Source organism: Oncorhynchus masou, chromosome 20 (assembly GCF_036934945.1).
Source record: "Oncorhynchus masou masou isolate Uvic2021 chromosome 20, UVic_Omas_1.1, whole genome shotgun sequence".
Taxonomy (NCBI): domain Eukaryota; kingdom Metazoa; phylum Chordata; class Actinopteri; order Salmoniformes; family Salmonidae; genus Oncorhynchus; species Oncorhynchus masou.
Window position 1 is genome coordinate 9,081,097 of NC_088231.1, and position 72,089 is coordinate 9,153,185.

Below are 72,089 nucleotides of genomic sequence, written 5' to 3' on the forward strand. Positions count from 1 at the left end.
GTTGTCGAGCCAGTGATGTGATAATTTAGCACAGAGCTGAATCTTTAAATGTTAAACAGAGATGTATTAAGTCTCCAATATCTAATTTTGGGAATTGTTTTGCCAATTTCAATATCTATATACACTGGGGCATGGTCGGAAATTACTATAGAATCAATAGCACATGACTGGACAACAAGAGGGCATGAAAAATAGTCCAATCTAGAATATGAACGATGGGGTCTAGAGTAGAAAGTATAGTCTCTGACATTAGGATTTAGCTCTCTCCATACGTCTACTAAACCACATAAATCACAAATGTTTCGAGATTTGAGCTGTTGATTTTTTATCCAATTTACCCAAAGTACAATTAAAATCTCCTGAAATAAGCCATAGTCCCTTGCATTGTCGGTTAAATAATAAAATATTGTCAGACATCAATTTGGAGGAGTCTGTTTGGGGCATATACATTTAGTATATTAATATGTTGACCAAGTATATTACCTGTAATCAAAATAAATTGTCCTTCAGGATCTATCTTGGTGCTCAAATATAAAATGGGACATTTGAGGATGGCAGTGCCTCTTATTTGAACTAAAATAACAAAAGTACACCTGGCCCACCCAGTCCCTCTTCAGTTTAGCATGTTCTGTTGAAGATAAATGGGTCTCCTGTAGCATAGCAATTGAAACGCTTTCCTTTTTTTAAGACTGCCCCGTACATTCCAGGAGACTGCTTTAAATTAACTATTTACGTTACAGTAGTATTAAAGAATAACTTAACACAGACTGAGTAGTGCATCACAAAAAATAAACAATTAAGATGTTTGTGTAACCCTAAACCAAAATATAAAAATAACGTTTAGAAAAACCCCACTGCCGAGTCCAAATGAAACGACAGACCCCACAAACAGTACCTACTCTGTTTTCTGTCCCTTTTCTATCAGGAAGCCCACTAAGAGTTTAAGAAGAAAAAAAAACGTTTCACTATGTTGACAAATTAACAATGTGGATGAAAAAGGAAAACCTAAAATCTTAAATTGTCATAAGCATTATTGCACTCGTATGCACGTGCCCGAATAGACACACCATACAATCACATGTAGCCTAGCCTATATAATAATACAAAATTGCAGGCCTAAAGTAAACGAATATAGCCTAGTAAATACGCCCCTTTGCCTACCTTGAGGCCCGACTAAATGAGCAACGTCATTGGGATTTGGCTTATTCCTTCATAAAAAAAAATGAAAAAGAACCTCACTGTTTCTATAAATGAAAAGCTTTGTTATATTACACCATAACACTTATTAACGATTACTTTGAATACCATGGCATGGTAGACGGGTAGGTTCCGTCCCGAGGTATTCAGCCATCTATATGTGGTGCATTATTTTTGCTAGGGAAAAATAAGTTACTCACGTTCATGTCTATACACTGACCATGGGTGCACCCTAATAACACAACTAGCAACATTTCACGGCTCTGGGTTCTGTGCCGCCGTAGAGTGGATATTGTCCCGGTAGAAGGTGAGCGCAGACTGGGGCATCTTCAATGTGTGGCTTGCCCCCTGGAAAGTAATCCTCAATTTAGCTGGGTGTATCAGGCGAAATCTGACTCCTGCCTTGTGAAGGTGGGCTTTCACATCTTTGTATGAGGGTCTGCGTCTTCCTAGATCTGCAGAGTAATCTGGGAAGAAATTGATCCGCTTGCCATTGTAGTTCAGTTGTCCTCTTTTGCGTGAAGTCCGAATAATTTTCTCTTTGGTCTGGAAGTAATGTAGGCGGACCAGCATTGCTCTGGAAGGGCAACCGGGCTGTGGTTTTACCACTAGAGGGTGATGCGCCCTGTCGATGACTGGGGGCCGGTCAAACGTCTCTCCGCCGAGGACATCTTGCAGGAAAATGGCCATAAAGTCAGTAGGATTGCGCCCTTCAGGCCTATCTGTGATTCCGATCACGCGTGTATGTTCCGTCTTCGGGAAAGGTTTTCCTGTTCATCAAGACTAACCTTTTAACTTCACGTTCTCGAGGGTAAGCTCGTCATTTTTGGATTCCAATTCGATAAGCTGTTTGTCGGTCAACGACATTTCCATATCCTTTATTTTTTTGTGTTTGTGTCGCGAAAGTTATTTGTTGTTGACTGGACTAATGTCATAATTTCTGCTCGTAGACTTGACACAGAGGAACCAAGTTCAATCAGAGCGTAGTGTAGCCATTTCTGTACGGATGGTGACTAGCATCTCCCTAACGTGAGCATCGCCATCATGTTGCTAGTGTTCATCGTGTCTTGTTTATCGTTTTGTTTTCCCGGGTCCAGACATATCCAATAATGTCACCCGAATGTTGCTCGAGTCAGTAGGAGAGCAAAACTTGTTCTCGTTTTGATACATTATTTTATTTAACTAGGCAAGTCAGTTAACATCGAATTCTTATTTTCAATGATGGTCTAGGAACAGTGGGTTAACTGCCTGTTCAGGGGCAGAATGACAGATTTGTACCTTGTCAGCTCGGGGATTTGAACTTCCAACCTTTCGGTTACTAGTCCAACACTAACCACTAGGCTACCCTGCCGCCCCAAATATCGGCCCTTAGCGGAGAGGCCTCGGAACATGTCTCCACTTAGCCACAACGCAGGAGTGGTTCAGAACAAGTCTCAATGTCCTTGAGTGGCCCAGCCGGACTTGAACCAGATAAAACATGTGTCATGGCCTTGCAGTCGGATACTAATTAGTTGCTGGCAGTTAAGATGCTTTCACTGGTGCAGCTGTAGAACTTTGAGTATCTGCCAAATCCTTTCAGGTTCCTGAGGGGGAAGAGGCGTTGTATTGTCAACAACACTGTTGGTGTGTGTGGACCATGTTAATTCCTTATATAACAGTATAACCTGGGCTCGAACCAGCCACCCTCGAAGCATCGTTACCCATAGCTCCACAAAAGCAGGGGCCCTTGCAGAGCAAGAGGAACGAGTACTTCACGGTCTCAGTGCAAGTAACGTCACCGATTGAAACGCTATTAGCGCGCACCACCGCTAACTAGCTAGCCATTTCACATCGGTTACACTTAGTGATGTGATATTTGACTAACGGTATGTAAAAATGGATTTACTTACTTTGATAGGTTCACACCTTTGCCCACGAAGCAGCCAATCTTTTGGAGCCGGTTTTGGTCAAAACGCTTTGTTTGCCCCAGCCGAAAATAAAGTCCTGAATGTGTAGCTAACTTAATAAAACAGTACCGCATTTCAAAGAACAGCGCGCTGCCATCATACCCGTTTCATTTAACCACACCCTTTCAGCTATGACCCACGCCAATAAGATCCTTTCTCTTCAATGTAAACGGAAGTGAACAGTGACCGAGTACAAGTTCCACTTCAGCGTTTTTATTTTTGTTATTTAGACGTTCAACACCATGTAACTCAAAATATTACTAATTTAACTGCACGGCATAACATACTTACCCCCAGGTGGTGTCTAATTCACGTTGGAGACAGGACTTAATATATGTTATACTAGTTAACGCTAACAATGGCTAACTGTATGGTTTATCACACTCAAATAGCCTCCATCATGGAGGTGCTAGCGAATGCAGCCGTGGCGGAGATCTGTAAACTCGTAGACGACGACTATGCAGTGTTTCGTTTGGAAATAACTCAAAGCCAGAAAGAAAACAGGGCAATGCGGAGGAAACTACAGTTACTGGAACTGAAGATGGCACGGGAGCGCGCAGAGCGCGTCCTCGCCAGTCGTCCCAGTAGTGTCAAGATCCTCGACCGATACAGAGGAATGGCAAAAGGTACATTTAGCAGAACGCTGAGGCTGCGGGACCGTGTCCCCATTCTCCTCTGCGCGCGTGACTTTAGATGCGTTAACCACATTATGGTTAACTGTTTTATTAACCACATTATGGTTAACCAGAATTGGGTCTTGGTCATTTGTTGGATAATATGCAACTTAGATATTTTGCACAAATCAATTTTTATTTGTCACACACATGGTTAGCAGATGTTAATGCGAGTGTAGAGAAATGCTTGTCCTTCTAGTTCCGACAGTGCAGTAATATCTAACAAGTAATCTAACAATTCTCCAACAACTACCTAATACACACATCTAAAGGGCTAAACTGAGAATATGTACATGCAAGTATATGGATGAGCAGCAAAGGCAAGGTGCAATAGATGGTATAAAAGACAGTATATACATGTGATATGAGTAATGCAAGATATGTAAACATTATTAAAGTGGCATTATTTAGAGTGGCATTGTATAAAGTGACTAGTGATCCATTTATTAAAGTGGCCAGTGATTGGGTCTCAATGTAGGCAGCAGCCTCTCTGAGTTAGTGATTGCTGTTTAGCAGTCTGATTGCCTTGAGACACCAAAGACACAATATAATATTCTAACCAGATTTTCTGCATTTTCTATTTGATGCATTGAACATAATCAATTGACCTATAAATAGTATGTCAATAAGTTATGAGAAGTGTTACCTTACATCCTTGCCAATTCTAGACTGTGTCCACAGTGTACAATATAGCATTGAGCATTGACAGTAGCTAATCTAACCACCTCTTCCCTCAATCACTGTTTCAGGTGAAGGACATCTCACTGGAGGCCACAGGGGCTTGGTGAAGCCAGCGGGACACAATACATGGAGAGATGACCAACCAATCACTGTTGATGAGGGGAGTGGAACCTCAACCCAGCACATTATTGTGATAGAGGTTAGTGGAATAGTGTTGCATTAACAATTAGTTACTTTAAATCAAATGTTTCCTGATTTTTTTTCTTCTTCAGAAACACTCCCCTCAGCTATTCACTTGCTTACATCGTTCCATTTCATTTCAATCACTTTCTGACTGCACCCCTTTTTGATTTGAACAGCACTTTCCATACAGATTCAGGAGATAGTTGACCCAAAGATGACCCATTTTGCATACCCCACCATACCATGTGACATCCATGTCTTTACTACTGGGGAAAAAATGACAGTTGAGTATGATATAATTTTAAAGCTTACATGCAGGGTGGTAATTCAACTTAGACCCTAATTTACATAATTGGCTGTGTTTGTGTTGTGCCTGCCATCAGTTGAGACACAGCATACTCTTGAAAACATGGCGGGTGTCATTTGAATTCTAGAAATATAATTAATATAATTGACCTATCCATTCAGACCACTGCAATTTAGCTGGTACACCAATGACATTTTAATTAGAATTTGCTACCACTATTTTGAGTTCCACCTCCGAAAAATTACAACGGCTACTTCATTAAAATGACAGGCTGGGGCACTGACAAATAGGGCACTGTCAGTGTAGCTACCTAGCATGCTAAACTTATCTAGCGAGCTAATGTTATTTGTTGATGCTGTTTTTTATTTTCTACAATGACTTTGTTCATTGAAAAACGAGCTTGTGAACAAAATAATTTAAATAGCCAAGAAACACAATGACAAAGTCTCACTTCAGTAGACTTTTGTCTACAGCTTTTCTAAAAATGTAAATTTCACTCAGCTCTAAACGTGGGCACAGCTTCCAGCCAGGAAGGACGAGGTGGAATAGGCTATATAGCATTTGTAGTCCTTTGACTTTGTGCGATTTTAATGTACCAGCTATGAAACAAAACAGCGGAAGTAATTTGAAAACAGCTACTGCAGCATTTATTTTACTATAAATGTGATCATACTTTACTGTTTTCATTCACAAATGCAAGTGAAATGCTCGCATTGTTGAGCCCTGACCACCCGCCAACGCGGGTGTTCATTTTAGGCCTAGCATGTTAGTGGTCAAAACCATTCATTTTGCGGCGACTGGTTGGCATAATGCTATCATATCACGCAATTATACCATTTTTAAAATGTTCAGATATATGTATATTTAATACAGACACAAGGCTGTTTGTCTCATCTCAGTGGCAAATAATTAATTTGAATAATCTGGCAGCTGTTTCTGATTTAAGGAACAATGCCATGCTGGTGGGTGGTAACATTCGAATAAAACCAGCCCTGAAATGAAACGTAGTTTGAAAAGCATTTGTATGTCATATCATAGGAAAACACCGCATTCACACGGATTTGCACAAAGTGGGCAGCTCAGATGTCACTACAAGCCCAAATATATCATACTTTGACTAAAACGATGACTTATTGACTTAAATCGTTGTGCAAAATCATGGGTAAGCTGTGGCCATCATCTTTCAGCTCTAAAAAGTTTTTCTACTGGTGTGGGCATTTAAACCTCCAATTACTACCACAAAGATAGCCACGGTCAATTCACAGTTGAATGTCAACTTAAGTAAGAATATCTATTCTGTCATCTATATTTCTATGATTTCAATAGGTTTCCTATGGATGATTCACAGTATAAAATAAAACATCTTATATTCCCATTCAAGTCAATATTCTCTTGTTATGGTTGACGGTCCAATTGTTATTGACCGTCAACCATCTTTTTGGTACCAATTTAAAGTTGAAATTGTATTTCCATTTTAGTACAAACATCTTAGATGATGTAAAATAGTCTAAGCTACAACATATGCAAGAAAAGTTGACCTTTTTTTAGATATTTGGTGTTAAAGGAAAACATTTAAATTTTTCAAGATATCAAAAAAATAGACAACCCTGTTTGTAAAGCTTTTAAATGATATCAAACTCAATCGTTTATCTTTTCCAGTGATTAAGACATGGATGTCTCATGGTATGGTGGGGAAAGCAAAATGGGTCAACTTTGGGCACCTCTATCTCCTGAATGTTTTGGCACTTAGGTCCAAAAAGTCACTTTCTGACCACTTCTACCATGGAAAGTTTCATTCAAATCAAAAGGTAGTGCGGTCAAAAAGTAATTGAATTCAAATGGAACGACCCATAGGGGAGCTTGTGAGACATCCCTACGACATTCTTGTCTTTTGGCCAATCACATCAGATCTTTTTCCTAGCTGATCTCATTGGTCAAAAGACCAATTAAAGGGGAAAAAAAGATCAGAATTGGGCTGCTGTCTAAACGCAGTCTTCTTGTGTCAAGTCTGCAGATGCAGAGGCTGTAGGTCCTGGGGTCAAGCAGGAGAGGTCCGAAGGAAAGGAGCTACAACATAGCAGAGACATCCAGACTGGAGCAGTGGCTGGAGTAGCATCCCCTGTAGCCACAGAGGACTCTACCACCGCCCCAGCGCAGCCCAGGACGCGACGCAGCATCACGGAGGTCAGTGGAACGCTGAACGCCGTCCTCAAGTCAGAGACCGACACAGAGACTTTAACTGTAACACAAAGGCTTTTACACGCAGGAACTGACCACAGATCAGACCCAGAGAGACTGGAGCCACTGGGCTGTTCTGCTCCCGGCTCAGAGTATTTACTTTACGGTAACCACTTAGGTGACGTGTTAGAGACTGGCAATGATCCGTCTTGTTCTTACGCTACAGGGTTGGATCCTGGCAACATGCCCTTGGGTTTAGAGACACACACTGATCTGTCTAGAGAGGACTGGAACCAGTACACTAGTAGTGTATACTCTGAAGGGTGCGTAAAGGGTCTGGTCGTAGATAAAGTGACTGTGAAAGTGGAGGGCGATGCTCCTCCCACATGGAATGCAGATAGTCACATAGGAGACGGACACTCACAGGGCAGAGATTTCTTAGAAAACAGGGAAAGTTTAGAGACAAATCCAAATGTTGTGACCCACTCCCCTTTACACACATTCAACGGTCACGACCCAGTGTCCACATCGATGGGGCCTTCGGATTCAAACAACCGTGTCCATTTCGATCAGATATTGAACTCAAACGACAGGGCTAGAGCCCAGGCTCCGGGAGGGGGAGCAACATCAGGCAATATTAAAGATAAACGGTTCCTCTACAAGTTCTGTAACAAAGGCTTCAGCTGCACCCAGAAGTCGGAGATACATCAGAGGGTCCACACAGGTGAGAAACCTTTCATCTGTACCCAGTGTCACATGCGCTTTGCCCAAGCTGGCACCCTGAAGAGGCACCAGAGGGTCCACACAGGGGAGAAACCCTTCAAATGTACCCAGTGTCACATGCGCTTTGCCCAGGCTGGTGACCTGAAGAGGCACCAGAGGGTCCACACAGGGGAGAAACCCTTTAGGTGCCCCCAGTGTGAGAAGAGGTTCTCCCGCCAGGACCAGCTGAAGATGCACCTGAAGATCCACATGGACGAAAGGCTGTTTGCGTAGCTACCTCAGGGTACACCAGCAGAAAAAACATTCCACTCTATGACATAGAATAGGGTTAGGCAACCCTGGTCCTGGAGGGCTATAGGCACTTCATTTTTTGATTTAACTGACCTGGAAGCCCAGGTGTGTTGAATTTAGGCAATCACTGATCAATTAGCTTAGTTGATCAGGTGTGGTGCCTAGTTGTATCAAACCTGACAAAGACCGTAACCATTTCTACTTGATACTGTGGCTTCTGACATTTAGATCAAAAACCTGCATTAAAGACAAAGCTGAATTGTTATTGTTGTCAACAGAACATATCCACAGATGCATTTGGAATAACAAGACTAACAGATTTTACTGTTGAATATTCCTTAGTAGAATATTGCATCCAAACATTGTGTGATTTCTAAGGCATATATAAATAAGCCTTAAAAGTCTGTTTCATGTAGTGTTTGTACTGTGTAGGATATATGATGTTTCATTACTTCCATTCAACTACTACCATTTTTTTCCCACGACACTTTTAATGAGAAAATTCATGTTGATTTTTTTGTTGAGATGTGTATGTGTGGTTTTCATATGGTGTATTTAACACTTGTTTATGTACCTGTATACATACGGGTTGAAAGTGGCAGATTTGGGCACTGATAAGCACCTAAATTGTAACGACAGTGACTGTACAGTAACATGCAATAAATGACGTCAGTGCTCAGGCTCTGTATGGGTTTTGACTGACAGCTGTTCTGAACTTGAGCCCAACACGTGACAAGTTGCACCCTTCCCTCCCACTAATTGTGCAACTTTTTGTTGTTGTCTGAATGAAGGAAATGCTGAAAATTAAGAGGACTCTATGTATTTTGAAAGATGAGATGTTAAGGATTATAATAAATACAGCTTTGACTTCATACAAGCAAACCAAACACTCATAAGTGAAAATGTGCACTTCACATTTCCATATGATAAAACTGATGTCATATACACAGTGTGAAAACATTAGGAACACTGTCAATGACAGACCGACCAGGTGAACTCTTTGATTCCTTATTGTTAAATCGACTTCAATCAGTGTAGATGAAGGAGGTTAAATAAGGATTTGAAAAGCCTTGAGACTTGGATTATGTTTGTGTCATTCAGAAGGTGAATAGGCAAGACAAATGGTAGGTGCCTGGCGTTTGAGTGTGTCAAGAACTGCAACGCTGCTGGGTTTTTCACACTCAACAGTTTCCCTTGTGTATCAAGAATGGTCCACCACCCAAAGGAGATCCAACCAACTTGACACAACTGTGGGGAGCATTGGAGTCAACATGAGCCAGCATCCCTGTGGAACGCTTGACACCTTGCAGAGTCCATGCACAGACGAATTGAGGCTGTTCTGAGGGCAAAAGGGGTTGCAACTCAACAGTAGGAAGGCTTTCCTAATGTCTTGTACACTGTTTACAGTGTCAATGTTTATGATCCCTACGTTTGATGTTCAGTTACAAGATGACATGGTGTCAGAACCTGTTCTGAACATAATGAATCTATTAGCCACAGAACACGCGCCTGAATGCACTCATGACTCCTTTCTATGCTCACCAAAATGACCATCTGTTTCTCTGAATTGTCTTGTGAAAGCCTAACACTGTAATATCGTATTTTATAATTTAGCTAATGATGTTGGCAATAGAACAAACTTTCAAATGATGCCCACCTCATCCAGATTGCCATTTTAAAATGGTCCAGTTTTGGATTGCGACAACAAGTGTGCTTGCTGCAGTTTCTCAACGGCACAGCTAGGAGAGCAACAAAAAAATCACCTTGTAGTTGGAGACTGTTCATTGAGTCATACAAATGCATCATTGAAATGACTTAGGAACTGTGCACACTTTGGAGAGGTGTGTTGCCACTTGGAGACACCAGTTAGTCCTCTCACTCAAACCCTTGTCATTTTTCTGCCTTACGTTGCACCTACCCCACATTTTCCAGGAATATTCTTGTCATGTTACTGAATGAATCAAGAGTATTTATTGATTTCGTTATCAACAAATGAGGTGAAAAGTTCAGTAAATGTAAAATGCACATCAAATCAACAGTGGAATGTTGCGATTCAGTATTGTGTTCGGTGAACTGTTGTGTCCTCTACTTTGGACACAACAGTTTTCATAATCTCAAAACGGTTCCCTTTCAATTGCTACCATGCTTATGCATTTCATATTTCTTCTGTAAGAAACATTTCAATTTAGCCCTATCATTATACAGTACCTTCAGAAAGTATTCATACCCCTTGACTTATTCCACATTTTGTTGTTACAGCTTGAATTCAAAATATATATTTTTTCTCACCCATCTACACACACTAGCCCATAATGACAAAGTGAAAACATGTTTTCCAAAATGTTAGCAAATGTATTAAAAATGAAATACAGACATAACTCATTTACATATGTATTCACACCCTTTAGTCAATACTTTGTGGAAGCAAGTGATTGCAGCTTTGAGTCTTTCTGGGTCATTTTCTAAGAGCTTTCCACAACTGGATCGTTCAACATTTTCCCATTTCATTTCTGAAGCTCTGTCAAATTGGTTGTTGATCTTTGCTAGACATGCATTTTCAGGTTTTGACATAGATTTTCAAGTAGATTTACAAAACTGTAACTCAGGCACTCGGGAACATTCACTGTCTTTTTGGTAAGGAACTCCAGTGTAGATTTGGCATTATGCTTTAGGTTGTTGTCCTGTTGAAAGGTGAATTGATCTCCCAGTATCTCTTGGAAACTAGGCACTTGCCTGTGCTAAACTCTGTTTCGTTTCTTTTTTTATCCTGAAAAACTCCACAGTCCTTAGTGATGGCAAGCATACCCACAACATGATGCAGCCACCACTATGCTTGAAAATATAGAGAGTGGTACTTGGTAATGTGTTGTACTGGATTTGCCCCAAACATAACACTTTGTATTCAGGACAAAAAGCAAATTGCTTTGACACATTTTTTGAAGTATTACTTTCTGCCTTGTTGCAAACAGGATGCATGTTTTGGAATATTTTTTATTCTTTACAGGCGTCCTTTTCACTCTGTCAATTAAGTTAGTACTGTGGAGTAACTACAATGTAGTTCATCCATCCTCAGTTTTCTCCTATCACAGCCAATAAACTCCAACTGTTTTTAAAGGCACCATTGGCCTCATGGTGAAATCCCGAGAGGATTCTTTCCTCCCCGGCAACTGAGTTAGGAAGGACGCCTGTATCTTTGGAGTGACTGTGTGTATTTATACACCATCCAAAATGTAATTTAATAAATTCACCATGTTCAAAAGGATATTCAATGTCTGCTATACATTTTTTTTTTTTACCTATCTACCAATAGGTGCCCTTCTTTGCGAGTCATTGGAAAACCTGTGGGGTACTGAGAGTTCAAAAATCATGTTTACATACAGTCTATGCAACATATGTGACTTGTTAATTAAGCAAATGTGAACTCATTAACTTATTTAGGCTTGCCATAACAAAGTGGTTAAATACTTATTTGCTCAAGACATTTTAGCTTTTCATTCTTTATTAATTTTGTAAGAATTTCTAAAAACATAATTCCACTTTGACATTATGGGGTATTTGTATGTAGGCCAGTGACAAAAAAAAATCTACATTTGATACATTTTGCATTCAGGCTGTAATACAACATATTGTGGAAAATGACTACTTTCTGGAGGCTCTGTAGGCCGTGAAAAAAGGGTTAATAAACACAAAATGGGACTTTTCATTGAAACTCCCTTTAGTAAACGACCGAACACACCCTATGCTACATACACTAACAGCACTTTTTAACCAATAAACACTTAGTAAATATACCTACACAGTCCCACACACTAACAAACACCTACTGTACACATAAAAATAGGTTTGTCTGATGTCTTTTGACTTAACTTAGCTGACTTATTTTAACCCACAGCATTATATTTATGTCCACCATGATGGGTTTAACAACAATGAAGTAATTCTGTAACTACAGTATAGGACTCAAACATAGTGGGGATGGGTAAACACTCAATGTTGAAAGTCTGTTTATTATCTGTGTGTACGTACCTGAGGGAGTGTATGTCTGTGTAATCTGTATCACCTGTCTCTTCTAGGAGGAGGAGGGTCCAGGGGTGATGCTGATGAAGGAGGAGGGTTGTGAGGAGGGTCTGGGGAACCCTGAGGGGACCATGGTCATGGAGGACAACCAGACTACACCTGAACCAACAGAGGAGCCAGCTGAGCAGCACAGAACCACACACAGTCTCACTGAGGTGAGCCCACTGTAAACTACTGTCTGAATGGTATTAAGTCAGGGACTGTATCCACAAAGTGTCTCAGAGGAGAGCTGTGATATCATGCCTTTGAATCATCCAAGTCTTAGTGTGAACTAGTTAAATCAACTAACATGTTTGGATAGTATTTATAGCAATCCTCCATTGTCCAATCAAAAGATGCTCCACAGCAGGATGCTCCTATTAGATTTCTTGATCCAACATCCTCTCACTCTGTATCTCTTACAGTCAGTAGACATGGAGGATGGGAAGTCTGATCAGCTGCTGGTCAAAGAGGAGACCATAGAAGATGGACCAGAGAGCATTGACCTGCTGAGTGGACTAAAGATGGGGGAGCAAGGTAAGGGAGAAATACATATAACCTACATACAGTAATAGATCTTCAATGGGAATAGTGATGCACCTGGCTATTGTTTTTTTTTCTTAATTTTCTTCATTCAAATGTTTTTAACAATGTTTACATACAAAAACACACATTATAATGTGTGTACTTGACCAGGTAATTGACAAAAAAACAACATATGTAGAGTTCTCTGACATGTTTGTAAAGTCTATTTTGCAACCTCTTCCTGCAGGTGGTTGGCTGGAAGCTAACAGAGGAGACTGGGTGACCATCTTGGATTCCCAGACCCAGACTGGTGCAGCCAAGGGCCCGGGGGATGACATCACTGAGCAGGCCAGGACTAGAGGCGACATAGTGGAGGTCAGTGGGAAGGGACAGAGTCCTCAACTCTGGGCTGGGGAACAACACTGTTAACCAGAAACAGACAGTTGAACACAAAACAACAACCAAACTGACAACAGACTGGGTGAGGTGTCGATTTGAGGTGTGTCTGTATGCAGGGGGAGAGAACAGACACAGACTGGGCTAGCGATGCTCTGTCCTTCTCCTATAGTTGTGATTCAGAGACACTGATGGCACCAGGTTAACCACATAACAGGTGCTGCCTTCAGCTTGCCTTCTATAGGATAAATCAACTGGAACATGGACCCTGTGACAACACAGACACTCCCTGGCCTTCGTCCTCCTCACACTCCTCTAATGTTAAACCAGACCTCAGACAATGCCAGTGCACTAAATGGCTACACAAGCCCATTGACAAATGACAGTAGGAAAGGGAACGCCTTTAGTTTCTCCTTTTGTTCTGTGGAACCAAAACATTATACTTCATTCTTGAATCAACAAATCAAATCAAATATATTTATATAGCCCTTTGTACATCAGCTGATATCTCAAAGTGCTGTACAGAAACCCAGCCTAAAACCCCAAACAGCAAGCAATGCAGGTGTAGAAGCACGGTGGCTAGGAAAAACTCCCTAGAAAGGCCAAAACCTAGGAAGAAACCTAGAGAGGAACCAGGCTATGTGGGGTGGCCAGTCCTCTTCTGGCTGTGCCGGGTGTAGATTATAACAGAACATGGCCAAGATGTTCAAATGTTCATAAATGACCAGCATGGTCCAATAATAATAAGGCAGAACAGTTGAAACTGGAGCAGCAGCACGGCCAGGTGGACTGGGGACAGCTAGGAGTCATCATGTCAGGTAGTCCTGAGGCATGGTCCAAGGGCTCAGGTCCTCCGAGAGAGAGAGAGAGAGAGAGAGAAAGAAAGAAAGGGAGAAAGAGAGAATTAGAGAGAGCACACTTAAATTCACACAGGACACCGAATAGGACAGGAGAAGTACTCCAGATATAGACTGACCCTAGCCCCCCAACACAAACTACTGCAGCATAAATACTGGAGGCTGAGACAGGAGGGGTCAGGAGACACTGTGGCCCCATCCGAGGACACCCCGGACAGGGCCAAACAGGAAGGATGTAACCCCACCCACTTTGCCAAAGCACAGCCCCCACACCACTAGAGGGATATCTTCAACCACCAACTTACCATCCTGAGACAAGGCTGAGTAAAGCCCACAAAGATCTCCGCCACAGCACAACCCAAGGGGGGGCGCCAACCCAGACAGGGTGATCACATCAGTGACTCAACCCACTCAGGTGACGCACCCCTCCCAGGGACGGTATGAGAGAGCCCCAGTAAGCCAGTGACTCAACACACATTATTTATTTATAATAAACTCAAATGGCTCCATATTGTTAGGTACTTGAATCACAGTGTTGGATGGCTAGACTGTGCTTAACATTTAATCATTTCATGTCATATTTTTCTGTGTACAGCAAAGAGCTTCTTATATAAACCTTTATGTTATTCTGTACAATTTGTGTTTACAGTCTGCAGTCCATGAAGACGTGCTGATATCCGGTGTTGCTGACGGGAGAGACTGGACCTCTGAAGCGGCTGGCCACAAACCCTGGCCACTGATCAGGACCCTGGATCAGGAGCCGTTGCTCTTCCTTCCCAAGTCAGGACCAGGACCGAACCATGAAGGACCGAGACTCCACCACCACACCGAACACAACCAGTGGACAGGTGGACTGAACAACCTCAGTCCTGGTGGTCATCAGAGAGACGGAGGCTCCAGTCAGGGATCCAGACTGCAGCCCAGACCCTTCTCTTCACAGTCTCAGTGTAGGGATGAAGCAGGGCCTGGGGCTGATAGAGATAGACCCTCCTGTTCTTATGATACAAACACCACAGTATCCATGATGAACAGAGCAGGTCTTCCTGGGCTTCAGCCTTCACAGAGAGGGGTGGGAGACCCCCCTGGTGGTAGTCTATCAGCAAGTGTGTCTACTTCAGGGTCTTGTCTAATGCCTGGTGACTGGGTTCATATAAAGCCTGGACCTGGGTCTAGCCTTCCTCAGTTACCTCATGGTTACCCCACCAATACAGACAGGGTCAGAATGGGTGTTCATCACAAGCGGTACCTAGCCTATAACACAGCACACAATCCCAACAACACCCAAACAATGGCTAGAGGTCAAGGTAGGAGCTCAAAGACCAACCACCTGGGGGTGGTGGCTCCTGCTTCTACCTCCTCTGGTGTCATTGGGTCACAATGTGGTAGGCCGAGTGTTAGGACAGACGCTGACAAGCCGTATGCCTGTCCCACGTGTGGGAAGCGTTTTGCTAAGGTGAACTATGTGAAGCAGCACCAGACTGTTCACACCAAGGAGAGGCCCTTCATGTGTAAGCTGTGTTACAAGAGCTTTTCCTTCCTTAGTAACCTCATCAGACATAGGAGTGTCCACAATGTGGAGAAATCATAGCAGTGTGGCTTGAGATGTAGGCTATATAGGGGATGTCTGGGACCTATTCTTTAGCTTAAATATTCCAGTTATCATGTGAAGTGTCCTGGGTACGCTCACATGATACAGACTTGTTAGGTGTGTTGGCATAGTAAATAACGTTGTAATTGAAGTGTAACACTATCAGTTCGTACGTAAACTCACTGGCTATTTACTCCGATGTAATGACTGGTGTCAGTAAACATTGGCAAAAAAAGTCATTAAATTGTTGCCAGCAGCACAGTTACGTCACCAACGCTCCAGATAACATGAAAACAGCCTAATCAGCTCTGCTATTGCAAATAAAATGGTCAGAGTGAGGTGTTATCTTATTTGTTTCTGGAAGAAGCTAGCCAACTTCAGCCAGTTGGTGTAACAGGGTAATATTTGGTGATTCCCCTTGCCACTTTATTGTTAAGCCAATGGGTTTTTGGTTTGAGTTTGTCTTGCCTTCACCTACTCAACATGGCATCTTATTGGCTGGTTTGCGTAGCTTGCTTTCGAGGGGGGGATGTTCCAGTTAGAATCGTCCCAGTGAACAAGCGCCAAACCAGCGGTAAGTTGTTGGTTGCCAAGCACTGTACATCAAAAGTGATTTTTATACTCTCAAGTGATGATTTAAATGTACAATTTATATCAAATTGTTTGTAAATGTTATTCGAACATCACACATAAGATGCAGTGGTTTTTGGAGAATATTTGTTGTGCATTTTGTTGTAAAGAATTCCCGCCAGTACTAGCTAGCAACTTACTGTGTCTGGTGGGGGGGTTCATATATTTTGTACAGTGCGTGAGTGCAGAGTTGGATGGTGAGACGTGCAATTTTGTGTCGTTTCTATCAGGTACATTGTTAAAGATATATTGTAATTGTATTATTTTGGTAACTAGCCCAGTAACTAGCCCATTGCATGACGTGCAATTTTGTGTCGTTCCTATCAGAATAAAGCTACATGACTGGTGCTACATATTGGAGTTCCGTGTCGATGACTGATTGTACACAACGCAAGAAGAGTACTGTTACATTAGCATGGGTGCTTGACTGCCGTTGTTGATCCGTGCGTCTGACTTCACGTGTCCCAGTGTGCGAGCAGAATTGAGGAACGGACAATTTGCCAATGCTCTGAATTTACGTACGAACACACCCTATATTCACCCTCTGAATTTGGTTTTGCCTAAATTCTATTCATAACAAATATGTCCCTCGTTTTTATAACACGCCTAGTCTGTGTACCAGTCTTTTTTAGCTAACTTTCTATTCCATGTCATTGCCAAAGAGACTGGCCTTTCTGCAATCTCAACATTCAATAATATGCAGCTGGATTTACAGCGGAGTTGCTCATTTGGTTGTTGGAAATAACATTCATATTTCCCACGACATGTGGAGCCTCAAATAGAAATATAACGTCAAAATCTAAAATGTTGCTGTTCGCTATGCAATAGGCTTTGTGTCTAGAATTGCAGTATGTATTTAGTTTGAGAGTTTAGATGAGCTAACAATTTAGCAGACTGGTTACTTCTGGACAAACAAAGAACGATTGCTTAGCAACCGGATACCAGCGTGTTCTGTGGGGGTAAAAGCGACAGTTTCAATATTTAGATCATATTTGTGATTGGAGGATAGCTGTGAGGGTTATCTAATCAGGATCCACTCATCTGTTAACCTCCAGCTCATGATAGAATGTTCATATTTGAAAATGGCAGGAGTGGAATGTTAGTTAAAGAGACTGGTACTCAGGCTATAACACCCCAGCCAAAACATTATTTGATATAGTCAGGTGGTACCTGTTCCTTTATGTGCTATAATTAGGTGATCAAATCTGTTAATAAATGAGAATTCATGTTGTCCTTTTGATGTGTTGATTTTGATTTGCTTGTTTATAATTTAGAATTAAAATGGCATAAGTCTCCTTGGCTTCCTTCTAACCTCTAGGTTTCTGTCCTTGCCACAGATGGGATCAAGCCAGTCATTCGTTTTTAGGTCACTTACTGACTGCGCTGAGCTTGGAAAAGGTTTCCACTAAATTCCACAGCCACAAAGTAAAGATTGCCTATATCGTGGAAGTTCGTGAAAACAAAAATGTACTTTTTGGTCTTTAAGGTGAGAGTTATGCATAAGGTTAGCAGTGTGGTTGCCTCTTTTAGAACCCAAGAGTGAAATACTTACGCACTGGTCTCTAACATGTAGGCTCAGCATTCCTGAACAGTCCCATTACAAGGCGGAATGTTGTACAGACTTCATTTCAATTTACTTTACCTGTTGTCCGCTGAGTTTGTCCATATGTCGGAGATAATCTGATTCAAAGTATCCACAGGGAAGTATTAGTATTGGAGCGACACGCACAGACAGCTGTGTGTTATGTGTTAGGCTAGTAGGTTGTTGTGTTGTACTTACCAGTACCCAGTGTTCGCGGAGTCCGACATGCCAATCAACCTGCTATCTGCCAATCACGGGAATGCCTGGAATGTTCTGATGCCAGGTTTAGCCTTTGTTCTCTCTCTTACGTCTGGGCTTCACAAGAGAACCCACGAGCCAATCGTGACCTTATCTTTCATTTATTTGGCGTGGGCTACGGCCAAACAGTTACCTGTGTAAAGTTGGTTTAATAAACCGTCAATTCGTAAACTCAAACCTCTGTCTGGACAATTGTTCCTTTATGATCTAGTCAGGTCATTACAGTATTATCAACTCGACATTCAGTACGCTGGTCTTTATATCGGTTTGTATTTCCAGTTTTATTTTCAATACTGATGCAATTCACACCCGACAAACACTTGCACAATATGGGTGACCCTAACCGATCTATAGACCGAACAGCAAACACTTCCAATTTATTGAGAGGAAGGGTGCTCCGGTTGACGACATTCGGCTATTGTTTACATATTGTGCATCACGTGCAATGCGTCAAGCGGTAGAACCTACCCGCGTTGCAAAAAGTCGGGTAAACAATACTTTCCTGTGTATACCCTATCTCCACCTCCAGCTACCAAAATGACCAAAAGCATGTACAACTAAAGTAACTGTAAATATAATTTTATTTCACATTCTGGCTTGTATAGACAAACATTTTGTAATTTCCCAGGTCTTTTTTTTCTGGAAATGCGAAGAGTGGTGCCGGGACAGTGCTGGGATCCCGTTACCGATGTTAATCCCTGGTTAACGGTAGGCATGCTACCCACTTCATGTTTTAATTATTATTTTTTAATTATTATTTTGGGTATAGGGGAGAGTCACTTGTTGTTGTTTTTTCAGGCATTCAGGGTGGGTCGGATAAAAATATATTTTACTGAAGGGAGGGCCATCCATTTTCATTTGAGGTCGGATTTTCTCCAGATAAATCTCATTTATAAATAACGTACAGTCCCTAATGTTAAAAGAATAAGCAACCCATTCACTCCACTTGGTGCCATGAAATCATAACAATACAGAAGCACAACCATTTGATTTCCAAAATGAAATGAACACATCTGCTATGAGGCCAACTTCCCATTGCAAACATGTTTTATCTTGTTCATCACATTAACAGGTGATCTAAAGTTTAAATGCAACAATATTTCACAGCTATTATTTTAAAAGCGATAGCTAATGGCAAGCGAACTGGAACATGCTGCCCGACACGTCGATCCAGAGCATCCCAAACATGCTCAATGGGTGACATGTCTGGTGAATATGCACGCCATGCAAAAACTGAAATTTTCAGCTTCCAGGAATTGTGTACAGATCCTTGCGACATGGGGCCATGCATTATCATGCTGAAATATGAGGTGATGGCAGCGGATGAATGGCACGACAATGGACCTCACGATCTCGTCATGGTATCTCTGTGCATTCAGATATATTTCAGCTTTTATTTATTTCATCACATTCCCAGTGGGTCAGAAGTTTACATACAGTCAATAAATATTTGGTAGCATTGCCTTTAAATTGTTTAACTTGGGCAAATGTTTCTGGTAGCCTTATGACAGAGCTTATGTAACTTAGTCAGGTTTGTAGGCCTCCTTGCTCACACAAGCTTTTTCAGTTCTGCCCACAATTTTTCTATAGGATTGAGGTCAGGGCTTGGTGATGGCCACTCCAATACCTTAACTTTGTTGTCCTTAATCCATTTTGCCACAACTTTGGAAGTATGCTTGGGGTCATTGTCCATTTGGAAGACCCATGTGCGACCAAGCTTTAACATCGGGACTGATGCCTTGAGATGTTGCTTCAATATATCCACGTAATTTCCCTTCCTCATGCTGCCATCTATTTTGTGAAGTGCACCAGTCCCTCCTGCAGCAAAGCACCCTCACAGCATGATGCTTCCATCCCCATGCTTCACGGTTGGGATGGTGTTCTTTGGCTTGCAAGCCTCCCCCTTTTTCCTCCAAACATAACGATGGTCATTATGGCCAAACAGTTCTATTTTTGTTTCATCAGACCAGAGGACATTTCTCCAAAAAGTACAATCTTTGTCCCTGTGTGCAGCTGCAAACCTAGTCTGGCTTTTTTATGGCGGTTTTGGAGCTGTGTCTTCTTCCTTGCTTGGCGACCATTGAGGTTATGTCGATATAGGACTCGTTTTACTGTGGATATAGATACTTTTGTACCTGTTTCCTCCAGCATCTTCACAAGGTCCTTTGCTATTGTTCTGGGATTGATTTTCGCTTTTCGCACCAAAGTACGTTCATCTCTAGGAGACGGAACACGTCTCCTTCCTGAGCTGTATGACGGCTGTACGGTCCCATGATGTTTATACTTGCATACTATTGTTTGTACAGATGGACTTGGTACCTTCAGGCGTTTGGAAATTGCTCCCAAGGATGAACCAGGCTCGTGATGGTATACAATTTTTTGGCTGATTTATTTTGATTTCCCCATGTTGTCAAGCAAAGCGGCCCCGAGTTTGAAGGTAGGCCTTGAAATACATCCACAGGTACACCTCCAATTGACTCAAATTATGTCAATTAGCCTATCAGAAGCTTCTAAAGCCATGACAGAATTTTCTGGATATTTCCAAGCTGTTTAAAGGCACTGTCAACTTAATGTATGTAAACCCACTGGAATTGTGATACAGTGAATTATAAGTGAAATAATCTGTCTGTAAACAATTGTTGGAAAATTACTTGTGTCGTCCAAAAAGTAGATGCCCTTACCGACTTGCCAAAATTATAGTTTGTTGAGAAGAAACTTAGTGGAGTGGTTGAAAAACGAGTTTTAAAGACTCCAACATAAGTGTATGTAATCTTTCGACTTCAACTGTATATACAGTGGGGCAAAAAAGTATTTAGTCAGCCACCAATTGTGCAAGTTCTCCCACTTAAAAAGATGAGAGGCCTGTAATTTTCATCATAGGTACAATTCAACTATGACGGACAAAATGAGGGGAAAAATCCAGAAAATCACATTGTAGGATTTTTAATGAATTTATTTGCAAATTATGGTGGAAAATAAGTATTTGGTCACCTACAAACAAGTAGGATTTCTGGCTCTCACAGACCTGTAACTTCTTCTTTAAGAGTCTCCTCTGTCCTCCACTCGTTACCTGTATTAATGGCACCTGTTTGAACTTCTTATCAGTATAAAAGACACCTGTCCACAACCTCAAACAGTCACACTCCAAACTCCACTACGGCCAAGACCAAAGAGCTGTCAAAGGACACCAGAAACAAAATTGTAGACCTGCACCAGGCTGGGAAGACTGAATCTGCAATAGGTAAGCAGCTTGGTTTGAAGAAATCAACTGTGGGAGCAATTATTAGGAAATGGAAGACATACAAGACCACTGATAATCTCCCTCGATCTGGGGCTCCACACAAGATATCACACCGTGGGGTCAAAATGATCACAAGAACAGTGAGCAAAAATCCCAGAACCACACGGGGGGACCTAGTGAATGATCTGCAGAGAGCTGGGACCAAAGTAACAAAGCCTACCATCAGTAACACACTACGCCGCCAGAGACTCAAATCCTGCAGTGCCAGACATGTCCCCCTGCTTAAGCCAGTACATGTCCAGGCCCGTCTGAAGTTTGCTAGAGAGCATTTGTATGATCCGGAAGAAGATTGGGAGAATGTCATATGGTCAGATGAAACCAAAATATAACTTTTTGGTAAAAACTCAACTTGTCGTGTTTGGAGGACAAAGAATGCTGAGTTGCATCCAAAGAATACCATACCTACTGTGAAGCATGGGGGTGGAAACATCATGCTTTGGGGCTGCTTTTCTGCAAAGGGACCAGGACTTTTCTGCAAAGGGACCATGTAAAGGAAAGAATGAATGGGGCCATGTATCGTGAGATTTTGAGTGAAAACCTCCTTCTATCAGCAAGGGCATTGAAGATGAAATGTGGCTGGATCTTTCAGCATGACAATGATCCCAAACACCACCCGGGCAACGAAGGAGTGGCTTCGTAAGAAGCATTTCAAGGTCCTGGAGTGGCCGAGCCAGTCTCCAGATCTCAACCCCATAGAAAATCTTTGGAGGGAGTTGAAAGTCCGTGTTGCCCAGCAATAGCCCCAAAACATCACTGCTCTAGAGGAGATCTGCATGGGGGAATGGGCCAAATACCAGCAACAGTGTGTGAAAACCTTGTGAAGACTTACAGAAAACGTTTGACCTCTGTCATTGCCAACAAAGGGTATATAACAAAGTATTGAAATAAACTTTTGTTATTGACCAAATGCTTATTTTCCACCATAATTTGCAAATAAATTCATTAAAAATCCTACAATGTGATTTTCTGGATTTTTTTTCTAATTTTGTCTGTCTTAGTTGATGTGTACCTGTGATGAAAATTACAGGCCTCTCTCATCTTTGTAAGTGGGAGAACTTGCACAATTGGTGGCTGACGAAATACTTTTTTGCCCCACTGTGTGTGTGTGTGTATATATATATATATATATATATATACTGCTCAAAAAAATAAAGGGAACACCAAAATAACACATCCTAGATCTGAATGAATAAAATATTCTTATTAAATACTTTTTTCTTTACATAGTTGAATGTGCTGACAACAAAATCACACAAAAATGATCAATGGAAATCAAATTTATCAACCCATGGAGGTCTGGATTTGGAGTCACACTCAAAATTAAAGTGGAAAACCACACTACAGGCAGATCCAACTTTGATGTAATGTCCTTAAAACAAGTCCAAATGAGGCTCAGTAGTGTGCGTGGCCTCCACGTGCCTGTATGACCTCCCTACAACGCCTGGGCATGCTCCTGATGTGGTGGATGGTCCCCTGAGGGATCTCCTTCCAGACCTAGTCTAAAGCATCCGCCAACTCCTGGACAGTCTGTGGTGGATGGAGCGAGACATGATGTCCCAGATGTGCTCAATTGGACTCAGGTCTGGGGAACGGGTGGGCCAGTCCATAGCATCAATACCTTCCTCTTGCAGGAACTGCTGACACACTCCAGCCACATGAGGTCTAGCATTGTCTTGCATTAGGAGGAACCCAGGGCCAACCGCACCAGCATATGGTCTCACAAGGGGTCTGAGGATCTCATCTCGATACCTGATGGCAGTCAGGCTACCTCTGGTGAGCACATGGAGGGCTGTGCGGCCCCCCAAAGAAATGCCACCCCACACCATGACTGACCCACCGCAAAACCGGTCATGCTGGAGGATGTTGCAGGCAGCAGAAGGTTCTCCACAGCGTCTCCAGACTGTCACGTCTGTCACGTGCTCAGTGTAAACCTGCTTTCATCTGCGAAGAGCACAGGGCGCCAGTGGCGAATTTGCCAATCTTGGTGTTCTCTGGCAAATGTCAAACGTCCTGCACGGTGTTGGGCTGTAAGCACAACCCCCACCTGTGGATTTCAGGCCCTCATACCACCCTCATGGAGTCTGTTTCTGACCGTTTGAGCAGACACATGCACATTTGTGGCCTGCTGGAGGTCATTTTGCAGGGCTCTGGCAGTGCTCCTCCTGCTCCTCCTTGCACAAAGGCGGAGGTAGCGGTCCTGCTGCTGGGTTGTTGCCCTCCTACGGCCTCCTCCACATCTCCTGATGTACTGGCCTGTCTCCTGGTAGCGCCTCCATGCTCTGGACACTACGCTGACAGACACAGCAGACCTTCTTGCCACAGCTCTCATTGATGTTCCATCCTGGATGAGCTGCACTACCTGAGCCACTTGTGTGGGTTGTAGACTCCGTCTCATGCTACCACTAGAGTGAAAGCACCGCCAGCATTCAAAAGTGACCAAAACATCAGCCAGGAAGCATAGGAACTGAGAAGTGGTATGTGGTTACCACCTGGAGAACCACTCCTTTATTGGGGGTGTCTTGCTAATTGCCTATAATTTCCACCTGTTGTCTATTCCATTTGCACAACAGCATGTGAAATGTATTGTCAATCAGTGTTGCTTCCGAAGTGGACAGTTTGATTTCACAGAAGTGTGATTGACTTGGAGTTACATTGTGTTGTTTAAGTGTTCCCTTTATTTTTTTGAACAGTGTATATATACACAGTACCAGTCGAAAGTTTGACAACACCTACTCATTCAAGGGTTTTTCTTTATTTGTACTATTTTCTACATTGTAGAATAACAGTGAAGACAGCAAAACTATGAAATAACACATGGAAACATGTAGTAAAGAGAAAAGTGTTAAACAAATCAAAATATATTTTATATTTGAAGTTCTTCAAAGTAGCTACCCTTTGCCTTGATGGCAGCTTTGCACACTCTTGGCATTCTCTCAACCAGCTTCATGAGGTAGTCACCTGTAATGCATTTCATTTAACAGGTGTTCCTTGTTAATTTTTGGAATTTCTTTCCTTCTTAATGCTTTTGAGCCAATCAGTTGTGTTTTGACAAGGTAGGGCTGGTATAGAGAAGATAACCCTATTTGGTAAAAGACCAAGTCCATATTATGGCAAGAACAGCTCAAATAAGTAAAGAGCAATGACAGTTCATCATTACTTTTAGACATGAAGTCAGTCAATCAGGAACATTTCAAGAACTTTAAAAGTTTCTTCAAGTGGTCGCAAAAACCATAAATGCACCACAATGAAACTGGCTCTCATGAGGACCGCTACAGGAAAGGAAGATCCCTTCAGGAGTCTCCACAATGGGGAGAAATCATAGCAGTGTGGGTTTGAGCTTTGATATGCTGCTGCCTACATACAGACTTGAAACCATTGCCCACATTAATAAATGGAACACTAGTCACTTTAATAATGCCACTTTAATAATGTTTACGTATCTTGCATTACTACTGTTCAAAAGTTTGGGGTCACTTAGAAATGTCCTTGTTTGAAAGAAAATGTTAAAAAATTGTCCATTAAAATAACATCAAATTGGTCAGAAATACAGTGTAGACATTGTTAATGTTGTAAATGACTATTGTAGCTGGAAATGGCAGATTTTTTTAATGGAATATCTACAGTGCCTTGCGAAAGTATTCGGCCCCCTTGAACTTTGCAACCTTTTGCCACATTTCAGGCTTCAAACATAAAGATATAAAACTGTATTTTTTTGTGAAGAATCAACAACGAGTGGGACACAATCATGAAGTGGAACGACATTTATTGGATATTTCAAACTTTTTTAACAAATCAAAAACTGAAAAATTGGGCGTGCAAAATTATTCAGCCCCCTTAAGTTAATACTTTGTAGCGCCACCTTTTGCTGCGATTACAGCTGTAAGTCGCTTGGGGTATGTCTCTATCAGTTTTGCACATCGAGAGACTGAAATTTCTTCCCATTCCTCCTTGCAAAACAGCTCGAGCTCAGTGAGGTTGGATGGAGAGCATTTGTGAACAGCAGTTTTCAGTTCTTTCCACAGGTTCTCAATTGGATTCAGGTCTGGACTTTGACTTGGCCATTCATAGCATATGTTTATTTTTGAACCATTCCATTGTAGATTTTGCTTTATGTTTTGGATCATTGTCTTGTTGGAAGACAAATCTCCGTCCCAGTCTCAGGTCTTTTGCAGACTCCATCAGGTTTTCTTCCAGAATGGTCCTGTATTTGGCTCCATCCATCTTCCCATCAATTTTAACCATCTTCCATATCCCTGCTGAAGAAAAGAGGGCCCAAACCGTGGTGCTGCCACCACCATGTTTGACAGTGGGATGGTGTGTTCAGGGTGATGAGCTGTGTTGCTTTTACGCCAAACATAACGTTTTGCATTGCTGCCAAAAAGTTCAATTTTGGTTTCATCTGACCAGAGCACCTTCTTCCACATGTTTGGTGTGTCTCCCAGGTGGCTTGTGGCAAACTTTAAACAACACTTTTTATGGATATCTTTAAGAAATGGCTTTCTTCTTGCCACTCTTCCATAAAGGCCAGATTTGTGCAATATACGACTGATTGTTGTCCTCTGGACAGAGTCTCCCACCTCAGCTGTAGATCTCTGCAGTTCATCCAGAGTGATCATGGGCCTCTTGGCTGCATCTCTGATCAGTCTTCTCCTTGTATGAGCTGAAAGTTTAGAGGGACGGCCAGGTCTTTGTAGATTTGCAGTGGTCTGATACTCCCTTCCCTTTCAATATTATCGCTTGCAGTGCCCCTTGGGATGTTTAAAGCTTGGGAAATCTTTTTGTATCCAAATCCAGCTTTAAACTTCTTCACAACAGTATCTCGGACCTGCCTGGTGTGTTCCTTGTTCTTCATGATGCTCTCTGCGCTTTTAACGGACCTCTGAGACTATCACAGTGCAGGTGCATTTATACGGAGACTTGATTACACACAGGTGGATTGTATTTATCATCATTAGTCATTTAGGTCAACATTGGATCATTCAGAGATCCTCACTGAACTTCTGGAGAGAGTTTGCTGCACTGAAAGTAAAGGGGCTGAATAATTTTGCACGGCCAATTTTTCAGTTTTTGATTTGTTAAAAAAGTGTGAAATATCCAATAAATGTCGTTCCACTTCATGATTGTGTCCCACCTGTTGTTGATTCTTCACAAAAAAATACAGTTTTATATCTTTATGTTTGAAGCCTGAAATGTGGCAAAAGTTCGCAAAGTTCAAGGGGGCCGAATACTTTCGCAAGGCACTGTACATATGCGTACAGAGGCCCATTCTCAGCAAAAATCACTCCTGTGTTCCAATGGCATGTTGTGTTAGCTAATCCAAGTTTATCATTTTAAAAGACTAATTGATTATTAGAAAAACCTTTAGCAATTATGTTAGCACAGCTGAAAACTGTTGTTCTGATTAAAGAAGCAATAAAATGGGCCTTTTTTAGACTTGTTGAGTATCTGGAGCATCAGCATTTGTGGGTTCGATTACAGGCTCAAATTAGTCAGAAACAACAAGCTTTCTTCTGAAACACGTCAGTCTATTCTTGTTCTGAGAAATTCCATGCGAGAAAAATTGCCAAGAAACTGAAGATCTTGTACAATGCTGTGTACTACTCCCTTCACAGAACAGCACAAACTGGCTCTAAATAGAATAGAAAGAGGAGTGGGAGGCCCCGGAGTACAACTGAGCAAGAGGACAAGTACATTAGAGTGTCTAGTTTGAGAAACAGATGCCTCACAAATCCTCAACTGGCAGAATCATGAAATAGTACCCGCAAAACACCAGCCTCAATGTCAACAGTGAAGAGGCGACTCCGGGATGCCTGCCTTCTAGGCAGAGTTGCAAAGAAAAAGTCACATCTCAGACTGGCCAATAAAAATAAAAGATTAAGATGGGCAAAATAACACAGACACTGGACAGAGGAAGATTGAAAAAAAAAGTGTTATGGACAGACTAATCTATGTTTGGTGTTCATATCACAAAGAAAAAATGAAAAGATGCTGGAGGTGCTTGACACCATCTGTCAAGCATGGTGGAGGCAATGTGATGGTCTGGGGGTGCTTTGGTGGTAGTAAAGTGGGAGATTTGTACAGGGTAAAAGGGATCTTGAAGAAGGAAGGCTATCACTCCATTTTGCAATGCCATGCCATACCCTGTGGAGAGCACTTAATTGGAGCCAATTTCCTTCTGCAACAGGACAATGACCCAAAGCACAGCTCCAAACTATGCAATAACTATTTAGGGAAGAAGCAGCCAGCTGGTATTCTGTCTATAATGGAGTGGCCAGCACAGTCCCGGATCTCAACCCTGTTGAGCTGTTGTGGGAGCAGCTTGACTGTATGGTACGTAAGAAGTGCCATCAAGCCAATCCAATTTGTGGGAGGTGCTTCACGAAGCATGGGATGAAATCTCTTCAGATTACCTTAACAAATTGACAACTGGAATGGCAAAGGTCTGCAAGGCTGTAATTGCTGCAAATGGAATATTCTTTGATGAAAGCAAAGTTTGAAGGACACAATCATTATTTCAATTTAAAATCATTATTTATAACCTTGTCAACGTCTTGACTATATTTCCTATTCATTGTGCAACTCATTTCATGAATGTTTTCATGGAAAACAAGGACATTTCTAAGTGACACCAAACTTTTGAACGGTAGTGTGTATACTGTATTCTACACTATTGCATCTTAGCCTATGCGCTCTGATATTGCTCATCCATATATTTATATATTCTTTTTCCATTCCTTTACTTAGATTTGTGTGTATTAGGTATTTGTTGTGGAATTATTAGACATTACTTGTTAGATATTGCTGCAGTCGGAACTAGAAGCACAAGTATTTCACTACACTCGCAATATCATCTGCTTACCTTGTGTATGTGACCCATACATTTGATTTTATTTGATTTACAAAGGGGATATCTGATATTCTTTAGCTGACATATTATAGTTATCATGTGAAGTGTCTTGGGGTAAGAAGGGTAATTAACCACATACCCCTCCTTAACCCTTTGCTAACTTGTCATTTGAAACAGGCTTGAGTAAATGTTTTTAGAGAGACAGTCAACTTCGGCTAGAACAAGGACAGTTGAATACTTACCTTACTGAGGTGATGTAGATGGAATAGTCATTCGTGGGTCGTTCCATCTGATTTCAATCACTTTTTAACTGCACCCCTTTTTGATTTGAATGAAGCTTTCTATACATCTTTACACATGGTAGAAGTGGTCAGAAAGGGACTTTTTGGACCTGATTGACAAAACATTTGATAGAGGTGCTTAAAGTTGATCCATTTTGCATATCCCACCATACCAAAAAAGTAATTGAAATCAAATGGAACGGCCCGCCATTTCATTTCTGCTCTATTCTTGCTAACACACTGTTCTTTCTAAACAAGTCTGCACTCGGCTTGAAAGATACTGATCATAGGAGATTTTATGTGAATGTAATAAGCAGTAGTACCTATTGAATTTACTGATAGCTTCTTTGTTGAGGAAAAATGGACTTACTTTGACTGAGATATGTGGTTGTCCTACCTAGCTATCTGAAGATGAATGTACTAACTGTAGGTCTCTCTGGATAAGATTATCTGCTAAATGACTCAAATGTACCTTATGATGCCAACCAATAAGATTCTTTCTCTTCAGTGTAAAGGGGCGCACCATTTGGTGTGATGCAGACCCGGTGGAGAACGCAAGGCTGAAGTGACCCTGTTGGTACTTTAGAGTTCTGATACAGAGTTATTACCTGATAAAGTAATGTTAGGATATGTAAGTTATCCGGTGAGAGCTTTTGTCCTGAACCCCCTACAGTGGGACAAAGGAGTGTGTAGTTTTGATAGAGTTATTACCTGATAAAATAATGTTAGAATATGTAAATTATCCGGTGAGAGCTTTTGTTCTAAACCCCCTACAGTCGGATAAAGTAGTGTGTGTCAATTGTTGGGGTGCCCATGTTGATGGGGATCAGAAATGTCCTGTGCGAGTGAGACAGGTTGAGGTTGCCAGGTATAGAGCAGTGAAGAAAGTGTCATATGCTGAGGCAGTGAGGAAAGTAGAGGATGGAGGGCTAAGGGTGAGGGAGCCTGAGAGGATTCCTGTGAGTAGTAAGCCAGTACAGAGTGACCCCAACAGTTTGTGCTTTAGTAAGTTTGGCTTCTTGGTGTTTATTGCTATGGTCATTAATTGTACAGCAAAGACGTAACGGAAATCCCCGAAGATTGATTTTGTAGTAGCAGCTGCAGGGAAGTTTTTGGGTGTCAGAGATGTTAGTGCAGAAGAACTTCAGGGAATTTTGAGAGAAAGGGTTCCATCCACCCAGGCCCGTGAACAAAATATGTATTTAACTCTCTGACCTGTGAAGGGCAGCATAAGGCAACAAAGTATCCAGTCAGAAGGTGTTGTTTGCTGAGGCAGTGAAGATGGGTCAAGTGTGAGGGATCCTAAGAGGCTCCCGTTGAGTAGTGGACTTTTGCCAGAACAGAGCGATAGGCCTACGAACGAAAGGTATGGTTGGCTTTTCAATGTTCAATTCCATGGTTATCAACTGTACCGCAGGAATGGAATGTAAATGACAGAAAATAGGTGTTGTGGTGGCAGCTGCAGAGAAGTGCTTGGGATTCGGATAATTTACTACAGAAGAGTTACATGGTGTGTTGAATGGTAGTGTTCTGTCCTCTCACGCTGTCTGCTTGGTGTAGGATCAGATAGGGTCAACATAGAGGAATGGGGGGTGGGTTTTTAATGAATGTTGGGTTAGTTGGCAAGGTTTTTTCTTTTAACTTTTCCCATTTATACTCCAGTCCAGTTGATGGCGGTAATGCAACGTTAATATTGGATGCCAACTGGAATTCAAAAGATGTTGTCTGCCGGAAAACCACACCAAGAAAAAATCGTAAACGGAAGTGAACAATAATTTCCAAGTTAGCGTTTTATTGTTGTATTTAGACGTTTATTAACACCCTAGAACTCAACATATGACTAAATGAACTGCACAGCATCACATCCTTACCCAATTTAGTGTTTAATTTGCGTTGGAAACAGGACTTAAATTATAGGTTTTATATAAGTAAAGCTAGCTAGCCGTTAACGCTAACAATGGCTAACTGTATGGTTTTTCACACTCAAATAGCCTCCATTATGGAGGTTCTAGCGAATGCAGCCGTGGCAGACATCTGTAAACTCGTAGACGACGACTATGCAGTGTTTCGTTTGGAAATAACTCAAAGCCAGAAAGAAAACGGGGCACTGAGGAGGAAACTACAGCTACTGGAAATGAAGGTGGCACGGGAGCGCGCAGAGAGGACAATGATGCGAGAGCGCATCGTCCCAGGGAGTACTACGAGTAGTGTCAAGATCCTGGACCGATACAGAGGAATGGCAAGAGGTACATTTAGCAAAACATGTACAGTTCAGTACCTGTCGCCACGTTCCCCTCTGCACATGTGTTCAGATGCGTCTTGATCAGTTTTTTGGCTTGAATGCATAATTCCCCTGATTATTTATTTAGCTACCTTACGATAGACACTTTCCTATTCTAACCATATTATTGATTAACTGCATTTCCTATTATTTACTCAATCAAAACAGTATGATGCATGTAACATAATACATCAGTCAATAAATAGTATATCATGAAGTTATGAGAAGTGTTACCTTACATCCTTGCCAATTGTAGACAGTGTCAAAACTGTGAATAGTGTATAATATAGCGTTGAGCATTGACAGTAGCTAAAATAACCACCTCTTTTCCTCCAATCACTCTCAGGTGAAGGACATCTCACTGGAGGTCACAGGATCTCTGTGAAGCCAGTAGGACACAATACATGGAGAGATGACCAACCAATCACTGTTGATGAGGGGAGTGGAATCTCAACACAGCATGTTATCATGATAGAGGTCAGTGTAATAGTGTTGCATTACAAATTACAGTTACTTTGTAAATCAAATGTGGCTCATTTATTTCAGAAAGGCTTCCCTTAGGAATTCACTTGCTTACTTGTACATCATCATTTATCTGCCATAGTGGAGCTTGTGAGGCTTCCTCACAACATATTTATAAAATTCTACTCATGTACTGGTAATAACCGCCTCGCTTCTTATCAGTCTGCAGATGCAGAAGCTGCTGGTCCTGGGGTCAAGCTGGAGAGGTCTGAAGGAGAGGATGACCCACGACACAGCAGAGACATCCAGACTGGAGCGCCCCCTGTAGCCACGGCTGATTCCACCATTTCCCCAGCGCAGCACAGGACCCGACGTAGCATCACGGAGGTCAGTGGAGCGCCGAACACCGTACTCAAGTCAGAGACCGACACAGAGACTTTAATGGGGCTGGGGCAACTGGGCTGTCCTCCTGCTCCCCGCTCAGATAATTTACTTTACGGTAACCAGAGCCCGGTTCTATCCCATCAGGACTCAGGTGATGCATTACAGACTGGCAATGATCCATCCTGTTCATACGCTACAGAGACTGAGATGATACCTGGTGACACATCTGTGGACATAGATACACAGACTAATCCAATGAGAGGTGACTGGAACCGGTACAGTAGTAGTGTATACTCTGAAGGGTGCCTAAATAAGAAACGGGAGGTTATAGTCTTAGATGACATGATTGTGAAAGTGGAGGACGACACTCCTCTGACATGGAATGCAAACGAAACTCACTTAGGAGGACACTCGCAGGGCAACACCAGTGACTTCTTAGACTACAGGGAAAGCTTAGAGACAAATTCAAATGTCGCAACCCACTCCCCTTTACATGCGTTCAGGGATCATGACACAGTGTCTACGTCAATGGGGCCTTCCGATTCACATGGCCGCGTCCTTTTTGATCAGGTATTGAACTCAAACGACAGGGCTAGAGCCCAGGCTCAGGGAGGGCAAGCCACATCAGGCAATAGTAAAGAGAAACGGTTCCTCTGCATGTTCTGTCACAAAGGCTTCAGTTGCCTCCAGAAGGTGGAGAGTCACCAGAGGGTCCACACAGGGGAGAAATCCTTCAGCTGTACCCAGTGTGAGAAGAGGTTCTCCCACCAGCACCACCTGAAGAGGCACCAGAGGGTCCACACAGGGGAGAAACCCTACAGCTGCCCCCAGTGTGAGAAGAGGTTCTCCCGCCAGGACCAGCTGAAGATGCACCTGAAGGTCCACACGGGAGAAAGGCCATTCGCCTGTACACACTGCGGGAAAAGATTCTCAGAGAGGAGCTACCTTAGGACACACCAGCAGAAAAACCATTCTACTCTATAGCATAGAAAATAACCATTCCACTTGATAGCTTCTGACATTTAGATCAAACCCTGCATTAAAGACAAAGATTAATTTTCATTGTCACCATCAGAAAAGATTCACAGATGCATTTGGAATAACAAGAGTAACAGATTTCAGTGTTGAATGTTCCTCGGTAGAATATTGCATCCAGACATTGATATATACACTGCTCAAAAAAATAAAGGGAACACTAAAATAACACATCCTAGATCTGAATGAATTAAATATTTTTATTAAATACTTTTTTCTTTACATAGTTGAATGTGCTGACAACAAAATCACACACAAATTATCAATGGAAATCAAATTTATCAACGCATGGAGGTCTGGAAAACCACACTACAGGCTGATCCAACTTTGATGTAATGTCCTTAAAACAAGTCACAATGAGGCTCAGTAGTGTGTGTGGCCTCCACGTGCCTGTATGACCTCCCTACAATGCCTGGGCATGCTCCTGATGAGGTGGCTGATGATGGTCTCCTGAGGGATCTCCTCCCAGACCTGGACTAAAGCATCCGCCAACTCCTGGACAATCTGTGGTGCAACGTGGCGTTGGTGGATGGAGCGAGACATGATGTCCCAGATGTGCTCAATTGGATTCAGGTCTGGGGAACGGGCGGGCCAGTCCATAGCATCAATGCCTTCCTCTTGCAGGAACTGCTGACACACTCCAGCCACATGAGGTCTAGCATTGTCTTGCATTAGGAGGAACCCAGGACCAACCGCACCAGCATATGGTCTCACAAGAGGTCTGAGGATCTCATCTCGGTACCTAATGGCAGTCAGGCTACCTCTGGCGAGCACATGGAGGACTATGCGGCCCCCCAAAGAAATGCCACCCCACACCATGACTGACCCACCACCAAACCGGTCATGCTGGAGGATGTTACAGGCAGCAGAGCGTTCTCCACAGCGTCTCCAGACTGTCACGTCTGTCACGTGCTCAGTGTGAACCTGCTTTCATCTGTGAAGAGCACAGGGCACCAGTGGCAAATTTGCCAATCTTGGTGTTCTCTGGCAAATGCCAAACGTCCTGCACGGTGTTGGGCTGTAAGCATAACCCCCACCTGTGGATTTCGGGCCCTCATACCATCCTCATGGAGGTTGTTTCTGACCGTTTGAGCAGACACATGCACATTTGTGGCCTGCTGGAGGTCATTTTGCAGGGCTCTGGCAGTGCTCCTCCTTGCACAAAGGCGGAGGTAGCGGTCCTGCTGCTGGGTTGTTGCCCTCCTACGGCCTCCTCCACGTCTCCTGATGTACTGGCCTGTCTTCTGGTAGCGCCTCCATGTCAGCGTAGTGTCCAGAGCAGACACAGCAAACCTTCTTGCCACATCTCGCATTGATGTGCCATCCTGGATGAGCTGCACTACCTGAGCCACTTGTGTGGGTTGTAGACTCCGTCTCATGCTACCACTAGATTGAAAGCACCGCCAGCTTTCAAAAGTGACCAAAACATCAGCCAGGAAGCATAGGAACTGAGAAGTGGTCTGTGGTCCCCACCTGCAGAACCACTCCTTTATTGGGGGGTGTCTTGCTAAATGACTATAATTTCCACCTGTTGTCTATCCCATTTGCACAACAGCATGTGAAATGTATTGTCCATCAGTGTTGCTTCCTAAGTAGACAGTTTGATTTCACAGAAGTGTGATTGACTTGGAGTTACATTGTGTTGTTTAAGTGTTCCCTTTATCTTTTTGAGCAGTGTATATCACAATGTGACAATGTATATCACAATATATACAAGCCTAAAAAGTCTGTTACATAGTGGGTTTGTACTGTGGAGGATATATAATGTTCATAAATGCCTATTTCATTATTTCCATTCAACTACTTAATTTTTTTCCAAAAACACTTTGAGAAAATGAATGCAGTATCAAGTTCATGCAGCCTTTTAGGTGTGACGTGTATATGTGGTTTTCATATTCTGTATTTAAATCATGTTTATGTTTAATAAACATATAATGGGACTTTTCCTGAAGACTTTTATTCACCCCTTTGATTTCTTCAAATTTTCTAATAAAGTATGATTAAAATGGATTGAATTGTTTTTTGTTTTTTTCCTTTTTCGTGGTATCCAATTGGTAGTAGTTAGTCTTGTCTCATCTCTGCAACTCCCGTACGGACTCAGGTGAGACGAAGGTCGAGAGCCGCGTGTCCTCCGAAACACAACCCAACCAAGTGGGCATTCTTGACACAATGCCCACTTAACCCCGAAGCCAGCCGCACCAATATGTCGGAGGAAACACCATACACCTGGCAACCGTGTTAGCCTGCACTGCGCTCGGGCCCACCACAGGAGTCGCTAGTGCGCGATGGGACAAGGATATCCCTGCCGGCCAAACCCTCCCCTAACCTGGACAACGCTGGGCCAATTGTGCGCCGCCCCATGGGTCTCCCGGTTGCGGCCGGCTGCGACAGCCTGGACACAAACCCAGAATCTCTAGTTGCACAGCTAGCACTGTGATGCAGTGCCTGAGACCACTGCGCCACTCAGGAGGCTGAATGGTAATTTTTTAGTCAATAATCTACACGACATATGTTGTCAAAGTGGAAGAATAATTCTAACATTTTTGAAAGATTAGTGAAAAATAAAAAAACAAATATACCTTGATTAGATAAGTATTTATTTTATTTAGGTCATTATTGTGGAGTCACTAATGTTGTTGATCCATCCTAAGTTTTCTTCTATCACAGCCATTGAACTCCGTAGCTGTTTTAAAATCACCAATGGCCTCATGGTGACATCCCGGAGCAGTTTCCTTCCTTTCCTGCAGCTCAGTGGAGAAGGACAACTGCATCTTTGATATGTTTGAGTGGTTTAATACATCATCCACAGCATAACCCTTACAAAAAATATTGCAGTCAGAGTGCAGTATGCTGCAAATACTGCGACCAAAATACTTATTTTTTTACTGCAGTAATTTTGCAATGCAACTGCTGTTAGAGTGCAGTATAACTTAATATTAAGTTATTCTTCAATTACTGTGTCCAAAATATCACAGTCAACTGCAGTTACTGCACATTTACTGTAGTTTCAAAACTGCAAATCTTTTTTGTAAGGAAATTAACTTAAGCATGCTTAATTAAATAGATATTCAATGTCTGATTTGTTATTGTTACCCATCTACAAACCATGGCCTTTCTTTAAGGCTTTTGAAAAGCTCCCTGATCTTTGTAGTTGAATCTGTGCTTTACTTGACTGAGGGACCTTGCAGATGTTGTATGTATGGGGGACAGCAAAAAAAAGTCAACTGCCCCTCAGGCCATTTAAAAACAACCATTATTTCTAGTGTCAAAATCTGGGTTTGGCGGATGCCAGGAGAATGCTACCTGCCCCAATGCATAGTGCTTACTGTAAAATTTGGTGGAGGTGGGAATAATGGTCTGGGGTGGGAATAATGGTCTGGGGATGATTTTAATGGTTTGGGCTGGGCCCCTTAGTTCCAGGGAAGGGAAATCTTAACGCTACAGCATACTAGACGATTCTGTGCTTCCAACTTTGTGGCAACAGTTTTTGGGAACGCTTTTCCTGTTTCAGCATGATAATGCCCCCATGCACAAAGCGAGGTCGATACAGAAATGGTTTGTCGAGATCGGTGTGGAGGAACTTGACTGGCCTGCAGAGCCCTGACCTCAACCCCATCAAACACCTTAGGGATGAATTTGAGGCCTAATTGTCCAACATCCGTGTCTGACTTCACTAATGCACTTGTGGCTGAATGGAAGCAATTCCCTGCAGCAATGTTCCAACATCTAGTGGAAAGCCTTCACAGAAAAGTGGAGGCTGTTATAGATACAACTGGGGACCAACTCCATATTAATGCCCAAGGTTTTGGAATGAGATGTTCCACGAGCAGGTGACCAAATACTTTTGGTCATGTAGTGTATTGAAATGTGTAATTCGCACTCTGACCTGAGAAAGGCAGCAATACAGCATCTCGTTTGCTGGAAACGCAAATGAAGAAGAGCGAAAACGGAAGTAAACAATGACCAAGAAGCACTTCCACGTCAGCGTTTTTATTGTTATTTTAGACGTTTATTAACACGAGGGAACTCAAAATATGACTAATTTAACTGCACAGCATCACATACTTACCCGATGTTGTATTTAATTCGCGTTGGTTTAAGGACTTGGTTGATAGACGTTATATAGGTAACGCTAGCCAGCTAACGTTAGCTAAAAGTAACAATGGCTAACTGTATGGTTTTTCACTCTCAAATAGCCTCCATCATGGAGGTGCTAGCGAATTCAGCCGTGGCAGATATCTGTAAACTCGTAGACGACGACTATGCAGTGTTTCGTTTGGAAATAACTCAAAGCCAGAAAGAAAACAGGGCATTGCGGAGGAAACTTCAGCTAATGGAACTGAAGATGGCACGGGAGCGCGCAGAAAGGACAATCCGAGAGCGCGCCCTCGCCAGTCGTCCCAGTAGTGTCAAGATCCTCGATCGATACAGAGGAATGGCAAGAGGTACATTTTGTAGAAGGCCGATGCTTCGGGGCCTGTCGCCCGGTTCTCCTCTGCGCACGTGTGTTCAGATGTGTTGTCCAGAATTTGGTCTTGGACAGTTTTTGGATAGTATGCAATACTTAGCCTTATTACTTACCTATCATCCACAACTTTTTTATTTGAGCTTTGTTTGTTTTACGAGGCAGGCCAATTATGAACAAATTATTCTTGCACAAAGACAAGATCATATTCCAAGTAGATTATTGATTTACTGAATGTCCTATTATCATACTCAAAAAGAATGTGACACATGGAACATAATCAATCAATAAATAGTATATCAAGAAGTCATAAGAAGTGTTACTTGTGGCCTTTGAGTAACTGGAGAGAGGGATGGTGGAGAGGTCTCCAGGGGACTCTGCAGTGCAGTGGTGGGGTTCTCATAGTGGCCTTTGAGTAACAGAAGAGAGGGATGGTGGAGAGGTCTCCAGGGGACTCTGCAGTGGCAGTGCAGTGGTGGGGTTCTCATAGTGGCCTTTGAGTAACAGGACAGAGGGATGGTGGAGAGGTCTCCAGGGGACTCTGCAGTGGCAGTGCAGTGGTGGGGTTCTCATAGTGGCCTTTGAGTAACAGGAGAGAGGGATGGTGGAGAGGTCTCCAGGGGACTCTGCAGTGGCAGTGCAGTGGTGGGGTTCTCATAGTGGCCTTTGAGTAACAGGACAGAGGGATGGTGGAGAGGTCTCCAGGGGACTCTGCAGTGACAGTGCAGTGGTGGGGTTCTCATAGTGGCCTTTGAGTAACAGAAGAGAGGGATGGTGGAGAGGTCTCCAGGGGACTCTGCAGTGGCAGTGCAGTGGTGGGGTTCTCATAGTGGCCTTTGAGTAACAGGACAGAGGGATGGTGGAGAGGTCTCCAGGGGACTCTGCAGTGGCAGTGCAGTGGTGGGGTTCTCATAGTGGCCTTTGAGTAACAGGACAGAGGGATGGTGGAGAGGTCTCCAGGGGACTCTGCAGTGCAGTGGTGGGGTTCTCATAGTGGCCTTTGAGTAACAGAAGAGAGGGATGGTGGAGAGGTCTCCAGGGGACTCTGCAGTGGCAGTGCAGTGGTGGGGTTCTCATAGTGGCCTTTGAGTAACAGGAGAGAGGGATGGTGGAGAGGTCTCCAGGGGACTCTGCAGTGGCAGTGCAGTGGTGGGGTTCTCATAGTGGCCTTTGAGTAACTGGAGAGAGGGATGGTGGAGAGGTCTCCAGGGGACTCTGCAGTGCAGTGGTGGGGTTCTCATAGTGGCCTTTGAGTAACAGAAGAGAGGGATGGTGGAGAGGTCTCCAGGGGACTCTGCAGTGGCAGTGCAGTGGTGGGGTTCTCATAGTGGCCTTTGAGTAACAGGACAGAGGGATGGTGGAGAGGTCTCCAGGGGACTCTGCAGTGGCAGTGCAGTGGTGGGGTTCTCCTAGTGGCCTTTGAGTAACAGGACAGAGGGATGGTGGAGAGGTCTCCAGGGGACTCTGCAGTGGCAGTGCAGTGGTGGGGTTCTCATAGTGGCCTTTGAGTAACAGGAGAGAGGGATGGTGGAGAGGTCTCCAGGGGACTCTGCAGTGGCAGTGCAGTGGTGGGGTTCTCATAGTGGCCTTTGAGTAACAGGACAGAGGGATGGTGGAGAGGTCTCCAGGGGACTCTGCAGTGGCAGTGCAGTGGTGGGGTTCTCATAGTGGCCTTTGAGTAACAGAAGAGAGGGATGGTGGAGAGGTCTCCAGGGGACTCTGCAGTGGCAGTGCAGTGGTGGGGTTCTCTTCTCCGCTGATGAAAAGTTGGCTTTTGCAGCAACCTGCTTTCATCTGCATCAGCAGACCTTGGGTGTGTGTGGACACAGACGCACACGTGCATGCAATGCACACACACTTTTTGTTCACAAACATTCTGCCTTTCTCATCTTCAGTCCATTTCTCCATCCATCTCTCACCACCAGCCGACACTTCAGAGTCGACGTTGAACTGTATTTACGACCTCGTCTAAACCCATTTCAGTCCAGCGGTATTGAGCTGTATTGTGTTGTATATTGAGCTGTATTGATCGACAGTCTTGTAAAGATGGGGGGGGGGGGGTGACTGGGACAGGCAATGGAACATCCGTAACGTTTTGTTATGAAACCTGTTTGTAACACGTTACATCGGATCATCTTGAAACGTTCTCTGTAACTTTCATCAAGGTTTTCTATGGTCTGTAATTGGTTTCTCACCGTTTCAGCGTTATGGTGTAACATCCATAACGGATCCATATTGTGTGTGCTTGCTTTGAGATGTATTCTTCAGACCTTTACTGGTGCAATTGTCTGGAAAACGAGGTGCTCTCGTTAAGATTCTCTTGGAAAATATGAAATGCATTTGTCATATGGCGGTACTATACTGAACAGAAAATATAAACGCAACATGTAAAGTGTTGGTTTCATGAGCTGAAATAAAAAGAGCTGAGACATTTTCAATACACACAAAGAGCATATTTCTCTCATGTTGTGTACAAATTTGTTTACATCCAGTCCACCTGATGCAAGATAATTTAATGTTCATTTCTTTACCATAAGCCGCCTCCAACGTTGTAGAGAATGTGGCAGTACGTCCAACTGGTCTAACAACCGCAGACCACGTGTATGGAGTAGTGTGGGTGAGCGGTTTGCTGATGTCAACGTTGTGAACTGAGTGCCCCATGGTGGCGGTGGGGTTATGGTATGGGCAGGCATAAGCTACAGACAATGAACACAATTGCATTTTATCGATGGCATTTGAACGCACAGCAATAGCGTGACGAGATCCTGAGGCCCATTGTTGTGCCATTCATCCTCATCGCGATCACCTCATGTTTTGAGCATGATACTGCACGGCCTCATGTCGTAATATTAGGAAGTTGCTCCTAATGTCTGGTATATATTAAGATAAAGTATCTATTAGGGTGTGGTGCCTGGCTGTGTATACTATTCAGCCTACCTAATGATTATGCAATCCTAAGGTACTATATCTTCTGCTGACATTTTAAAGCATTCCAAATGACAACAAATGTGTTATGATAGAATGCCATGAACACATCTTTATGATTTAAATGTTTATTTCAGACTCTGTAGCATCCATAACGGAGGGTTACTTAAGAATGACAAACTCCCAGACTTTTGCTAATACAGTGCCTTGCAAAAGTATTAATTCCCCTTGGTGTTTTTCCTATTTTGTTGCATTACATTACATTATAAATAGATTTTTATTTCCATTTCATGTAATGGACATGCACAAAATAGTCCAAATTGGTGAAGTGAAGAAAAAAAAACTTAAAAAAAAATGAAAGGTGGTGCCTGCATATGTCTTCACCCACCTTGCTATGACGGCCCTACATGAGATCTGGTGCAACCAATTACCTTCACAAGTCACATAATTAGTTAGATTGCACACAGGTGGACTTTATTTAAGTGTCACATGATCTCAGTGTATATATACACACCTGTTCTGAAAGGCCCCAGAGTCTGCAACACCACTAAGCACAGGGCACCACCAAGCAAGCGGCACCATGAAGAACCAGGAGCTTTCCAAACAGGTCAGGGACATAGTTGTGGAGAAGTACAGATCAGGGTTGGGTTATAAAAAAATATCAGAAACTTTGAACATCCCACGGAACACCATTAAATCCATTATATAAAAATAAAAAATATGGCACCACAACAAACCTGCCAAGAGAGGGCCGCCCACCAAAACTCAGTCACCACCTTCCGGAGACACCTGAAACCCCACCTCTTCAAGGAATACCTAGGATAGGATAAAGTAATCCTTCTCACCCCCCCCCCCCTTAACTGATTTAGATGCACTATTGTAAAGTGGCTGTTCCACTGGATGTCAGAAGGTGAATTCACCAATTTGTAAGTCGCTCTGGATAAGAGCGTCTGCTAAATGACTTAAATGTAATGTAAATGTAATAATGTACACTATACAATTGAGCATTGACAGTACATCATTTAACCACCCCTTTTACCCAATCATTTTCTCAGGTGAAGGACATCTCACTGGAGGCCACAGGAGCTTTGCGAAGCCAGCGGGACACAACGCGTGGAGAGATGACCAACCCATATCTATAGATGAGGAGAGTGGAACCTCAACCCAGCATGTTATTGTGATAGAGGTTAGTGTAATAGTGTTGCATTAAAAGTTACAGTACATCAAATTTGGCCTGTTTTATTTCAGAAAGGCTCCACATAGCTATTAATTTGCACACATGTGCATCCTAATGTACAGTGCCTTGCGAAAGTATTCGGCCCCCTTGAACTTTGCGACCTTTTTCCACATTTCAGGCTTCAAACATAAAGATATAAAACTGTATTTTTTTGTGAAGAATCAACAACAAGTGGGACACAATCATGAAGTGGAACGACATTTATTGGATATTTCAAACTTTTTTAACAAATCAAAAACTGAAAATTGGGCGTGCAAAATTATTCAGCCCCTTTACTTTCAGTGCAGCAAACTCTCTCCAGAAGTTCAGTGAGGATCTCTGAATGATCCAATGTTGACCTAAATGACTAATGATGATAAATACAATCCACCTGTGTGTAATCAAGTCTCCGTATAAATGCACCTGCACTGTGATAGTCTCAGAGGTCCGTTAAAAGCGCAGAGAGCATCATGAAGAACAAGGAACACACCAGGCAGGTCCGCACGCACGTAAAGTGTCAACCTGTATTTATTCATGATTTGAAAAATAATTGTCTTAACATTAACAATGATTCATATTTGTGCATATTTAAGTGATATTAAATGTGGATTTAAAACAGAATCTATATATGGTGTTATTTCATGGGGGACTGAGGTCTATATACAGGAACACTTCCTCCTCCACCTACTCTATTGGTCCCAATGCAATACACTGTAGGCCTATAAATTACATATTGGCTTGTAGAGAAATAAACTATTCTATGTGTAGAGGTAAAATTCAGGTTGGGAGTACTCAGTATGTTCTGTAGAGACCACCTTCCAATGCCCCAAGTCCTTCTGTTCACCCGATCCAGAATTCCTTACAATCAAGTGCCGGCCAATTTCCCTACCAAGAGAATTCTCGTCAGTTATAGTCACAGCTGTGTACATTCACCCTCAAGCAGACGCCAAGACGGTCATCATGGAACTTCACTGGACAAAATGCAAACTGGAAACCATACATCCCAAGGCTGCATTTATTGTAGCTGGGGATTTTATCAAAGCAAATTTGAGAACAAGTCTACCTAAATTCTTCCAGCATATTGACTGTGCTACACGCATGCTCAATACCCTCGACCACTGCTTTTCTAGTTTCCGTGATGCATACAAAGCCCTCCCCCACCATGCCTTTGGCAAATCTGACCACGGCACCATCTTGCTCCTTCGGTCTTATAGGCAGAAACTCAAACAGAATGTACCAGTGACGAGAACCATTCAACGCTGGTCCGACCAATCGGAAGCAACGCTTCAAGCTTGTTTTGATCACGCAGACTGGAATATGTTCCGGTCAGCCTCCGAGAACAACATCGACCTATACGCTGACTCAGTGAGTGCGTTTATAAAAAAGTGCATTGGAGATGTGGTACCCACTGTGACTATTAAAACCTACCCTAAACAGAAACTGTGTATTGATGGTGGCATTGTACAAAACTGAAAGCGCGATCCACTGCATTTAACCATGGAAAGAGGTCTGGGAATATGTCTGAATATAAGCTATTCCCTCCGCAAGGCAATCAAACATGTGAAATGCCAGTACAAGGACAAGGTGGAGTCGCAATTCTACGGCTCAGACACAAGACGCATGTTGCAGGGTCTACAGAAAATAACGGACTACAAAAAGAAATCCAACCACGTCACGGACACCGACGTCACGCTTCCAGACAAACTGGAAGTTGTGACGTCGGTGTCCGTGACGTGTATTATCCGCTTTGAGGATAATACTGTGTCACCGTCGTGGCCCGCTAAAAAGGACTGCCACCCCACCCCCCCGACACGAGTAAAACATTTAAATGTGTTAACCCTCGAAAGGCTGCTGGCCCAGATGGCATACCGAGCCGCATCTTCAAAGCATTCCCAGACCAGCTGGCTGGTGTGTTCAATCACTCACTATCCCAGTCTATTGTCCCCACATGCTTAAAAATGGCTAACATTGTTCCAGTACCCAAGAAAGCAAAGATAACTGAACTAAACTGAACTTGAGAGACTAGTCAAGGATCATATCACCTCCACCTTACCGGCCACCCTAGACCCACTTCAGTTTGCATACCGCCCCAACAGGTCCACAGACAACGCAATCGCCATCACACTGCACACTGCCCTATCCCATCTGGACAAAAGGAATATCTATGTAAGAATGCTGTTCATTGACTACAGCTTAGCATTCAACACCATAGTACCCTCCAAGCTCATCATCAAGCTGGAGGCCCTGGGTCTCAACCCGTCCTGTGCAATTGTGTCCTGGACTTTCTGACGGGCCACCCCGAGGTGGTGACGGTAGGAAACAACATCTCCACTTCGCTAACCCTCAACACTGGGGCCCCACAAGTGTGCGTGCTCAGCCCCCTCCTGTACTCCCTGTTCACCCACGACTGCATGGCCATGCACGCCTCCAACTTAATCATGTTTGCAGACGACACAATAGTAGTGGCCTTGATTACCAACAAAGACGAGACAGCCTACAGGGAGGAGGTGAGGGCACTCAGGAGTGTGGTGTCAGGAAAACAACTCTTACTCAACGTCAACAAAACACAGGAGATGATCGTGGACTTCAGGAAACAGCAGAGGGAGCACACCCCTATCCACATCGAAGAGACAGCAGTAGAAAGGTGGAACGTTTTAAGTTCCTCGGTGTACACATTACAGACAAACTGAAATGGTCCACTCACACAGACAGTGTGGTGAAGAAGGCGCAACACCACCTCATGAGGCTGAAGAAATTTGGCTTGTCACCTAAAACCTTCACCAACTTTTACAGATGCATAATCGAAAACATCCTGTCGGGCTGTATCATAGCCTGGTACCGGAAACTGCACCGCCCTCAACTGCAAGGCTCTCCAGAGGGTGGTGCGGTCTGCACAACGCATCACCGGGGGTGAACTACCTGCCCTCCATGACACTTACAGCACCCGATGTCACAGGAATGCCAAAAAGGACAACAACTACTCGAGCCACAGCCTGTTCACCCACTGACATCACAATTGACGGTCCATCAGCAGGCAATTAAGTATGCCAGGCAGCCTTTTCAGCGTTAGTTTTTTTTAAAGTATGCTAAGTAGTGAGAGGGTTTTGTTCATGCAGGAACAGTCGTGTGCTTTTTTTTTAGAGAACTGTGTAGGTTAAAAGGAAGAATAAACCAATATCATGATATGCCTCACTCATATCAATATCAAATGGTATCGATATTATATAAAATTATCGATATTGGTGCCCACCACTACGATTTCCTCATCTGATAAACCTCTACTACAACTTTGTCACTATGTGGTAGTATTCATTCCCAATATCTTGGGTGGCTGCACCACTGACACTCTTGGAGACCTCCTTATCCTCAAAAGTGTGTACATTTTGCATATTAAGTTGGCAGCCTGAGGGTCTTCTCTGAGCAGTTGACATTCCCTCATTTAAACTCTCTACAGGCAGTAGGTTTTGTAGCTGGGCCTCATATACATTCTCTGTTTGTACCATTTTGTTTAATTTCACCTTGTCACTAGCAATAGAATGTATAAATATGACCTCTATTCTTGTCCCAAATATGACTAAGATTTGACACAACGTTTAGTGACAAACAGTTTTCCAATCCGCCATTGCAAAGTTTTCGCAACTTCCTCCCAAAATTGGAAATTAAATGTTTCATTATGCTGCATAACAGAATGTATTGCCGTTGAAATAGCATGGTAACCCAAAAATGTATTTAAAAAATGAATTATGATTAACTTTCTGGTCCTCGCCAACATCCCTGCCACCCCCATACAATTTGTTTCAGATTTGGTGGTTCAACAGCATTATTTTCATTTCTCATCTGTTGTGTCCAGTTATTCAGATCTATGCATTTATCAGTACGGTCTAGAGGTCGACCGATTAATCGGAATGGCTGATTTCAAGTTTTCATAACAATCGGAAATCGTTATTTTTGGACACCGATTTGGCCGATTTTTATTTTTTACACCTTTATTTAATCTTTAACTAGGCAAGTCAGTTAAGAACACATTCTTATTTTCAATAATGGCCTAGGAACGGTGGGTTAACTGCCTTGTTCAGGGGCAGAACGACAGATTTTTAGTCCAACACTCTAACCACCTGCCTCTCATTGCACTCCACGAGGAGACTGCCTGTTACGCGAATGCATTAAGCCAAGGTAAGTTGCTAGCTAGCATTAAACTTATCTTATATAAAACAATCAATCATAATCACTAGTTAACGACACATGATTGATGATACTACTATTTTATTTAGCGTGTCCTGCGTTGCATATAATCAATGCGGTGTGTATCGTTGCTCCAATGTGTACCTAACCATAAACATCAATACCTTTCTTAAAATCAATACACAGAAGTATATATTTTTAAACCTGCATATTTAGCTAAAAGAAATCCAGGTTAGCAGGCAATATAAACCAGGTGAAATTGTGTCACTTCTCTTGCGTTCATTGCACTCAGAGTCAGTGTATATGCAACAGTTTGGGCCGCCTAATTTGCCAGAATTTTACGTAATTATGACATAACATTGAAGGTTGTGCAATGTAACAGACTTATGGATGCCACCGGTTAGATAAAATACAGAACGGTTCCGCATTTCACTGAAAGAATAAACGTCTTGTTTTCGAGATGATAGTTTCCGGATTCGACCATATTAATGACCTAAGGCTCGTATTTCTGTGTGTTATCATGTTATAACTAAGTCTATGATTTGATAGAGCAGTCTGACTGAGTGATGGTAGGCAGCAACAGGCTCTTAAGCATTCATTCAAACAGCACTTTTGTGCGTTTGCCAGCAGCTGTTTATGACTTCAAGCCTATCAACTCCCGAGATTAGGCTGGTGTAACCGATGTGAAATGGCTAGCTAGTTACCGGGGTGCGTGCTAATAGCGTTTCAAACTTCACTCGCTCTGAGACTTGGAGTGGTTGTTCCCCTTGCTCTGCATGGGCCACGGCTTTTGTGGAGCAATGGGTAACGCTGCTTCGAGGGTGGCTGTTGTCGTTGTGTTCCTGGTTCGAGCCCAGGTAGGAGCAAGGAGAGGGACGGAAGCCATACTGTTACACTGGCAATACTAAAGTGCCTATAAGAACATCCAATAGTCAAAGGTATATTAAATACAAATGCTATAGAGAGAAATAGTCCTATAATTCCTATAATAACTACAACCTAAAAACCTGGGAATATTGAAAACTCGTGTTAAAAGGAACCACCAGCTTTCATATATTCTCATGTTCTGAGCAAGGAACTTAAACGTTAGCTTTCTTACATGGCACATATTGCACTTTTACTTTCTTCTCCCAACACTTGGTTTTTGCATTATTTAAACCAAATTGAACATGTTTCATTATTTATTTGATGCTAAATTGATTTTATTGGTGTATTATATTAAGTTAAAATAAGTGTTCATTCAGTATTGTTGTAATTGTCATTATTACAAATACATTTTTTTAAATCGCCCGATTAATTGGTATCGGCTTTTTTTGGTCCTTCAATAATCGGTATCGGCATTGAAAAATCATAATCGGTCGACCTCTAGTACGGTCCTCTCCACAGTTAACTTTCACCACAGACAACAGCATCAAAATCAATCAGTACAGTTAAATCCTGCTTTAGCACTAGGTCCACCCTTTACCAGCCCCTCCACAGATGCAGTATATTGCATTTTATGGACAAATCAAAAATGATTTTCTGAAGAAGCCTTTGACTTGCCTCGTGAAGTGCCACCATACACAGCACAGCCATTAGTTAGACAGCACAAAAATGTTTACATCAGCAAGAGCAGGGAAGGCCGGGGCTCATGATTGGAATATCACTTGCAGTGTAGCCTAGTTTTTATTTACACCATCCCAGCAGCGCAAAAACTCGGGAACGAAGTTCGACGCATAACTTTTCCCTGTGCTTCTCCGAGCATGCACTTTGTACAGCCTAGGCCTATAGCCTGTTATAAACTGGGTGGTTTCGAGCCCTGAAAGCTGATTGGCTGAAAGCCATGGTATATCAGACTGTATACCACGGGTATGACAAAACATTTATTTTTACTGCTCTAATTACGTTGGTAACCAGTTTATCATAGCAATAAGGCACCTCGGGGGTTTGTGATATATGCCCAATACACCACGGCTAAGGGCTGTGTCCTAGCATTCCGCGTTGCATCGTGCCTAAGAACAGCCCTTAGCCGTGGTATATTGGCCATATACCACCCCCTCCATATACCACAGCCCCCACAGTTTATCAAGTTCATGCACATTTTTTTGTTGAGACGGGTATGTGTGGTTTTCATATGGTGTCATTTAAAACTTGTTTGTTTAATGAACACAAAATGGGACGTTTTATTCAGACTTTCATTGAGACTCTATTTAGTATGCATCACATCTGATCTCAGTCTATTCTGCATAAACATGACAGCGCTATATAACCAATATACACTTAAAAATATATCCACACACTAACAAACACCTACTGTACACGTCAAAATGTACATCACAACATCTTATGTCCACCATGATGGGTTTAACAATGAAGTCATTCTGTAACTACAGTATAGGACTCAAACAGTGGGGATGGGTAAACACTCCATGTTGAAAGTGTGGTTATTATCTGTGTTTACGTACCTGAGGGAGTGCATTTCTGTGTAATCTGTATCACCTGTCTCTTCCAGGAGGAGGAGAGTCCAGAGGCGCTGCTGGTGAAGGAGGAGGGGTGTGAGGAGGGTCTGGGGAACCCTGAGGGGACCATGGTCATGGAGGACAACCAGACAACACCTCCTCCTGAACCCACAGAGGAACCAGCTGAGCAGCACAGGACCACACACAGTCTCGCTGAGGTGAGCCCACTGTGAACTACTGTCGGAATGATAGGTCAGGATCTGTATCCACAAAGATCAGAGTGCTGATCTTGGATCAGTTTTGCATTTGCCTTTTAGATCTTAATGAATAAGACTATATAGACAAGTGGGGGATCAGCACTCTTACTCTTAGATGCTTTGTGGTGTTAGGTTCTTATTTTCAGAGTAAATAACTCGACGGACACTAGAGAAGCTTAACCAAACAGCTGGATTCAGACAAAAGACATTTCACACAAGCACTGATATTTAACCCTTTCTCCTAGGCTGAGTCTCCTCCTACCCATCTCCTACCCATCTGTACAAACATTGTTCTTTACTGCTAGGCAGGACACTAGTGATATGGGCCATAAACTTCTATTTCTCCCTTAAGCTGACCTGACCTCAACCCCCCCTCCGTCACTAATCCATGGCTCTCTTCCCTTATCAATGCCTGCCACATGTAATCGCTTCCCAGCACTCAACACATTCCGAGCTTAATTGCACACACTATGTACCTTCCTCCTATAACCCTTAACTTCTGGTGTAGACCCTCTAAACCTCAGCACTCCATCAGTGACATGAATAAGTATATTTCACATTCTCAAAACCCAACAGTGGATACGGGCCCAGGTCTTGATTCATGTTGTCTTAAGTGTGGGACCATGTCTTTGAATTATCAAACCATTAAAGACTGTTAACTAATCAAATCAATTAACACGTTTGCATAGTACTCATAGCAATCCCTCATTCTTGATCCAACATCCTCTCACTCTGTATCCTTTACAGTCAGTAGACATGGAGGATGGGAAGCCTGATCTGCTGCAGGTCAAAGAGGAGGCATTAGAAGACGGACCAGAGAGCATTGATCTGCTGAGTGGAATAAAGATGGGGGAGCAAGGTAAGGGAGAAATACATATACAGAACATAATAGATATACTTCAATGGGAATAGTGGTGCACTTACATAAAATGAAATCAATTTTATATTTACATAAAAAAACAATGTATGAACTTGACCAGGTAATTGACCAAAAAAAACACATATGTAAAGTTTTCTCTGCCATGTTTATTTTATAACCTCTTTCTGCAGGTGGTTGGTTGGAGGATGACAGAGGAGACTGGGCGGCCATCTTGGATTCCCAGACCCAGACAGGTGCCGCCAAGGGCCCGCGGGACAACATAGTGGAGGTCAGTGGATGGGACAGCGTCCTCAACTTTGGGCTGGGGAACAACACTGTTAACCACAACCAGAAACAGACAGTAGAACACAAAACCACGTCTGAACTTAGTCTCCATGACAACAGACTTGCTGAGACCAGGGCGAGGCGTGGATTTGGTCCGCGGGGATGGGGAGGTGTCCGTAAGGGGTAGGAGAGAACAGACACAGACTCTGCTAGCGATGCTCCGTCCTGTTCCTATAGTTGTGATTCAGAATGATGACTCCTCAGGTTAACCCCCTAACAGTCTTCCTTCTATAGGATCTATCAACTGGAACATGGACCCTGTGACATCACAGACACTACCTGGCCTTTGTTCTCCTCACACTCACCTATTGTTAAACCAGACCTCAGACAATGCCAGTGCCTCAACACTAAATGGATACACAAGCCCATTGACAAATGACAGTAGTAGTAACACCGTCAGTAGATCTGGTGGAAAAGAGAAGCGTTTCCCGTGGGAAAGTCTTCAGTTTCCCTAAACAGGTGGAGCTCCACCAAAGGCTACACATGGGTTTCTCCTGCTCGTTCAACCTGAAGAGGCACCAGAGGGTCCACACAGGGGAGAAAACCTACAGCCGCACCCAGTGTGAGAAGAGGTTCTCCCACCTGAAGATCATCTTAAGGTCCATACAGGAGAGAGAATGTTTGCCTGTACGCACTGCAGGAAGAGGTTGTCAGAGAGGAGCTACCTCAGGATACACCAGCAGAAAATGCTCATGGCCAATGTATAGTGTATGTAGTACTAGTTAGTTTGTAGTTAATTATGTTGGTTTTGGATGTATAAGGAACTGGACTGAGGGAAAAAATGAGTATGATGACATAAACCCCACTGATCTCATGAGCCTTATTAATACATACCCCAGTCCTTATTCCCTGTCCCCTCATCACTAACTGCAATGACTGCCTTTCCTCCTCCCTGGATACCCTCACTTCCCTCAAAACCCGCTCAGTCTCCTTCACCCACTGCTCCCTGGTACGCCGCCGAGATACGCCAGTTAAAAGCCAGTGGACGGCTGCAAGAGGACTGGTCTGGTATGTCGTTCTCAAGCATAAACAGATCACCTGTTAAAATATAAAAGAACGCCCTCTCAGCTGCAAGAACATCTTACTACTCCAACCTCATCAACTCTGGTAAAAACAACCAAAAAGTCCCCTTCTCCACAGCGAACTGCCTACTTCAGCCTCCTGACAGCTTCCCTGCAGACTCCTCCCCTGAACAGTGAAACAAGTTCCTGAAAATCCATGACATCCACCACCACCTACTTACACCAGTACAACCTCCGCATCCCCATAGATAGTTTCCCGGTCCCTCTGTCAACACAAGTCAAAAGCCTTGGTGTCACTCTGGACCGAAACCCTCATCCATGCCCTCGTCACTTCCCGTTTGGACTATTGCAACACTCTGCCTCTGAAACTCACCAACCGACTTCAACTGGTCCAGAACTCTGCTGCCAGAATCCTCACCTGCGCCAGATCAACCGATCACATCACACCAATCCTCATCAATCCACACTGGCTCCCTGTGCAATCCCGTATTAACTTTAAGACAGACACCTACAAAGCACCCCACAACCTGGCACCCACCTACCTCTCTGACCTTCAACCAGCACGTGCCCCTTCTGCTCCTCCTCTGCTGGTTTCCATTTCACCCCCCATTCACAGGTCAAATAAGTGGTGCTTATATTTGTCCTGTTTCACTGCATGTATTAGTGATTTACCAGTGTGAGTGTTAGATGTGAAATGGAAATATGTTTTTTTTTTATATATATCTGAGACACCCTGGGAGAGTGAGGTCACAGCCAGGGATCAGCCATTATTGCCGCCAATACTGGAGCAATTAGGGTTAAGTTCCTCGCTCATCGACAGATTTTTCAACTAGTCTGCTGAAGGATTCGAACCAACGACATTTTCGGTTACTGGCCCAATACTCTTAAATGCTAGGCTACCTGCCGCCTCTCCACCATGGTTGCCTGAACCTTCAACTGCTCTGCCTCAGGCTTTGGAATGCACCCCCCCCCCCACACACACACACACATACAATATGCAGATACAGTATTCTCATTCAAAAACCTCCTAAAAACACATCTCTTCAAGGATGCCTATAACCTATTGCCTGTGGTCTATCATTGACTCTGTCCTACTTAACCCCCCGACCCCCGCCTCTTCTCAGTATAGCTACAGTGCCTTGAAAGTATTCAGTTAACACCCTTTGACTTTTTCCACATTTTTGTTGTGTTACACAATTACATTGGCCTACAGACACAATACCCCCATAATGTCAAAGTGGAATTAAGTATTCAACCCCTTTGTTATGTCAAGCCTAAATACAGTTGAAGTCGGAAGTTTACATACACTTCGGTTGGAGTCATTAACTCATTTTTCAACCACTCCACAAATTTCTTGTTAGCAAACTATAGTTTTGGCAAGTCAGTTAGGACATCTACCTTGTGCATGACACAAGTCATTTTTCCAACAGTTGTTTACAGACAGACTATTTCACTTATAATTCACTGTATCACAATTCCAGTGGGTCAGAAGTTTACATACACTATGTTGACTGTGCCTTTAATCAGCTTGGAAAATTACAGAAAAGGATGTCATGGCTTTAGAAGCTTCTGATTGACATCATTTGTATTACAAGGCCTACCATCAAACTCAAGTGCCTCTTCTCTTTGCTTGACATCATGGGAAAATCAAAAGAAATCAGCCAAGACCTCAGAAAAAAATTGTAGACCTCCACAAATCTGGTTCATCCTTGGGAGCAATTTCTAAATGCCTGAGGGTACCATGTTCATCTGTACAAACAATAGTACGCAAGTATAAACACCATGGGACCACGCAGCCGTCATACCGCTCAGGAAGGAGACGCGTTCTGTCTCCTAGAGATGAACATACTTTGGTGACAAAAGTGCAAATCAATCCTAGAACAACAGCAAAGAGACCTGAAAATAGCTTTGCAGTGACGCTCCCCATCCAACCTGACAGAGCTTGAGAAGATCTGCAGAGAAGAATGGGAGAAATTCCCCAAATACAGGTGTGCCAAGCTTGTAGTGTCATACCCATACCCATTATTCTACTTGTCACTCGAGGCTGTAATCGCTGCCAAAGGTGCTTCAACCAAGTACTGAGTAAAGGGTCTGAATATTTCTGTTACTTATTTTTTATTTGCAAACAAATTACGGGGTATTATGGGGTATTGTGTGTAGATTAATGAGGGGGAAAAACAATTTAATCAATTTTAGAATAATGCTGTAACGTAACAAAATGTCAAAAGTTCTGAATACTTTCCTAATGCACTATATGTGTCCCCCTAACCCGCACCCAAAACCGGGTCCGTATCCTATTCCCAATCCTACCCCTTAAACATAAAACCTTACCCTAAACTGTATTCGTATCCTCTACCCAATCCCTCCCTCTTTTTATCTGACCTGTTTCATCTGGTCCTTTATTTAAATATTATTTGGATTGGTGCACTTGATTTTATGATCTTTCGTACAGGACTTTATTTAATGTAGGCCTACTTTTAATGTAAGATTTCCCTGAAAGGCATCTGCCAAATATAATGTATTATTATGATGATGAGGCAGAGTAGATTATATGGTGATGGTTGGTGTGATGGTTTCTGTAAAAATGCTTCACGGATGAAGAGTGACAACCTTAGGTTGATACTGGTGTTTTATCGTCAAATAATGAGAGTGCCTTAATTAATGTTTACTTTACTTCATTTTATCAACGCGAGGGTACCAGATTTACAGAAAAGGTCAAGTGTTACCATAGTGACAAAAGTTATTCAACTTGTCACATATAAATTTGTGCAATAAAAGTACTGTACTTCATGTTATGTGAGTATGTGTGACCATTTTGTTAAATACAACGTTAACTGGGTTTCGGCTACCTTGGCTATTTTTGTATCATTGCAGGGACTGAATTTCCCTTATCTCTCTCTAGTAGTCTGTCGGTTTCGACGATGACTACTCGTGGATGTCATTTCTGTTGTGGGTTTTTGAGTTGCTCGGAAGTCAGTTTTGAAGAGCAGACTGAAGCATGAGGGACAGACGTGCTTCTGGTGGTGTTGTGAGCGTGGTTGTGCGAGTATGGCGGCTTTTCTCTGGCTGCAGATAGTTGTTTCTGTCCTGCTCAAAGGATCGGGTAGAGGACATGTCTGTGAGTTGGCTGGGCTGGATATTGCAGAACTTGAGGTTGTGTTTTCGGTAGCCTCAATTCTGGTGCTGTTTAGCTTTCTGCAGTACCTCCAGGTTGGAGACCTTGTTTTGCCACCGGATACCCATAATTGATCTCAGAGATTGTGTATGGAATATCTCCAGCTGTTTGAAGTGGCGACTGTACAGGGTTCAAGTTTCACAGCCATACAACAGAGTTATGATGACTACCACATTGTAGATTTTCACTTTTGTGGAAAGAGTGATGGTGTTATCCTGTTCCTCAGCCTTCCCAATGACTGGCTTGCTTTCTGAATTCTGCTAGTTATTTCTGGGTCAAGTGAGCCGTCCTTGGAGATGGTGCTCCCCAGATATGTGAAGTGGGCGACATTCTGGAGCTCGGTTCCACTTAGGTGGATGCTGGAGACCACTGGGTTGGACAGGGGTGATGGTTGATGATTACAGTTTTTTTCCCAAGCTTTATCAAAGTTGTCTGATAAATACTGGAGGTCTGCCTCTGTGTGCGCAAGTAGGGCACAGTCATCAGCATAGAGGGTTCTTGTGGTTTGGTCTTTGCTCTTAGACTGCACAGGTTGTAGATTGAACCATCATCCCTGTATCTGATGTATATTCTTTGTTAAGGTCCTTCGTGGCGAGATTGAGGACAACAGTGAAAGAAGTTGAACAGCATCAGGCTCAAGATAAATCCTTGCTTGATGCCATTGGAGATAGGAAAAGCTTCAGAGATATCACCAACACAGTGGATCTGGCCTTGCATCGTGATGGAGTACATGGATAATGTTGACTAGTTTTTGCGGGCAGACAAATTTGTGGAGGATCTTCCATAATCCCCCTGTTCACCGTGTCAAAAGCCTTGGGTGAGATCTATGAACATGTAGTAGAGGTCCATCTTTTGCTCAATACATTTTTCTTGTATTTGCCTGATGATAAATATCATATCCACTGCACCCAGGCTTGAATCCATATTGCGCTTCTGGGAGGTTGTCTTCTGAGAGGTTCACCTATTGAGGATGACTCAGAATGACTCGATACCATGGGGATAGCTTTTTCAGTTTCCTCAAGTGTAGGGGGTTCGTCCAGGTGATGTTGGATGGCCTTTTGGGGCATCAGGTTTATGGTTGTGGGGTTGAAAGTGGATGGTCTGTTCAGGAGATTGCTTAAGTGTTCCACACACCTCTCTGCAATACTTGTTTCGTCTCTGATCTGAGGTGATGTGCAAGACTTCACCGGTCTCTAAATGGTTTTCAGGCATTCAAATAACTGTTTGGTGCAGTGTGTGTCTGCATACATTTGTGTGCATTCTGCTAGTCCCATCCACCATTGATCTTGCATCGATCTGAGCTGTTTCTGCAGTCTTCGCTGCAAGTGTTTGAACTTGTTTCCCTAGGAGCACGTCCCTTGGCACGTCCCAACCCCTGTATTTAGTCTTCATCGTTTGGTTCCCCTTTCCAGAAAAACATTCAGTGATGGTGCCATCGTCAGCTTACCTTGTTTCACTCAGAGCTGCTATGTCGATCTTACATCTGCTCAGTTCTCTGGACAGCAAGGGAGTTCTTCTCTCGTGATGTGTGACAGTTTTTTTTGTCCATTTATAACCTGGAAGCCAGGTGCACAAGTGTGTCGGAGGAAACACCATACACCTGGCAACCGTATCAGCGTGCATTGCACCCGGCCTGCCACAGCAGTCGCTAGTGCACGATGAGACAAGGACATCCCTGCTGTCCAAACCCACTCCTAACCCGGATGATGCTAGGCCAATTGTGCGCCGCCCCATGCGTCTCCCGGTTGCAGCCGGCTGCGACAGAGTCTGAACTCTGCGCCACTCTGGAGGCCCATTGCTTGTGTTTCTACCATTTGGGGACGATCTGCGAGCCACAGTAAGCTGGCCAGATTCAGTAGGGCAGGCAATTTCTAAGGCACCTTTTCTAGCCCCTTCCCTAGGTTAGGTTGAACAGTGCTGTCCTAAAAAGGGCTGCTCAGATATCCAAGGTGCTGCTGAACATTTTCTCTGTCCTGGTTACAAAGATGAGTGTCCAATATCCTGGAACGCCAACATACAGGTTCGTGGCTATGACTGCCAGTGAACATCTCTCCCTGTCCCTTCGCCATTCCTCCACTGTTGTAGGGCTGTGGTGTAAGCACGAGATACCTGCGTGTGAGTTGATTATAGTGGGAGAGCTGTTGCGCTGGGACAGTGCCACTCTCTCTGCGTCCAAAGCTAGGACCCAGAGTTGTCTGCAGTTATTTTCAGGACTCTCCAGAGATTTTTGACCGGGTTCAAGTCTGGACTCTGGCTGGGCCCCTCAAGGACATTCGGAGACTTGTCCCGAATCCACTCCTGCGTTGTCTATGCTGTGTGCTTAGGGTCGTTGTCCTGTTGGAAGGTGAACCTTCGCCCCAGTCTGAGGTCCTGAGCGCTCTGGAACAGGTTTTCATCAAGGATCTCTCTGTACTTTGCTCCGTTCATCTTTTCCTCGATCCTGACCAGTCTCCCAGTCCCTGCCGCTGAAAAGCATCCCCACAACATGGCGCTGCTACCATCATGCTTCAACGTAGGGATGGTGCCAGGTTTCCTCCAGACGTGACACTTGGCATTCAGACCAAAGAGTTCAATCTTAGTTTCATCACACCGGAGAGTCCTTTAGGTGCCTTTTGGAAAACTCCAAGTGGGCTGTCATGTGCCTTTTACTGAGGAGTGGCTTCCATCTGACCACTCTACCATAAAGGCCTGATTGGTGGAGTGCTGCAGAGGTGGTTGTCCTTCTGGAAGGTTCTCCACTCTGGAGCTCTGTCAGAGTGACCATCAGGTTCTTGGCCACGTCCCTGACCAAGGCCCTTCTCCCCCGATTGCTCAGTTTGGCAGGTCGGCCAGCTCTAGGAAGCGTCTTGGTGGTGCCAAACTTCTTCTATTTAAGAATGATGGAGGCCACTGTGTTCTTGGGGACCTTCAATGCTGCAGACATTTTTTGAGCACCCTTCCCCAGATCTGTGCCTCCACACAATCCTGTTTCGGAGCTTTATGGAGAATTTCTTCCACCTCATGGCTTGTTTTTTTGTTCTGACATGCCCTGTCAACTGTGGGATCTTATATAGACAGATGTGTGCCTTTCCAAATCATGTCCGAGCAATTGAATTTACCACAGGTGGACTCAAATCAAGTTATAGAAACATCTCATGGATGATCAATGGAAACAGGATGCCACTGAGCTCAATTTTGAGTGCCATAGCAAATGGTCTGAATACTTATGTAAATAAGGTATTTCTGTTTTTGTTTTTTATAAATGTGCAAACATTTCTAGAAATCTGTTTTGGCTTTGTCATCATGGCGTAGTGTGTATAGACTGAGGACTTTTATTTATTTAATCCATTTAATATAAGGCTGTAAAATAACAAAATGTGGAGAAAGGAAAGGGGTCTGAATACTTTTTGAATGCACAGTACATGGCTCCTCCTTTTGCTACACAGAGTTGCTTGGGGTTAGCCAGCGGCAGTAGCTGAAAGCATAAAGTAGCAAGCAACAAGCAGGCAGGCGGCAATCACTAACTACCACTACACTACGGCACTAGATGCATCACACACATGCAAAGTACTTATGTGAGTGTTTGTATTTAATTTCAACAAAATGGTCAAAGTTAACAATGTGTTGACTGACTTGGTTATTTTTGTATCATTGCAGGGACTGAGTTTCCATTATACTTAATATAGCAATTTTTTATAATAAACTCCAATGGCTCCATATTGTTGGGTACTTGAATCAGTGTTTAGAGATGGGCTTGACTGTGGTTAAAATTTTGTAATATCATGTCATGTTTCTGTGTCTACAATAAAGAGTTTCTTTTATATTAACCTTTATTTGCTCTTCTGTACAATTTGTGTTTACAGTCTGCAGTCCATGAGGACCTGCTGATATCCAGTGTTGCTGGCGGGAGAGACTGGACCTCTGAAGCGGCATGTCACAAAACCTGGCCCCTGATCAGGATCCTGGATCAGGAGCCGTCGCTCTTCCTCCCCGAGTCAGAACCGGAACCGAACCGCCAGTGGACAGGTGGACTGAACAACCTCAGTCCTGGTGGTCATCAGAGAGACGGAGGCTCCAGTCAGGGATCCAGTCTGCAGCCCAGACCCTTCTCTTCACAGTCTCAGTGCAGGGATGAAGCAGGGCCTGGGGCTGATAGAGATAGACCCTCCTGTTCCTATGATAAAAACACCACAGTATCCATGATGAACAGAGCAGGTCACCCTGGGCTTCAGCCTTCACAGAGAGTGGTGGGAGACCCCCCTGGTGGTAGTCTATCAGCAAGTTTGTCTTCTCCTTCAGGGTCTTGTCTAATGCCGAGTGACTGGGTTCATAGAAATCCTGGGCCTGGGTCTAGCCTTCCTCAGTTACCTCATGGTTACCCCACCAATACAGACCGGGTCAGGATGGGCATTCACCACGAGAAGTATTTAGCCTATAACATAGCACACAATCCCAGCAACACCCAAACAATGGCAAGTGGTCAAGGAGGGAGCTCAAAAACTCCTGCTTCTACCTCCTCTGGTGCCATTGGGTCACAACGTGGGAGGCCGAATATTAGGACTGACTGCGACAAGCCGTACAGCTGCGCCACATGTGGGAAGCACTTTACTAGGGCAAACTATTTGAAGGAGCATCAGACCGTTCACACCAAGGAGAGGCCTTTCAAGTGCAAACTATGTTACAAGAGCTTCCCCTTCCGGAGTAACCTCATCAGACATAGGAGTGTCCACAATGGGGAGAAATCATAGCAGTGTGGCTTGAGATGTACACAGGTGTTGTCAGGAAACCATTCTTTAGCTGACATAGTTATATTGTGAAGTGTCTTGGGGTAAGAGGGTAATTAACCACATACCCCTTATTAACTCTTTGTTAACTTGTCATTTGAAACAGGCTTGCGTAAATACCTGTTTTTAGAGAGACCATAAACCTAGGCTAAAACAAGAACAGTTGAAAATGTACCTTGCTGAGGTGATGATGGAATAAAGTTGTTCTATGACTTTCTACTCTATTCTTGTTAACACACTGTTTTTTCTAAACAAATTGCTCGCAGCTTGAAAGATACTGATCATAGCAGATTTGACATGCATTATAAGAAGCAGTACAGTATTTCAAAGAACAGCGAGCGTACCTTTTTAATTTAGCCACACCCTTTGAGCTTTGACGGCAACCAATGAGATCCTTTCTTTTCAGTGTTAACGGAAGTGGTGTGTCTTGATTTGTCTTGTTCTCTCTGGTCTTTTCTTATTTGGGCAAAAGTCCGTCCTTTGCAGTAGTGTAGGGTATATGCAGTTATCCACCTATACCCAAATATTTTTCAGTGTGCATTGAGTATACTCACTTCTTAATCCCCACGATGTGTATCATAGTAGTGCAGTGGAAGTATACGCTGCATCAATAAGGCTGATGGAACAGATCAGAATGTTTAGCAGAAAATGTTGATAAACTATTATTGCTTCACATTTTAAGTGCAGCAATATGCACGTCATTAGGCCTAAGTGCGAATGTTCAAAAATGCAATTTGCGGGAAAACACCTTTCTAATATGCGCACTGCACATGCAAGCGATTTGATGGACAGATGGTCTGTTTAGAAATGTAAAAAGAGGGGAGCTCTAAAGATGCAACAACTATCATGGGTTGCTAATATGACAAGGATAATGCCTTGGCTGCTAGACAATGAAAGAAAGAAAACCAATAGAACTGGAGAATATGATGAAGTTGTTATAAAATAATTGACTCCCGGCTTATATGGTGGGATTTTGGCTGTGTTACTTTAAATCAAGGTAAGACATGCCTCATATGACAAAACGTCCATGTTTCAAACAATTAAGGGATAGGAAAATAGGAACAGTACTGTTCGTAATCAGATACGTCATCAGAGCGCACAACAGAACATTGTACATCTACACTCGATTTGTTGTTTATGTTAAAACATTTTAATTAAATCAATTTTAACCAGAACTAAAGTTTTGTTGCTAAGGATTCCACGATGCGGTTAGCCGTTAAGGCTGGGACTGCAGGTTTGTGTTCCTTTTTTTTTGCGTGTGTTCTGCGAGTGCTAGGTGGCTGTACTACAGACACCTGTCGTCGTTGTGGGAAATACTTGTTATCTTTTTGTAAAACAACTGATTGCAGTAAAGAGCCAACCTGGATATTAAGGAGATCCTGAGGGAAATCGACGATTACCAACAGCTTTACGCAATGGAGGAACAACATACTCCATCATGGAAAGATCCGACTACCTCACAAAATAACAAAAAAAGATTAATCTTCAGACACGGACGATTTGCTTACCGTTGAAATAGAGGCTAGTGCTCTGGCTGGAATCCATGCAACCCTGGAAACGTTGTGTGAGGAGGTAGCAGGGCTGAGGGGGAGTTTGTAGTTTAGCCAGAGTGAAATTAACACGCTCCAAAGAGAAAACAAGACACTCACAGCCAAGGTAAAAATCCAGGATTCCAACAAGGATTGTCGATTCAGGGAAAACAGGGTGATGAAGGAGTCGCTACTAGACATACAAAGTCGTAGCATGCGTGAAAATAATATTCTAGGATTCCTGAGGACCCATCCAATAATCCAGAGAATTCATGCAATCCGCCTTGAAACTTCCTATGGAGACTGTAAACAAGGTGGCTTTCCACCGAGTACACAGACTTGGAGCTCAGAGCGACAAGACCATGGGTCCCCGACCGATCATCGCATAATTTGAACACTACCAACAAAAGGAGCTGATCAAAAACAGGGGAAAAGAGCTTAAAGGGACCAAATTCGGTCTCAATGACCAATTTCCAAGGGAGATAAAATAATGTCGTAAGAGACTGTATCCTGTACAAAGACAACAAAGGGAGAAGGGTAAGTGTGTCTTTATCATTATGGACAAACTCTTTATAGATGGACAGCTATCCTGAGACAGCTCCATAACACTGTGGCTGTACTAAATTCTACAGAGACTTCAGGTTACGAAAGCAAAGAAGGTATGGGAACTGTAAAAATATCTGAACATTATGAAGTGGATATGAACACACACGTACTCAATTACAAGCTTGCTTACACATATGGACTTATACATACATACACACCTAATCTTGCTCACTTCTCACCCTCTCTTTTCTCTTCTCCCTCTTGTCTGTTTTATAATTTAATGTGTTTATTGTTTGTATATATTTTTTATGTATTTGTCTACAAGTTTATATATGTTTACAACAAGCAAGGGGATGATATCAGAATTGGGGCATTGGGGAATAATAACATATTGTACGAAATACATTTGTACTGTAGTGAAGCCGTCTCTAGAGTAATGCAAGGTTTTACATGATCATAAAAGAGATGTCAATTGCTATGTAAATGCTGGGATGTGTTTTTCAGTTATGTTAAAGGTAATTATGATGCAACTATGATGATGATATGGATTACAATTATCATCATTAATAATAAGGCTATACACACTACATGTTACACACAGACACTCAACCATGCAAATTGGCAGAGTTATTATTTATTTGGACTTCACACATTATAGTCTTATACAGACATTGTACACACATCATAAATTACATCCAATATCATACACATCAACCTACTCAGATTTACTACACACATAATATCTTGTTTCAATGTTCTAACATCTGTGGTATTGGCTCACAGGCAAACAGGCAAGGGAATAAAATAAATATTGCTAGAACCTATTTCTTGAATTCTAAATATCAGACATTTGAAAGCTCTAGTTTTGACCTTCATAATACCTCTGATGGCAGTAACTTTACAAGCACTAATTATGGTCAATTTAGACTGAGAATAGTATCTAGTTATGGTAAGAGGTGAAATAAGTATAGCCAGTTATAATTGTAATAGTTTAGCGGATTATTAAAAAAAGATCCGTCTTTACATGGCAAAAAAAAGGAATATAACATATACTGTTTACAGGAAACTCACTCTACATCCTTAGATGAAGTTGCGTGGAAAAAGGAATGGGGTGGTGAAATAATTTTCTGTCATGGACAAAAGAACTTGAAGGGTGTGATGATATTAATTAACAAACATTTCAATCTGAATGTGCAAATAGTCGGGAATCATTCGCAAGGAAGGTGGATCCTTTTGAATATGAACGTTGACAAAAAAAGAGATTTGGCTCATTAATCTGTATGGTTCAAATCAGGATGATCCATACTTCTTCGAAAACATTTATACCAATTTATTGAATTTACAGGCAATAAATGATCTAATCATTATGGTAGGAGACTATAACACAGTGTTAAGTACCTCAATGGACCGTAAAGGTAATCACTCTACAAACTATCATCACCGTACCCTTGAGGAAATCACAAATATTATGGGCACATTAGAAATAGTGGATATTTGGAGACTAAAAAACCCTGACCTAGTGAGATATACATGGAGGAGACTTAATCAAGCTAGTCATCCTGACTACTTTGTCTCTTTCATCAAAGGTTTAAAAAGTTTTAATAGGAGACAGAATGCGATCGGATCATCTAATTGGCATTCAGATAACATTCACATAATTTTCCATGTGGACGGGAATATTGGAAATTTAATCAAAGTTTACATGGACATATAAATAACATAAATAATAGAGCATCATGAAACATCTAAGAAACCAGGCCTGGAATTTATAGCAGATTTTGAAAAGGCATTTGATAAAGACTGGATTTTATTTATAAATGCCTGGATATTTTTCAATTTAGTGATTCTCTTATAAAATGTGTAAAAATTATGTATAGCAACCAAGGTGTAAAATAGTAAATATCGGCTACTTCTCAGCGTTTTGAATTGTCAAGAGGAGTTAAACAAGAGTGTCTGCTATCACCATATATACTCGTCATGACCATCGAAATGCTAGCTATTAGAATCAGATCCAATAACAACATTAGAGGATTAGAAATCCAAGGTTTAAAAAAAAAAAAAAAAAAAAAAAAGATGACTCAAGTTTTATATTAAGTCCGCAAGCTAGATCCCTGCAATGTCTCATTGAAGAGCTAGATAACTTTTCTGTACTCTTTTTCTGTACTAAAACCTAATTATGATAAGTGTACAATATTACGTATTGGATCTTTAAAAAATACAACTTTTACATTACCCTGCAGTTTACCTATAACATGGGCTGATGGTGAAGTAGACATACTGGGTATTCATATCACAAAATATATAAATAAGCTCTCCACAATGAATTTCAATTGAAAAGTTAGAAAAAAATAGACAAGATCTTGCAACCATGGAGAGGTAAATACCTATCCATTTATGGAAAAATTGTCCTGTTTAACTCCTTAGTCATATCTCAGTTTACTCACTTACTTATGTCGCTGCCTACTCCTGATGATTAGTTTTTCAAATCATATGAGCAAAAAATATTTCGCTTTATCTGGGATGCTATACTAGACCAAATAAAGCATGCCTGTCTATATAATGAATATGAATTGGGTGGGTTGAGATTATTAAATATAAAAGCACTAAACCTCTCCAAAAGCTTCACTTATTCAAAAGTTTTACTTGAACCCTAAATGGTTCTCAAGTAGATTACTAAGAAAAGCACATCCCATTGTTTAAAAATTGCCTTTTTGCCTTTGTGCAGATTGCCATGTCTCATTTGTGACGACCCTCCCATTCTGTCTGCCGAATTCTTTCTCTTTGCTCTCGTTTTTCTTAATTCATTGAAAATTGTACTTTTTTCAAATTCTCTCTTTTTCAAACAAGCATTGCAGAGCTGGATACGATGTCAATTTCATTCCCCTGAAAAGATAGAACAAATATTATGGCTGAACTCAAATGTGCTGGTTGATAAAATACCTGTACTTATGGGAAAGATGATTGAAACGGGTGTTTTGTTCTTAAATTATATTGTAAATTTGAATGGTAGAGTTATGTCATTCATTGAGTAATCAGAATTGTACGGGAAGGTCTGCTCAATCCAAGAGTACAACTAAATGTTAACGAGCTACAAAGTAGCCTATGCCTACTGTGACGACCCTTCCACTCTGTCTGCCGAATTCTTTCTCTTTGCTCTCGTTTCTCTTCATAGGATGTCGGTGGGCGGAGCCGGGAGATTCGTCAGCAAAATGGGACACCTGGGCTCGGTTGTGTCCCGGGATAAATACACCTCTTCCACATTCATTAAGGAGACACTCTCCATGCAGACACACTGTTCGATTTTGGTTGTGGCAGTTTTGTTTGTTTGTTTGCATTGGCACCTTTCAACACCCCTCATTATACCATTATGCACGAAACCATTCACTTACACTACTGATTACTGACTACACACACCGTTGTTAATTGTATTTACGTTACTTCAGTTAATAAATATATTTTTGTTTTTCCTCATCTCTTCCGTCTCCCTTTTTGTTATGGACTTCGAGCCGGTTCGTGACACTACCTGTCAGAATGATTATTTGCTTCAATTCAGTGGCCATTTGTTTTGCAAACTCCTCTCATGTGCTACAGAAATGCCACTTATCAAACAGTGCTAGGTGCCTGTGCGCTTCAACTAAAGGGTAAATACACTCAAAAACCAACATTTCATAGATTTTCCCAGACCTCAAAAGTGGTCTCATGTGGTTTAAGCATTGTTATGGACTTAGAACATCCAATGTTGTTTTTCTATTAAAGTGTGATGTCCACTTTCCCTGTCCTCTCCTCACTGCCTCTCCTAGATTACCTTTGACCTTTTTCAAAAGGAGGCCAGAGAGGACTGAGGAGAGAGGATGCAGGAGTTGATCAAATCTAATAGAGAAAAGACAAAGCTCAAACCTCCGTCTTCTGTGTATATACATAGTAATGGTGAGTGTGAGAGCCCGTCTCCTCTTACAACAAGTAATGGTTAACTGTGTGGTTTTTCACACTCAAATAGCCTCCATTATGGAATTGCTAGCAAATGCAGCCATGACAGATCTGTAAACTCGTAGACGATGACTATGGAGTGTTTCGTTTGGAAATAATCAATGCCAGAAAGAAAACGGGGCATCGCGGAGGAAACTAAAGCTACAAGAACTAAAGGTCGCAAGGGGAGCGTGCAGAGAGGACAATGCGAGAGTGTCCTAGCCAGTCGTCCCAGGCCAAGATCCTCGACTGATACAGAGGAAAGGAAAGAAGTACATTTTGCAGAAGGCTGAGGCTGTGCGGCCTGACGCCGTTATTATATTGCGCAATCCCTGTCGCACATTCCTATAAGAGAATGAGATAATACTTACAGAACCCTGTGATTTTCTATTTTAAATGTCGTTGTCGCAGGAAATTCGTAATTACAAGTACATTCAGAAATGTGTAATTTAATTTCTAAAGCTTGTATCATAATGCATGAATTGTCAATGTAACTTGAAGACATTCAATAAGATTTGCAAGCATAATTTATTTTCAGAATTATTACAAGTCCATTTACTACGACTATGAATATTCTGTGTGAATCAAAAATACACTTGCAGATTGTTTATCTGCACGCATGCAGAGTTCTGTCACTTGTCACATTACCAAGAGAGTCTTAAGCTTGTAGAAAGTTTAGTAAATTTGTAGAGAGATACATAAAAAATAAAACTGGTTAGAGCAGCTTTGGGGGCAGGACCTTTTACTCCTGACCAATCAACCAAAACCACAGCCGCCTATTACTGCAACCATTGGCTGAATTTTTCTATCAATCAAATCTCAGGAAGTAGTTAAAAGATAATTCATTTCTGCAAAGTAACTTTACTCTGCCTGAAGTACTACAATAAAACTACTTGAAGGTAGTCATGTATTTTATTCGTGTAGATTTTTTTTTGTGAAAAGGCATGACCGTTTAACAATGTTACATTTCAGACGAATTTGACAGCAGCAAGCTGGCCTCTGTCATTCATACTAACTTATAAACTGGCTAGCTTCATAAGAAAGCTTTAGATGCGAGGGGAAAACAAATATATTCGATAGTTAACCATCTCATGAAGTTAATATAAATGCCATTAGCTAGCTGTCAACATGTAGCTAGCTAACGTTAGCTGAATTGAAACTGCTGGGAGAAAATATGCCACCATCATCACTGTAGCAAGTAATGTTACGATTCTAGAAAATAAAAACGATATATACAGTACCAGTCAAAAGTTTGGACACACCTACTCATTCCATGGTTTTTCTTTATTTGTACTATTTTCTACATTGTAGAATAATAGTTTAGACAAACTATTAAATAACACACATGGAGTAACCAAAAGTGTTACTTTTGAACAACAAATCAAAATATATTTAAGATTCTTCAAAGTAGCCACCCTTTGCCTTTGACAGCTTTACACACTATTGGCATTCGCTCAACCAGCTTCACCTGGAATGCTGTTCCAACAGTCTTGAAGGAGTTCCCACATACACTGAGCACTTGTTGGCTGCTTTTCCTTCACTCTGTGCTCTGGAGCAGGTTATCATCAAGGTTATCATCTTTCTGTGCTTCTGTTCATCTTTTCCTCGATCCTGACTAGTCTCCCAGTCCCTGCCGCTGAAAAGCATCCCCACAGCATGATGCTGCCGCATGGTGCCAGGTTTCCCCCAGACGTGATGCTTGGCATTCAGGCCAAAGAGTTCAATCTTAGTTTCATCAGACCAGAGAATCTTGTTTCTCATCGTCTGAGTCTTTAGGTGCCTTTTGGCAAATTCCAAGCGGGGTGTCATGTGCCTTTTACTGAGGAGTGACTTCCGTCTGGCCACTCTACCATAAAGGACTGAGTGGTGGAGTGCTGCAGAGATGGTTGTCCTTCTGGAATGTTTTCCCATCTACACAGGAGGAACTCTAGAGCTGTCAGAGTGACCATCGGGTTCTTGTTCACCTCCCTGACCAAGGCCCTTCTCCCCCGTTTGCTTAGATTGTCTGTGCAGCCAGCTCTAGTTAGTGTCTTGGTGGTTCCAAACTTTTTTTTGGTACCCTTTCCTAGATTTGTGCTTTGACACAATCCTGACTCAAAGCTTTACAGACAATTCCTACGACCTCATGTCTTGGTTTTTGCTCTGACATGCCCTGTCAACTGTGGGACCTTACATAGACAGGTGTGTGCCTTTCCAAATTATGTCCAATCAGTTGAATTCGCCACAGGTAAACTCCAATCAAGTTGTAGAAACATCTCTAGGATGATCAATGGAAACAGGATGCACCTGAGCTCAATTTCAAGTCTCATAGCAAAGGGTCTGAATACTTATGGAAATAAGGAGTCTGTTTTTTGCTAACATTAATAAAAACCTGTTCTCGCTTTGTCATTATGGGTTATTGTGTGTAGATTGCTGAGGATTTTTTTTATTTGATGCATTTTAGAATAAAGCTGTAACATAACAAAATGTGGAAAAAGTCAAGGGGTCTGAATACTTTCCAAAGGCACTGTATGTAAGTCTTCCCCTGCCTGTACATAGCCTCTCCACCACCAAGACTCCTGTAAGTGCCTCCACCGTGGCAATACATGCAAACTGTAAAATGTAAAACCTGCTTTCGCTTTGTCATTGTGGGGTATTGTGTGTCAATTGATGAGGGGAAACAACTATTTAAATCAATTTTAGAAAAAGGCTGTAACGTATATATCAAAATGTGGAAAAGTCAAGGGGTCTGAATACTTTCCGAATGCACTGTATACAGTGCCTTGCAAATGTATTCAGACCCCTTGGATTTCTTCACATTTTATTGTGTTACAAAGTGGGATTAAAATTGATTCAATTATAATTTGTGTCAACAATCTACTCAAAATACTCTGTCAAAGACTTTTACAAGATCAATAAAAATATCAAAAATATAGTCGTTGCATAAGTATTCAGACCCTTTTTTCAGGCAAGCCTAAATTACTTCAGGAGTAAAATTTGGCTTAACAAATCACATAATAAGATGCATTGACTCACTCTGTGTGAAATATTAGGGCTTGACATGATTTATGAATGACAAACCTTTCCTCTGTCCCCCAGGCAAATATTGAATTTCAAGCACAGATTTGACTACAAAGACCACAGAGCTTTTCGAAAGGCTCATAAGGAAGGGCAGTGATTGGTAGATAATAACAAATCAGACATTGAATATCATGGTTAAATTAGTCATGATGCTGTGGATTATGTATTAAACCACCCAGACACATGAAAGATACAGCCGTCCTTCTGAACTGAGGACTGGTAGGGACAGAGGTAACTGCAGGACATGAAACTGCTCAGGGATTTCACCATTAGGCCATTGGTCATTTTAAAACAGTTAGAGTTCAATGAATGTGATGGGAGAAAACTGAGGATGGTTCAACAACATCGTAATGACTCCACAATCAATTAAATGATAGTGTGAAAAGAAGAACACAAATATACAGAATATGATTATTCCAAAACATGCATCTTGTATGCAACAAGGCTGCAAAAAAGGAATACACTTTTTGGCATGAACGCAAAGCCTTATGTTTGGGGCAAATCCACACAACCCATCACTGAGTAACTGCCTCCTTATTTTCAAAAAGGTGGTGGTTGCATCATGGTATGGGAATGCTTGACATTGACAAAAAGCTTTTCAGGATAAAAAGAAACATACAGTTAAGCACTGACAAAATACTGCTTCAGTCTTTACACCAGAGACTGGGGAAGGATTTTATTGCTGATTGTTGACAAAAAATGACAATTAAATCCATTTTTATCACACTTTGTAACACAAAAAAAATGTGAAGATATCCTTGTGGTATGAATACTTTTGCAAGGCATTGTATAAGCCTAAAAAAGCCTGTTACATATTGTGTTTGTTCCGTGTAGGCCACGGGTTTTGCCAAATCCAAATCGAACCAGGTTGTCTCAGTCGTGACCAAATATTCACATTGTGAAAAATAATTGCCAAAATACAATCTGGAAAATTATTTTTAATGCTATATTGATAGTAAATGTAACAATTATATGACAAAGGAACAACATTCCTACCTCTTTCATTGTCAGTAATTGCAATGGGCCTATATTTGTCCACAATGTTAATAAGCTGACTGGTTTGAGACCACTAAATCAACCAACATAGCGCTGCTATTAATACATACCCCAGTCCTTATTCCCAGTCCCTTCATCACTAACTGCAATGACTGCCTTTCCTTTTCCCTGGATTCCCTCGCTTCCCTCAAAACCCGCTCAGTCTCCTTCACCCACTGCTCCCTGGTACGCCGCCGAGCTACGCCAGTTAAAAGCCAGTGGACGGCTGCAAGAGGACTGGTCTGGTATGTCGTTCTCAAGCATAAACAGATCACCTGTTAAAATATAAAAGAACGCCCTCTCAGCTGCAAGAACATCTTACTACTCTGACATCATCAACTCTGGTAAAAACAAAAAATGTATCTTCTCCACAGTGAACCGCCTACTTCAGCCTCCTGAAAACTTCCCTGCAGACCCCTCCCCCGAACAGCGCCACAAGTCCAGTACTTCCCTCCCGTCCTCACTGGCATAATAAACTCCTCCTTCACCACTGGCATCATACCCTCCATCCTCAAAAAGCTGACCTCTGACCCTGATGTCCTGAACAACTTTGTTCCCATCTCAAACCTTTACCTTACTCTCCAAAATACTGGAGCAGGTTGTGGCCACTCAACTTCAATAACCTTCACAAACCATTACATTACGGTTTCCGCTCCAAACACAGCACTGAAACAGCCCTGGTCAAAAATCACCAACGACCTCCTTCGTGCAGCTGACTCAGGACTGCTATCCATCCTGATTCTCATCCACCAGAGTACAGCCTTCAATACCCTCTCCCGTCCACTCCTCATGGAATGTCTGGCTGGTCTTGGTGTCATGGGTGTTGCACTCTCCTGGTTTTTCTCCTACCTCACTGACCGCCAATAGTTTGTGCAACCAAAATATCACAGATCAAGTTCCCTCCTGCTATGCTGATGACACCCAACTCTACCTCTCCACCAAACCCCCACTCCCCTCCCTCCCACATCAGCTGCCTTCAAGACATTCGGAGCTGGATGATCATGAACCTAAAACTTACCAGTAACAAGACAGAGGTCAAGCTCATCCGCTACAAATCCACTCTCTCCAAAACAGCACAACTTCCGCTATAGATGGTTTCCCGGGGCTCTGCCAACACAAGTCAAACGCCTCCTGGACAGTTCCCTCTCATTCAACCCCAAATAAAAACCATCGCCAGGACAGCATACTTTCACCTCCGCATATCTCCAGGCTCCGCCCCTCACTGTCACACTCCAGCACCAAAACCCTCATCACTATTGCAACACCCTCCCACCCAAACTCCCCAACAGACTTCCACTGGTCCAGAACTCTGCTGCACCAGATCAACAGAACACATCACACCAATCCACACTGACTCCCTGTGTAATTCCATATTAACTTTAAGACACTCCTCCCCACCCACAACCTGGCACCCACCTACCTCTCTGACCTTCTCCTAGCCTATGCCCCCGCTCGCTCCCCCTCGGCTGGTCTCCTTGTCACCACCCCAATTTACCTCTCCACCATGGGTGCCCAGGCTGCTGTGCACCCAGCCTCTAGAATGCACTCCCCTCACACATAGAACATCCAAACATACACAACATGCTCATTCAAAATCCTCTTCAAGGATGACTATAACCTATAGCCTGTAATTCTATAATTGACTCTGACCCGCTGAAACACGCTGTGTTTCAACATCATCACTTGTGATATGGCTTTTGAAAAACATGGTTCTTACCTTTCACAAGCAAGAAAGGTTCACTTACTCTAGCACAGCTATAGGGGCCTCCATCAGACCAAACTACACTTCCCGAGTTAGATTACACACAGGTGTTCAGAGCATGCTAGATAGCTAATTAGCACAGGTGGTCTCCGCTTGGCTTCTGGCTGTTTTCCATAAAACAAGCGCTGTAACATGGGAGATATGGCCGTGTGGGAACACTATCAATGTGTGTATCAATTGAACTTTTAGTTTTAATACAATTATTCTCGCTGATATGAAAGATAAGGTCCTTATGCTTACAAAACCATACCGCAAGTGACGCGTGTTAATGTTCAAATTGTGCTTCAGGGCTCTTAATTAACAAAACTTCCCCATACAGAAGATGCATTAGTACAATGACTTGTGTAATGTCATGGAACTGAGAGTTGTGATAAATGGCTAACTGCCTGCCAGACAAGTCAAAACGACTCTGCTGGCTTGCATAGCAATACAACTGATTTTTAAATATATATTTTGCATCCATTTGGGTGCGATACCATTTGGGTCCGATACAGACCAGACCCACTCTGATTCACCCTCATCTCTGACATAGTTTGGGTCGACCCACCTCGGATTCAAATTGGAATTGATTTAAAAAAAATGACTGGGTCCTGTAGGTGTTGGATGGGAATTTCACAGATCCAATTTGGTTCAGATCTCAATTACGGGATATGAGAAGACCTCTGTGTAAGGTTAGATGGTGGTGAAATCTATTTTTCCATTTCCCTTTTCCCATTTTTATTTGTTTTTATAACAAAATGTGCAATTCACACTCCGACCTGTGGAATGCAGCAAACCCCAATACAGTGTCTAGTCTGTGGGAAACACACACGAAGAAGTTAATGGACACGAACAGTGACCAAGAATAATTAACACGTTAGCCTTTTTATTGTTGTTATTTAAACGTTTATTAACACCAAGGAACTCAAAATCTGACTAATTTAACTGCAACGTATCACATGCTTACCGCATGTTGTGTTTAATTTGCGTTGGTTAAGGACTTGGTTGATAGATGTTATCTAGGTAACGCTAGTTAACTGCTAACAATGGCTAACTCTAACTGTATGATTTTCCACACTCAAATAGCCTCCATCATGGAGGTGCTAGCGAATTCAGCCGTGGCAGAGATCTGTAAAATCGTAGACGACGACTATGCAGTGTTTCGTTTAGAAATAACTCAAGGCCAGAAAGAAAACATGGCATTGCGGAGGAAACTACTGGAAGTTAAGGTGGCACGGGAGCGCGCAGAGAAGACATTACGAGAGCGCGTCCTCGCCAGTCGTCCCAGCAGTGTCAAGATCCTCGACCGATACAGAGGAATGGCAAGAGGTACATTTTGCAGAAGGCCGAGGCTGCCCTTCATTTGTAGCGCATTGCATTTCGCCCCGTTCCGCTATGCACCTGTGTAGATGTATTACCCAGAATTGGGTCTTGGTCAGTTTTTAGATAGTATGCAACAATTCCTCTTATTATCTGTCATGTTCTAACAAGAATCTTGATTCACTATTATTTACTCAATGAAAACAATGTGATGCATCGAACATAATACAGCGATCAATAAATAGTATATCAAGAAGTTATGAGTGTTACCTTACATTCTTGCCAATGGTAGACAATATTAATAGTGTTACAATATAGTGTTGAGCATTGACAGTAGCTAACCTAACCACCTCTTTTCCTCCAATCACTCTCTCAGGTGAAGGGCATCTCACTGGAGGCCACAGGAGCTTTGTGAAGCCAGCGGGACACAACACATGGAGAGATGACCAACCAATCACTGTTGATGATGGGAGCGGAACCTCAACCCAGCACGTTATCTTGATAGAGGTTAATGTAATTGTGCTGCATTACAAATAATTACAGTTACTTTGTAAATCAAATGTGGCCAGTTTATTTCAGGAA

At 42.6% G+C, this 72,089-nt stretch overlaps 4 protein-coding genes across 5 annotated transcripts in view; all 4 read left to right on the forward strand.

The window, feature by feature from the left end:
- The first annotated feature begins 3,319 nt into the window (after positions 1 to 3,319).
- LOC135506856 (uncharacterized) lies at positions 3,320 to 17,254 on the forward strand. Its single transcript, XM_064926262.1, has 7 exons — positions 3,320 to 3,769; positions 4,567 to 4,697; positions 6,996 to 7,172; positions 12,254 to 12,412; positions 12,662 to 12,773; positions 13,009 to 13,136; positions 14,664 to 17,254. Exons 1-7 carry the CDS (start codon positions 3,502 to 3,504, stop codon positions 15,600 to 15,602), a joined length of 1,914 nt encoding a protein of 637 aa, XP_064782334.1. The 5' UTR covers positions 3,320 to 3,501; the 3' UTR covers positions 15,603 to 17,254.
- Positions 17,255 to 30,254: 13,000 nt separating this feature from the next.
- Positions 30,255 to 34,673, forward strand: LOC135506859 (zinc finger protein 471-like). The gene is made up of 3 exons (XM_064926264.1): positions 30,255 to 30,747; positions 31,129 to 31,259; positions 31,467 to 34,673. Exons 1-3 carry the CDS (start codon positions 30,459 to 30,461, stop codon positions 32,610 to 32,612), a joined length of 1,566 nt encoding a protein of 521 aa, XP_064782336.1. The 5' UTR covers positions 30,255 to 30,458; the 3' UTR covers positions 32,613 to 34,673.
- Positions 34,674 to 36,603: 1,930 nt separating this feature from the next.
- LOC135506858 (uncharacterized) lies at positions 36,604 to 58,534 on the forward strand. Its single transcript, XM_064926263.1, has 6 exons — positions 36,604 to 37,108; positions 41,109 to 41,239; positions 47,943 to 48,107; positions 48,894 to 49,005; positions 49,197 to 49,294; positions 57,390 to 58,534. The coding sequence occupies exons 1-6, from the start codon at positions 36,826 to 36,828 to the stop codon at positions 58,272 to 58,274; spliced, it is 1,674 nt and encodes a 557-aa protein (XP_064782335.1). The 5' UTR covers positions 36,604 to 36,825; the 3' UTR covers positions 58,275 to 58,534.
- Positions 58,535 to 71,018: 12,484 nt separating this feature from the next.
- The window catches only part of LOC135506860 (zinc finger protein 69 homolog), a 3,590-nt gene continuing 2,519 nt past the window's right edge, over positions 71,019 to 72,089 (forward strand). The window contains exons 1-2 of one of the 2 annotated variants that reach the window (XM_064926265.1): positions 71,019 to 71,516; positions 71,884 to 72,020. In XM_064926265.1, coding sequence (XP_064782337.1) covers positions 71,234 to 71,516; positions 71,884 to 72,020 — 420 coding nt within the window. In that variant the 5' untranslated portion in view covers positions 71,019 to 71,233. The remainder of the gene's footprint in view (positions 71,517 to 71,883; positions 72,021 to 72,089) is intronic. The other variant, XM_064926266.1, reaches the window with a different exon arrangement.

What these genes read in the sequence shown, in the direction of transcription:
- LOC135506856 (XM_064926262.1), top strand. Translation starts at nt 3,502, where the DNA reads ATGGCTAACTGTATGGTTTATCACACTCAAATAGCCTCCATCATGGAG. An exon ending in CGCGACGCAGCATCACGGAG is followed by an intron (nt 7,173 to 12,253) that starts GTCAGTGGAACG and finishes TGTCTCTTCTAG; the next exon opens with GAGGAGGAGGGTCCAGGGGT. An exon ending in ACTAAAGATGGGGGAGCAAG is followed by an intron (nt 12,774 to 13,008) that starts GTAAGGGAGAAA and finishes CTCTTCCTGCAG; the next exon opens with GTGGTTGGCTGGAAGCTAAC.
- LOC135506859 (XM_064926264.1), top strand. Translation starts at nt 30,459, where the DNA reads ATGGCTAACTGTATGGTTTTTCACACTCAAATAGCCTCCATTATGGAG. An exon ending in ATACAGAGGAATGGCAAGAG is followed by an intron (nt 30,748 to 31,128) that starts GTACATTTAGCA and finishes AATCACTCTCAG; the next exon opens with GTGAAGGACATCTCACTGGA. An exon ending in AGCATGTTATCATGATAGAG is followed by an intron (nt 31,260 to 31,466) that starts GTCAGTGTAATA and finishes GCTTCTTATCAG; the next exon opens with TCTGCAGATGCAGAAGCTGC.
- LOC135506858 (XM_064926263.1), top strand. Translation starts at nt 36,826, where the DNA reads ATGGCTAACTGTATGGTTTTTCACTCTCAAATAGCCTCCATCATGGAG. An exon ending in CCACACACAGTCTCGCTGAG is followed by an intron (nt 48,108 to 48,893) that starts GTGAGCCCACTG and finishes TATCCTTTACAG; the next exon opens with TCAGTAGACATGGAGGATGG. An exon ending in CGCGGGACAACATAGTGGAG is followed by an intron (nt 49,295 to 57,389) that starts GTCAGTGGATGG and finishes TTGTGTTTACAG; the next exon opens with TCTGCAGTCCATGAGGACCT.